Raw genomic sequence first — 72,089 nt, 5'->3', positions numbered from 1 at the left:
ATTTTATACAAACTGCTCAAGACCCATTTTTACATGTCCATACATTTATGTGCAATATATACATCAAAAGAAATATTTACAGTTAGGGTATAAATTATACCTGATGACTTTAAGCTGATAGCTCCTCACACTCGAAATTTCGATCACGCTCCTCTAGTCTCTGTGACAAAGAATAGAAGCCATCGCTGAGTACTAGGACTCAGTGGTGCACAACATACTAAAATAATCTTTATGCAAAATATAAATCACATTTATTAAAAATTTTGACTAAACATGAGCACTAAACACAAAACATGAATTATGAAATTTTAATGCAAACCAAGTTCATTTCGAAGTATCAAAGCACATTTCATAAAATCCACAGTTAGATCATGCCATTCGAAACAAATAGAATCTCAATAGCCAGAGGCTAAAGAGAAATCACATCACAAGGCTAGCTAGCTCAAATATATGGATATCCATTCACATCCTCTTCTACTGGCACACCTTAACACTTCTCCAGAGAAGGAATCAAAATTCGAAACTAATTACCTCCACTAGTCGTGCTAGTGAGGCATTCAAATATATGGTCATGACACTATGGTTTCAAAACTTATCTTAACAATTTGCTAAACATTTTCATTTCAAATATACACAATAAATTTCACAATTTAAATCAAACATCATAAGAATGCCATAATTCAATATTTCACATTATTCAAAATAGTATGCAGAAGATAATTATAAAAAGTATACGTTGTGCACAAACCTCAAGCGAGTCGCCTCTTGGCCTTGACTCGGTTCCTCGGGTTCTTTCCCGGTATTCTTTTCAACTGAAACACACAATTTTACAGTGTTTCAGTACCATAATTTAACATAAATCCAAAAATAAATTTAACTTCACTTTTACCTAGCTCTAACGTGCTAAATTTGATGTTCTTGAAATTTTGTATTTTGGGTTACTATTCACTGCACTATTCAAGTCAAATTATTGACTTTCTAAGGCTTAATAGGTATGGGAATTCCAACTTCACCCACATACCACATTTTGGTCACTAAACTTGTTGGTTTTGGTCATTTTCTCAAAGCTTAAGTCCTTTAGGCAAAATTGTCAAATTTTCAGTTTTGGTGTCCCTAGTTGCACTGTTCCATTGGTAATTTTACTGTTGGAATTTGACAAAACTTCCTTCATAGAAAATGTTCTTTATTGTCTTAAGTTTATTCTCTTATTTGAATCACCCCAATTGGAGTTTTGTAGCTCAAGTTATGGCCATTTGAACCATGGCTGCCGGATTGGAAACAACCCAGATTTTCTAGGCAAATTTGGTGCTGGCAGTTTTGGGTCACCAAATTGGGGGGCCAAATGACTTGGTTGCTGGCAGAATTTGGGTTTGTGTTCTTCATAAAAGTTTAAGGTCTATATCTCATCTAATCACTGGTAAAATTTCAGGTCATTTGGACCTGCCTAGCTCGAGTTATGACTAAATGAACAAATACTGTTCATTTCGTCAGTTTGTACAGGGCAGCCTGCACTTATCCAACTTTGGTCAATTTGTTCACTAGGTTTTGGTCACTTTTTGAGCATGGTTCCTAAATTAAAATTGTGTCATTTTATGTGTATTTTCATCCCCAATTGGTGCCATATCAATTGGACTTGTAAAATTTCATTTTTTGTCCTTCAAAGTTGACTTGGTCATGCTGCCAGCAGCATGACCACACTCCCTCTGAATTTAGCTTTCACTCCAACCATTCCAACACAACTCATTTGGTCATAAATGACTATTCCTCACTTCACAATAGGTCAAAGACTTGTCATTTACTCATTTCTTACATTTTTTGTTCATAAACCCTAAGTCCCAAAACCCTAACTTACTAAATTGTTGTATTTAACCACATTTAAGCATTTCAATCCTAACCATTCAACAAAATAAAGTTTCTAAACTCATTTAAATCCATCAAACCATGCAAATCATACTCCCATCACCTGCTGGCCGAAATTTCAGTAATGGTCCCTCACTATTTTTTTTTTTATTTTGAGCATATTTCAAGCTAATTCAAACTAAAAACACAACAAAATTACAAACTTTCAAATTGATGTGCTTACCTCAACTTTAATATCCAATCTTCAATTTTTCTCTTCTTTTCTTCTTTCTTTCTTGTTCTTAAGTTGAGATAACAAGCTCTTGTAAGGTTTTTATGGGAGTTATTAAGATTAAGTGAAGAAATTAAAGCTTGAGTGCAAGCTTTAATGGAGGGCCATTCATGGAGAAATTATGGAGAAAGTGAGGCGGCAAGAATGGGAAGAAAGAAGAAAACTTTATTTATTTTTTCTTTTCTTTTCTTTTATCTATTTAGCTTATGGAAGACCCCAAAAAATCAATTTAATTAATTTATTAATTATAACTTTTATGACATCATGCATGATGTCATGCATGATGTCATCTCCCTACACTTTTTCTTTTTCTTTATTTTTTATTTATTTTTCTATTAGTTCTTTAATTTAATTCCCGACTCCGAAATTTTCTTTTCTCAGATTTTATTTGACATTTAGGTCAGGAGTCAGCTCTCAGGGTCAATTGACCAAATTGCCCTTCGCCGGTTCAACCCGGTTTGCAAATAATTCCATATTTCTTCCAGCTCCCTGACCTAATTATTTGACTGGCTTAACAGTTCTTTTTCGTGATTTTCTCTTTTCCACTGTGTTTATAAGGGTCCTAAGGACCGCAGCGTCACTTTTTACTGTTTGAAATTTGAGTTTAAAATGACTTCGCAGTCATTCCTGAGAAGGTCACCCATCGCTGTGACTCTCGGCTCGTTTAACTTCTTATGTTCTGTTTTTCTTACTTATACTTAACTAATTGGCAATTACTAATAATTTGTATTTATGGCTTCTCTAGTTGTCTTAAGTGTGGCTCTAATCCCCTTAATTGTCCGGACCGACTCCGGTCACTGGAACAGTGAAATCTACCAAGCTATGCAAACGGTGGTGTTATACAGAATGATCTGAAATTTTGCCCCACGTGCAATAAGACATAGACCTACAAGTTTGTAGTTTGGACCGAAACCCGAAAATCGAGGGAACTAGGTCATCCGGCTAGGTCAAATTAGTATAGCGAAATTCGGCAAATTGCAAAAAAATGCAATATACTTGAAAATGAAATTGGTAACATATACCAACACTAAAGGGCTATAAAATGTGGCATATTGGTAACATTAAACCTAATTCACCTAGAATGCATCGAAGGTCAACGTCTTAGGTTGACTAAGGAAATAATAGAATTCAATAAATTAATTATTAAGCCTTATTGTTAGAGACGGTTTAAATGAGTACTGAAACACTTCAAATTGTGTGTTTCAGTTAGCAAAGACTCAGGGAAGGGGAAGGAAACACTGAGTCAGAGCCAAGAGGCATTTATCAGAGGTTTGTGCACAACTAGTTTTTAACTGATTTTGTTCTGAATATTTCATATAATTAAATGACGTTATTTTCCTTATGAATTATGTTTATCAAGTATTGGATTTAATTTAATGATTATTGAAATTGTTATAGTATGTATGAATTTAGCTTTATGAAATGGTATTTCAACAAGTGTTAAGCATTGTTGCAAATTGAATAAATTATGTTTTGGAAAATTGTGATAGAACATGTTTTGAATTGTGATGGGCAATTTGCATGGAAAAATGCAAATTTATGATTTGAATTGTGATGAGCATAAAAATTATTGGATATTGGAATTAACTTTGAATCGAATTATATTGTGATTTATGCTCACTAAAAGAATTGTGATATTGTTTTATATCTCACTATAGATACTTGACTAGGTTATTACCCGTCTCTCTCATTTGTTGAGAAGACAATGGAGTTAGTTGTGTTTTGATTACCATGGTAAGTGCACAGGCTTAGATTCTCCTCTTATTAGAGGTTAAATCTAAGTTTTTTCATGTTGTGGCTCTTTCGGAAGATTCAGTATTGTGGTGTGTACTGTGCACGATGATTCGACTTCCCCGACCATAGGGAATCAGAATCTGATTCAACCTCCCCGACCATAGGGAGTTAGAATCACCCTGAAGATGGCCCTTTCGGATTAGTCTTGCATAGTTAGTGAGATAAAGAATGGTTTTTGAGATAAAGAATGGCTTTTGAGATACAGAATGGTTTTTGAGTTACAGAATGGTTTTTGAGATACATAATGATTTTTGAGATACAGAATGTTTTTAAATAGTAAAGAATTGTGATTTCAATTATGAGTTATGTATAATTGATTTTGTTGGAATTACCTTAAATGGTTAGTTATGATTTGATAAATTGAATTTCGTGATCAAAGTCATTTTATACAAATGATTTATATTATTGGCAATGAATATTTTGAGTTTTGGAATTTGATGAGTATTCAGATTTCCAAATTATTTGTTGTAAATTTTGTAAATGTATATTGTACTATGTTTTAAATTATAGTTGTGCACCACTGAGTTTACCACTCAGCGATAGCTTTGTATGCTGTCGCGGGTGAAAAGAGCATAGAACAATTGAGTAAGCTTCTTTGAAAACACATTCAGATCAGCTCCAGGTTTATCATAGGTATACCCATGTACACAGGTTTTGATGTATGCATGTAATAATATGTATGTAAATTATTTGAGCAGTTGTATAAAAACTCTTGTAAAATATTTTGGTATGTAATTAAATGTAAATTATTGTAAATGTAAATTTGAGGTTTTATTTACCTGAATAGTTTTGTAATATTAATTTTTGAGTCTTGTAATCAATGAAATGTTTCTTTTATGATGAGCTTGGTTTGAAAATGAAATGATTGATTATTGAAATTGAATTGTGAGATGAAATGAAGTTTCTTGGAGTTGTATTTGAGAAAACATATTGGGAGTGTTTTTCCTTTTCAGGTTGAAGAATTGTTTTCTCAAAACACAGCCGGCACTTTGCGGAAATTTTGAATAAAATTTTATAACACCAGATTTTAATTGATGATTTAAATTTCACGAAAATTATTTTAAAATCCCTTGTAATATATCTAATGGGTTATCGGTAGGAGAAGTACGGTAATTCATTAGGTGTACTACGGGATCATGTTACATCTTACGGGGGAGTAGGTAGGGGTGTGCAAACGGTCGGTTCGGTTCCGAACCGAACCGAACCGAAAAAACCGAAAACCTAAAATCGAAAATTTTAAAAACCGAACCGAACCGATTGATAAGAGAAAACATAACCGAATCGAACCGATAAATTTCGGTTCGGTTCGGTTTTAAACCAATCAAACCGAAATTTATAAAATTTCATATTTTTAACATTAAATCTAAATAATAAAAACATAAAAACAAAAAAAATTGGAAATCAAAACTCAAAAATCTTTAGGTTCGGTTCGGTTTTTTTTGATTTCGGTTCGGTTCGATTCGGTTCGATTCGATTTTTTTTTATTTCCTATATATATTAATAATTTCAGTTCGGTTCGGTTTTTTTGATTTTTTTATGAAAATAACCGAACCGAACCGATTAACCGAAATTATCAAAATTATAAACCGAACCGAACCGATTAAATTTTAAAACCGAACCGATTGAACCGAATTAATCGGTTCGGTTCGGTTTTTCGGTTAAAACCGAAAACTGCACACCCCTAGGAGTAGGGTGTGACAGGAAGTGCTAGTAAAGTTGTTGCATTTTGACAATCTACATACAAATGACGAGCGAAAGATAAATCATCTCACTAGTTGAACAATTTTTCAAAGTCAATGTTTCATAGTTTGAAAGAGATAATGCAAGATCATGCACAAGATCATGCATTTTGCACTTTCCAATATTCCCGTATTCATCCCTCACCACATCTTGGAAAAAAAAAATTTGAAGTAAGGCATTAAAATACTTGTTGCCCTCATCTTCACTAGTTGGCACAACAAAACCTTCAGCCATCCAAAGCCAAATTAATTCTTCCTTTTCAAACTCAAAATCTTTTGGAAACATCGAACAATATGCAAAACATTACGTCAACTTTGAAGGCAAGTGATCACAACTCAATTTTAATATAGACTCAATGTTTTCCTTCCTATATGATGCATTCAAAACATTATTATTTTGAATTGACAGCCATGCTTTCTCATCCCTTCTAAAACCCATTGTCCCGCCTAAAACTTTTGCAGCTAATGGACCTCCTCTATATTTTTTTGCAATCTCCTTTCCAATATCCTCTAAGTTTGGCGAGATTGTTGTAGCCCCACATCCAAATGCCCTTTCCTTCATAATGGACCAACATTCATCATCAGACAGAAAATGTAGTGTATGCTTATGATTAATAGAAGTCTCCACTATTGATGCCACTTCCTCGCTACGAGTCGTGACAACAATAGCATTGCCATTGTTTTTACTAATTCTTACCAAACGAGTCTTAAAATCATCCCACCTATTTGATACCTCATTCCTCTCATTCCACACATCATTAAGAACAAGAAGGAATTTTTTCCCCTCCAATGCCTTTCCAAGCTCTTCAAGCATTGCATCTCTATTGGTCATTCCACCCGCATTTGCATTGAGATTTTGCAACATTTTCCCCCAAATTCTTTGCTCATCAAAGTTAACAGAAACACAGACTCATATTTTGACATAAAAGCTTTCTTTCTATAACTTGTTCACGCACTAATTTAGCCAATGTTGTCTTTCTGAGACCACCCATGCCCACTATGGGAATAATGGTAAAAACTCGGTCACAGGAACTCAGCAAGTTCACAATTTTAGAGACATCAGCTTTCCTCCCCATAACTGGGTTGTCAAGGATTGAGTCTGTCATTCGATCCAAGTTGATTGGAGACATTATTCCATCTCTAGATAGGACTTGAAGTCCAAAACCCGTAGCTTCGCTCTTAATCTTATTCAATGATTCATTTATATTCTTAACTTTGTGGGCCATTTTGACAAGAAATGCTACGTAACGAGTGCATTTGGAGAATGAAAAAAAGTTGCATACCTTCCATCGAAGATCCTCATAAGCAAACTCATCAAAGACATCCTCAGCCTCGTAAGCCAAGTCTTTGAGCTTCTCCAGCCAAAGCCTCACAGGTTCTCTTTTAGTTTGTTGCTCCTTTGCATCTTGAAGCACAACACGAATCATCTTGAACGATTTCTGGAGCTCTTTTAAGTGCTTCTTGACATTCCAAGCAAGGTTGATTTCATCGGAAATGAGTGAAAGCACCCTGGATAGAGTTTCATCCACCACCAAACTAAGGATCATTTCTGCCATTGTTTCTTTCTTGCAAAGATCACAGAGGGGTGAGTTGAAGCAAACTTTGAACAACAGAAGAAGATGATAATAGTGTTATGGATGATTTAATCCACTTTCTGTTAGAACAAAAATAAATGGAGAAGAATAAAGAATATTTTTATTGAATAGAAAGAAACTCTTCGTACAACTCGATTGATTCAAAGGCTATTAATTGTGCTATTTATATAGCAAAAGTCTAACTAAATAAAATAAAATCCCACATAAATCTCAACACTTAGTTAAGATTAAATCATTATTTTAAAAATTGAAATGCAACAACCTTAAAAGTTATTATCCCTAAAATCTTGAAGGATATTATGAAGACTAAATCAATCCCGTTTGAATTAGGTTCTAACATTCTCTCCCTTAATTCAAACATGGACTCAAAACAATTTATTTATTTTTTTTCATTATGATTAAAGCACTTCTCTCCAAAAGTGCATGTTGATATGTTGGAGCACTTCTCTCCAACTGACAATTTTGTGTGTTGGAGCACTTCTCTCTAGCTAACAATTTTGGTGCACTTCTCACCATTTGTTGATGCACTTCTCATCAACCTTTGCTTTTGATCTTCTTGGAGCACTTCTCTCCAATCTCTTCATTATTGATGCACTTCTTGACCTTTTTATATTTTTTTAATCAAAACTTTTCTTGGAGCACTTCTCGCTAATAACCCTTGATAAATTTGTGTTTAAAGATTTCTCTCATTTGCCCATAAGATCATTGATGCTCTTATACGACTGTTAGAATAAAAATAAATACTGAAGAATAAAAAATATTTTTATTGAATAAAAAGAAACTCTTCATACAACTCGATTGATTCCAAGGCTATTAATTGTGTTATTTATATAGTAAAAATCTAACTAAATAAAATAAAATCTCACATAAATTTCAACACTTAGTCAAGATTAAATCATTATTTTAAAAATTAAAATGCAACAACCTTAAAAGCTATTATCCCTAAAATCTTGAAGGATATTATGAAGACTAAATCAATCCTCTTTGGATTAGGTTCTAACACTTTCATCCCAAACTTAGAAGGAAAGTGCTGGTGGACCCAGTGAAGAATTTTCTTTTTCCATTTTCCTTCTCTACTTTGTCTTTCTTCTCAAACAAGAGAAAGAATGGAATTTTGTAAAAAAAATTCCTATGTATTCTTTGCTCCGATTTTACAAACTTCTCAAAAAGTCCGTAAAGTCCGTAATGTTATCATACACTTGCAGATATAATGGAATTAAAAGTCTACACAAGAACAGAGTAAGAGATCTGCTTTTCTTTATCAGCTTATGGCTATTTTCGTATACGGAGACGTAAGCAAGAGGTTGATTACTCCCTTGTACTATAATCTTAACACCATATAAGCAAAGTGAAAGCTTATTTATGTTTTTCGATTGGAAAAGAGAAAGCATATAATATTCCAAAGTTTACCCACATATGAAGATAGCAGACTAATGATTGTGGACAATTGAACAAGCTTTTTTTTTATTCCAATGGCTATTCCCCCACCTTGAAGGAAAGTTTCATGAAGATTGTTATATAAGAATGCATCAAGCAGGGAAAAGTACTAAACTTGGATGTGCTAATGGCATCTTCAGGAACAATTAGATAAGAAAAGAAAAGAAGCTAAGATTCCATTACTCTGTCAATCCACAAGTCCCCTGAATTCTTCTGTATAGGCTTTTCTTTTAGGAACTACTAATTTGCATCTTCCAGTGTTACCATAAATTATTCTAAAAAATGCCTTAACATAAAGGAGCACGCCAGAACCGAGCAATAAAAAGGAGTTGATTAAGTAAAGATCCCTTCAATGTCTATGAAAAGCTGCAACAGGTGATGCCACTTCTGCACTACTTGTACTTAGTAGTTGATTAAATTCAGTTTCAATTGCAAAATGAGATAGCTTGGTAGTAAGAATAGTATTTAAGGAAACGCTAAGCTTTTTTTCTTGAAATTTAATTTATTCTTGAAACTTGTAGCCAAAAAAATAAAATAAAAATTCTCAATTCTCACTTGCCAAACATGAATGGTATTTTGTTCACCCCAACATATTTGGGCCTATTGGGCCTGTTTCATGTTGGAACTTGCGGTCTCTTATACCACTTGCTGGCAGTCTATGGGGTCCAATGACTAGGTCTAAACATGGAGTTGATGGGCTTAACACACAAAAAAATGGATTTCTCAACGATTAGATCACCATTGCACTAAAATGGCTTTAAGAGCTGAATTGATGAATTTATTTTTCCACCTGTGCATCAAAACATTTGTAGAATTCATCTTTCTACTTGTCTATTTCATTTCATTTTTTTAAAGTAACGCAATCAGAATATTTTTGTTAACAAAAACAATCATAGTTTTGTCATTCGTAAAACTAGCATAATCATGGTTCTGTAACACAGAAAAGAGACAAGAAACTCAAATTGGAAGCTCAAAGCTGGAGGATGTTGGCAATGTCAAGAGAACTGGAGGCTTCAAAGCTCAAGCTGGTGATGCCAACTCATCTTTATTGCACAAAAACTTGAAATTTGTCCCTTGAGGAGATAATAACAATCTCCAAAGCTTTTTTTGTCTTCCACTTGGGAGAACATTGACAGCACCAAAGACATTCTAAAAGCACAACAAAACAGTTAACCTCTTCATTGCAAATGTGTTTCATTATCAAAGTCACAATTGACCACAATTAGTCAATATTAATTAGAGATTACCAATGGCTGAAATTCAAATATCCATAAAAAAAAATTAAAATGGAACGCCTCATTGACTTTCAACTCAGTTGAAAATTTTTTGCCTTTCCCAACTGGCTCAAATGAAAGGAGAAAATTCCAGAAAAGACTTAGCAAATGTGCATATGAAATAATCTTGCCTCCTGCAATCTCCAACAAACAGTGAGACTATCAGAATTGCTCAAAAATGTAAGATTTAACAATAGCAACATATCCCCATTAGTAATCTTAATCTTGCATTCGAGGTAGCAGCTTAAAATGTCCCATTACATGGAATTGGAGCGAGTGGAACTGCAGACAGCTACATAAATGACTTCATCAAGGATTTTGTATCATGGAATCACGACGAAGGCCTCCAGCAGCTACATAAATGACCTCATGAAATATTATGTGGAGGAAAATTTTCCAGCTTTTTTCTTCCTGAAATTACAAAGCTGCCTTGTGAAGAAAATCACAACATGGCCTCAGCTACGGAGTTGATGTATGCAGCCTTACCTTTCTTTGGCAAAGAGCTTATTTCTGAGACTCCAACATGTAACTTAATTATTCCAGGTCAAAAATAGAGTGACTTTGAACCTTGTTTCCATCTTGAATAAGAATTTGAACTGAAATATCAGACATTTAGCATATTACCTACATGAACAATGAGTCTACTCATTTATAATTTTATTAATTATAAATGAACTTTAGCTCAATAGTATTGAAGTCATTTGAAGTACTGTGATGTTTTGAGTTCGAGTCTTAGTAGAAATTAATTGTATAGAAAGAAAAGTTGTGATTATATATATAACCTACAAGAACAATTAAAAAAAAAAAAGATAAATGTAGATGAAAGGAGTCAAAATACCTGAGAATTCACTAATAAAGCTAGTTCAATGTGCGCATCCAAAGAGCCGGGAAAAAAAAATGGTAATTACCCTTCTGAAAAAGGAAAAAAAAAAAGGTATCATCGGGCAAGTGAGTAGATTAGTTCCTAATATATTTTCCTTGATTCTAAAATTTTTCTTTTCAAAAGAGAAGAAACAACAAATTAAGTACAGAAAAATTTTAGAATTACTTGGGAGGAGAAAGGAAACTTACGTATACGTATATATGGGATATGAGATATCTTGGACCACTCAGAGCCACTATCCTTGGCGCAATTTATCACAAGATGGGGACAAGACACAATACCGAGATTCCTTAATTTGGAGAGGCGTTGCATGGCTGTAGCTGTAGGTAGATACTTCAGATTCTCACAATCCCAAATTTCAAGGGATTGAAGAGAGGAAAGGTTGCCCAACCACTCCGGCAAAGCTTCCACTCCATTGAAATCCCATATAGACAATGAGTTTAGGGCAGTGAGTCGTTGAAGTTGATCTGGTAGAGACTTTATTCTGCCTGCACCATCGTCATATATAGATAAGGATTCAAGGGATGGAAGGTCTTGGATTGAATTCAGATAAGAGAAAGAATCCAACTCCTCTGAGAATGGACCAATTTCTAGATTCCTCAATTGAGTGAGCCCCCCTAATATTGTCTCTGAAAAGTAACTCAAACTTTGACACCCTGTTATTCGTAAAATATTAAGAGAAAGCAATTCTCCTAAATATTCCGGAACAGATGTCAACCTGTTGCATCTATCTATTTCCAATGATTCCAAAGAAGTGGAGGATTTTAGCCCACTTGGAAGGCAAGTTAATTTGCTACACCCTCTAAGTTTAATGCTTTTAAGAGATGGGAAGGTGTATAGCTCATTAAATAAGAATTTTTCACAACCATCGATTTCCAGTCTTTGAAGCTATGGAAGATCGCTTAATGGAATTTTTGTCAACCGAGGACAATCCCATATGGACAATACTTCGAGGCAAGGAAAAACAGATGTTTCACCTCCTCCATCTATTGGTGCCTTCCATTCAACTAAACACTGCATATAACTTAACCGTAATTTCTTTAATGCAGGAAATGTTCTCCCTCCATTGCTGGTGCTTCCACCGTCAATGCCATAGAATTCATTCCCTATGCAGCGGATCTTATCCATTCGTCCTATTTCAATCGTTTTAAGATGAGGAAGATGTCCAAGCCTTGGGAGTTTTTCACACCACTTGCACCTCCACAATTGAAGTTCCACCAAATTATCAAGTACTGTGAAAGAATCACCTGTTAGAGTTGATGAGATTTCAGTAGGTAAAAATATGTGTAAGAAAAGGAAAATAAAAAGAAAGCAATCTTTCCTCATAAGAAGGAAGAGGTTGCTGCTGAAAAAAGAAATAAATAAATAAAAATAGGGCAGAGAGAAAAGATTTGGAGAGAGCTAGTGAAATGAGGTAAAAAAGTAGCGTATGTTCTATTTATGTTTCAGTAATGAAATTTATGTTTTTCTCTTCATCTTTAAACATTTTTTTTTTTTGCTCTATTTATGTTTGTAACTTCAAGCTCTGTTTTAAGAAAGTAAAATCAAGCTCTCTTCGTCTCAATAATCCAACATCACCTTCACTCAGAATTTTCATCATAAACAGCCACGGTGGGAACTTTTCACCCAAATAATTCCAAATCTCTATCCTCTCTATGTTTGGGTGAGGCTCAAGCCCTTCCAACACCTCCTCATCATTGCTGCCGCTGCTGCTTTCTCTTCCAAAATCACTCCATACAAATTTAAGGGCACTCAATTTCGTTTTCCCCAGTAGATTTGATTTCTTAGCTTCTTCTTTGTCTCTCACCTTCTCAAGATGATTTATTTCCAACTTTCCTCTTAGTTGATTTAAGCATTGTAGTTCTTGAATGCTACCTCCCCCATCTGGACCCACAACAAATAATGAAAGTGTTTGGAGACATGTTAACCACCCCACCTTAGATGGCATGTGGTGATCTTCAGAAAATTCAATATGCCTCAAGCTGATCAGATTGCACATTTTATTTCTAGGAAGCTCTTCAAGTGACTCGCACCCACGGAATCTCAACGTTTCCAAATTGTAGAGCTCGATGATGGATTCAGGCAACACTTCGATTTTAGTCCATGAGATGTTAAGATATCTCAAATGTTTCAACTTACCAATGGAGGATGGCAGCCTTTTGATATCATAAGAACTGATGAAGTGCAGGGCCCGCAAGCTTTTTAGCTTCCAAGATCTATCAAATTCAATATCCTTCATGAGTAAACTACGCAACTTCCTAGCACTACCTGTTGGAAATCCCTTTAAAATTGTTGCATCTTGACTATCTACATAGGAAAGACGAATGCAAGACAAGTCATCAATAGTTGAACAATTTTCCAAAGTCAATGTCTCAGAATTTGAAAGAGACAGTGCAAGATCATGCACAAGATCATGCATCTTGCAATTTTTAATATTCTCATATTCATCCCTTTTCACATCTTGGAAAAAAGAATTATGCAGTAAGGCATTAAAATATTTATTACCCTCATCTGCATTAGGTGTCCCAAGAAGACCTTCAGCCATCCAAAGCTGAATTAATTCATCTTTTACAATCACAGTGTCTTTCGGAAAAACTGAACAATATGTAAAACATGACTTCAGATATGAAGGCAAACGATCAAAACTTAGTTTCAATATAGACTTAATATTATCCTTATTATCTGATGCATTCAAAACATTACTGTTTCTAATTGACAGCCATGCTTCCTTATCTATTTTCAAACCCATCGTCCCACCTAAAACTTTTGCAGCTAATGGCACTCCTCTACATTTTTTTGCAATCTCCATTCCGATACCCTCCAAGTCTGATGGAATTGATATTCCTCCATTTCTAAATGCCCTTTCCTTCATAATGGACCAGGAATCTTTATCAGACAACACATTCAGAATATGCCTATAATGAGTAGAAGTCTCCACTATTGATGCCAATTCCTCGCTTCGAGTTGTGACAAGAATAGCATTTCCATTGTTTCTACTAATTCTTACCAAACGATTCATCAAGTCATCCCACCTCTTTGATACCTCATCCCACACATCATCAAGAACAAGTAAAAACTTTTTGCCCTCCAACTTCTTCGTAAGATGTTTAAGTATTGCATCTATGTTGGTCACCCCACCCACATTTTCATCGAGAGTTTGCAGCATTTCCCCCAAAATTCTTGCGTAATCAAAGTGATCAGATACACAAACCCATATTGTAAGATCAAAAAGCCTTTTTTCTATTACTTCTTGACACACCAATTTAGCTAAGGTTGTCTTTCCCAAACCTCCCATGCCCACTATGGCTACAATGGTAAGAACTTGTTGGTCACAGGAACAACTAAGCAAGTTCACAATTTTGGAGGCATCGGCTTCCCTCCCTACAACTGGGTTGTCAAGGACCGAGTCTGTCAACCGATCCAAGTGGATTCGAGGCCCTCTAGATAGTACTTGAAGTCCAAAACCCATAGCTTCATTCTTAATCTTATTCAACGAATCATTTATTTTCCTAACTTTGTGAGCCATTTTGACATGCAATGCAACCTTTTTGACATAACGAGCGCCTTTGGAGAACGAAAAAAAGTTGCGTACCTCCCTTCCTAGTTGGTCTTGCATCTGAACCTTTCCTCGAAGATCCTCGTACGCTAACTCATCAAATACGTCTTCAGCATCATAAGCGACATCTCTGAGCTTCTTCAGCCAAAGCCTCACAGATTCTCTCTTGGTTTGTTGTTCCTCTGCATCTTGAAGCACAGCACGAATCAATGTGAGGGAATCTTGAAGGCCTTTCAAGTCGTCCTTAAGATTCCAAGCAAAGATGATTTCATCGTTGATGAGTGAAGCCACTCTGGACAGAGTTGCGTCCACCACGAAACTGAGGAACATTTCAGCCATGGTCTCTTTTCTGGCAAAGATGTGATGAGGGAAGGGTGTTGAAAAGTAGATAATGATAATAGTGTTAAAAGAGGATTCTATAAATATGAAGTAGATAGACGACTGTCGGTTGTTTAATATCAATGCACAGGAATACGCTTGACGCTAGCAATAGATTTTTCTTAAGCTCTGCTTGGAAGTTTTGTTAATAAATTATTAGTAAAAAAGAGTTTTATGTAAAGTAATAATTACAATATCTAAAGTCAAAATTAAACAGCGGAGCATATTTCGAATTAAATTGAAAAATTAAATTAAATTCAGTTAATTTGATTTGATTAATTTAATTTTAAAATTTATTCGATTCGGTTCAATTTTATTTTATAAAAATTTTAGTTATTTCAATTTAGTTCAGTTTTGTAGAGAAAAAAATTGATTAAACAGAATAGATATATTCAAATCGAATTAAATCAAATCAAATCGATTTTTGAATTGATTTATTTTTATGAAGAATTTTTAAATTATATTTAATTATATATATATTAATTGTTTAATTTTATTGATTAATGGTTAATAGGTTCAAATTAAAGTCAAAATTAGACTACATAACTTGAAAATCAAGTCAATTAAAAAATAATCAAAAATCAAAATTGATCGGTTTGAACTAAATTGAATTGAAATAGAACGATTTAGTTCGATTCGATTTTTTATCCATTTCAATTCGATTTAATTTCTAAAATATATAATTCGATTTTTATGATTTAATTTAGTTCGATTCGATTCGGTTCGAACTGAATGCTCACCACTACTCTTATAGAAGTGTTTAGTATGAGATTAAATAGTAATTATTATTTTTATAATTTTTAATTATTATTAATATTATTTAAATATTTAAAGGATAATATATTAACTTTTCACATTTAATATTTATGCTGTAAGTTAAATATTAACTTAAGAGCCTAATTAATAAATTATCTTCTTTAAATATTACAACTTGTAAGAGTAGTATATTAATTAACTTGGAGTTTAGATATAGAGTGTTGCCTTCTATGAAGGTTTGGATTCAGTGGAACAAAAGTGCTCATTGACAGATTGATTGAAGCTTAATTAATATGGATGGGGCTTTTAATATGAAGGGCATTGCAAACTTAGCCTTAGAGGCTTTGCCTCTAATTTTATGCGATGTTCTGTTCTTAGGTGCCTCTGCCCAGGTGCTGCTTTTCTCTCTTTTTCTCGCCAGACGCACGAATAGTGTCTCACATTTTTTCCGAAAATGTACGCCGGATCCGCTTCTTCTACCTCCCTCAATCGTTTTCACCGCCGCCAGAAAAGACAAGATCGTTGTCGTCATGGAAGCCACTGGGCGTGGCAAATGAAAACTCTCCATTGATTTCGCCACACGGCTTCAACCGGTTATCATCAACTCCGATAAAATGCAAGTCTACAAAGGACTCGATATGATCATCAACAAAATCCCAATTCACCAATACGGCGAGGTGAGTCCTCCTGAGTTCCGTTTAACGGCTCGGTTGGCTATCTCGGATATTGTTTCGACGCAAAAGCTGCCTGTGGTCTGAGGTGGGTCCAACTCACATATTCATGCTCTGGCTGTTCAATCAGTTAATATATGTTTTATCTCTTTCTCTCTCTCTCTCTCTCTCTCTCTCTCCCCTAATATAATCTTTTCTTTCAAGAATCAAGATTCTTTTAGCTCTGTGCTTTGCAGGAATTGCTGGGAAATTCGTTCCTATATTACATAATTGAAAAGATAATTGAGCCCAAACTACTGTATCTCTCTAAGGTCAATTTTGTTTTAAATCCATAAATGAATTCAGACTACTGCAAAATTCAGTTCTTAAAAACTTCAACTATCATTTTAAGCACCGAGATTCATTGGAAAAACTTCTGATGATCTTTTCCCAATTTGCATTTCGTTCAGAGAATGATTTGTTCTGTTTTGTTATTGCCAAGTTCCTTATATTCAAAGCATCCAGGAGATGCACAAGTTCTCACAAGAGTAACAATGGGTGTCATTTTTTCCAAACCAAAATCACATGAAACAGAAATTCAACTTGAATACTGCAATCAGTGCTTCATATTACACAAACCAAAATCTGAACTACAAGCGACTTCAAATACGAGTTCAAACTTCAAGCTAAACACTCACAAGGGAAGACACTAATACATTGCTAGTGATTCTAACAGATGGGCTATAGACGAGTAAACAGAAGACTAATAATTGACATTTGGATAGAACTTGCAGCAGCAGGAAACATGACAAAACAGATAAGAGGCTTCAGCATCCTTCTGCAATTGAATTGAATCATTTCATATCCCAACAATCAGTTTCGACCAACTATGCGGCATTGGATTTGCTTTACTCAACCATACTACTACACATTCAAGGGTCTCCGGAAGTGAAACCACTCTCTCTCCTGTACAAGAATTGCAATCATGTTGTACTATCCATCAAATTAACATGAACCATCAAAAAGCACAAAGCATAAAAATGTGTCAATTGTTTAGAAAGATGCTGCTGCCTAACCTATTGGTAGAAAAATCATTCATTTTTATACATCATTGCAATGAAAATATGTGAGAGATGATAAAGAGGCATTAGAAAGAGGCCAATATATAAGAATTTATATTTCACTACACATCCAACTATTATCTTACTTGACAATTACTTTTCAAAGTTATTTTTCTTTCATCCTTTGGCATCATTTCCTCTCTTTTCATTGAATCTAGCTATCCATTGGGTCAAATAGAACTTCACCATCACAAGAAAGTATATCTAACATGGGAGCTGGTATTGTCAAGTCTTGTTTCAAGGTAGATGATTTAAATTTAAAATGAATTTAAGAAAAAATTGTCAGACAAAGTAAATAACTAGTGTGAAAGAAACTCACATCTTCATCAATAACAAGCCAAGTCCTAACCCTGTTTCACAAACTATCTGCATTCACTCTGCCTTTCCTCTGCTGCAACATAAACCAATCAAAATAAAAAGTCAGCATATGTATTAAAAAAAAAAAAACTCAAATTTTCAAAGTGCAAGATAAAAACTAGTCTGAGAAAATAAATGGCCTAATTTGTACAAGAGAAAGGGTTAAATGAGCATCCTGGAAGGTCAAATTCCATTGTTGGAATACTTGAAGATTGGATATCAAACTATCAATGGTCATGTCATCACAAGGTCCATTAGAAACTAATTAGGAATGTATCATATAAAAAAGTAAATTAGCAAAGAAAGAGTTATGCAAGCAAGATCACCAATTTTCTTTGGTCTTATAGCTTGAACTTAGTAATTCTCTTCCATCTTCTAATGATTCCAAAAAGCGAGATTGCTTGGTCCTCTAGTTAGTTTTAACTGAAGGATGTTGGCAATGTCAGGAGAACTGGAGGCTCAAAGCTATAGATATTTTTGTAACATCTTCATTGTAAATGTGCTTCATAATCAATGTCACAAATTGACATCGGTTAATTAGTACTAGTTAGAGTTTACCAATAACTGATTCAAACATCTATGGGAAATAAAGTAGAATGTCTCATTACCTTTCCACTCAGTTGAACAATTTTTTTGTCTTTCCCAACCGGCTCAAATGAAAGCAGAAAATTCCAGAGAAAACATTTCAAATATATATTGCATCCCGCAATCTCTAACAAATAGTAAGATCATTAGAATTGCCCAAAATGTTAAGTTTTTAACAAATAGTAACATATCCCCATTAGTAATCCTAATCTTCCATATGATCTAGAAGCTTAAAATATTCCAATTACATGGAATTGGAGCGACTGGAACTGGAGCCAGCTGCATAAATGACCTCATGAAGGATTTTATATCAAAGAATTACCGAAGGCCCCCAGCTACATAAATGACCTCATGAAGTGTTAAGTGGAGGAACATCTTCCAACATTTTCTCTTCCTGAAATTAAAAAAGCTACCTTTTGAAGAAAATAACAACAAGAGAGAGTGCAAATTTAATGCAGCAACAGTAAACATACAATGATTTTTCACGTAAGACCATTTAATTGAGAGTAAAGACAATTTGGATAGGTATTAATAATGATGCCAATGAACTGTATTTTCAAGTGCATGAGGTCCACCAAGAACTTGGAAATGATGGAATCCTTCCAAAATGTGGTGTTTCCATGCAACATGTATATCATAAGCTTCATCACAAGTATACAAGCCTCAAGATTTGTAAAAATCTCTGCAACTTCTGCTTTCCAAGACAATGTCGATAATTTAGAAATCAAATCTACTTTCAATACTGAATCTAGAAATCAAACTTGCAACTTGGCTCCTTTAATTGTTAATTTTTTATCTGTTCCATTGCAAACAAATAAATGAAGCTGACCATTTTTTCTTTTTTGCTGGAGTAAACTCATTCTTACTCAAAATCTCCTTTTGTATCAGCATCGTCCCGTTATCTGCCTCAAGAAATTATATAATATTGTAAAGTCTTGCTTAAGGTAGATAATACAAACTAAAAATACTTAAAGAATATTCCTAAACTTAACACTGCCTTCGCAAGTAATTGACTGCTAAGTATATAGGAACACTTGGTCATCTATATGAACAGAACATTTGATAAAGCGAACATGCAAAGGAAAAATACCAGCATTTTCCCATATTTTAGGCATGTCTCTATTGAATTTCATAAAGAATTATCAGCCATGCCGCCATCGATGGGAAAGTCTACATAAATGGAAGTTGATAAAAATCACTTTTGCTCAATGAAACTATACTGTAAAGTTCATGAATACACAAAATTACAAAAGGGTATGTATTATAAAATTATGGAAGAAGCATACCGTATGAATCAATAAGGTAAGTCACACCTAGCAAGTGCCAATTAAAATGAAAAATACATCAAGTGCAGGAGATGGTAACATGTGAAAGGCAGAGTGATAGCCTATATGCTGTCCATTTGATTTCATTATGGTCCAAAAGTGTCCATTTTCTTGGGAGCTAACTGAAAAGAGAGAGATCCCAGAACCTCATTAACGAACTGGTGGGAAGTCAAAATATAATAATGAAACTAAAAGGAATAGAAAAATGAAAAACATGTAGTGTTTCTCTCCTGAACTTTCTCTTATAATCTTTAGATCAAAGGCAAGTGACTCTTGTGTAGAATTCAAGCGCCAAAAGATTGTCCTTTATTAATAAACAGCATCCTGGGAGAAAATGTAGCAGAACAAAAAGACTTGATTATTTTCGAAAATTAAAATCAAAAATATATTGCGCGTGAAAGGACAAACGCAGAACCTGCATGAAAATAAATGATCGTGCACACCCAAAGAGGAGAAAAAATGATCGTGGTTGTTGTCCTAATGATCTGGAAAAGAAAACAGAAAGAATGTATTATTGGGGAAAAGCGAGCAGAGTGTTACTAATTTATTTCAATTATATTAATTAAAATTATTTATTAATTAAAATTATTTATTAAAAAAAATTAAAACATTTTTTGTTAATATAAGAAATTCTACATATTTACCGAAAAGAATAGCTTAAATTAGTTAGGAGGAGAAAGGAACAATGGATGGATTATTTTGAGCAGCGAATAAATGACAAATTAAGTAAAGAAAAAAAAAATGTAGAATTACTTCGTAGGAGAAAGGAAACTCACCTGTATATACGTATGGGATATGAGAAATCTTGGACCACTCAGAGCAATTCGCCAACAGTAACATGATATTGAGCATGCTTTTCCAAAGTAGTAGTTGGGCCCATTAAAAAGAGAAAGCATATAATATTTTACCATGACATTTATCAAGATACATAGCAGACTAATGAATGTGGACAACTGAAACGAGCTTTTTTGAATCCAATGGCTATCAAGATACATAGCAGACTGCAATAGGACGTTATGCACTGTCAATAAGTTCTGTTCCATCTTCTAATGGTTCTGATTGCAAAGCAAGGACAGTTGGTCCTTCTGTCTGTTTCAGCTCAAAGCTCCAATTGTACAAGCAAAAATATCACAAATGTATTTGCTATTACTGATTGAACTCGAAATTTTATTACCAGACACAGTCCAGAGCTAATTACTGGCCATAATCTCCAAGACTTCATGATGGCAAAGAGCACAAGCTGTGATTTGGAGTCCTGATGACAGCAAAAGAAACAGCGCATCTGATTATTGATCTGATCCCTGTAAATGTCCAGCATCAGTGTGGAAACCCATATACATTTATTATTTATTATTATTTTATTTTATTTAACTAACAATAATTTAATATATTTATAAAAAATATATATATTTTATTGGATAGTCTGCTTATTTATTTTTAGATATATATATATATATATTATTTTTGAAATTAAATATATATCTGCAATCTGAACAACCCAGTTCAATAATAACTGTTATCCCATCCTACACCTAATAGAACTCTTGAAATATATATATACTCTAATCATCTCTTCTGTTAAATTTTGCTCTCAAAACCTATTTGTCACCTCATTTTTCTATCAAATACTCTCAACAGAGAATCCCTAAATTTTTACTTCTCTATTTATCACATTCGATTCTGTTTTCAAGGTAAAAATTCTCATTCTTTATTCAATAATGGATGAATTTGATTTTATTTTCTTTCATTGATTTGTTATAACTACCCTAGAAATTTTTTTTTTTATCATTAATATTGAATTGGGTTGATCATAATTGCTGTTGGACAATAATTGATTATTATATATATATATATATATATATAAAAGTTATTATATTTTATTATTATTTGATATTTTTCTTTAATATTTTGGGTGTATAGGAGATTTGAATATTCAATCAGTCAGTTGAAATTGTCTCTCTTCCATTGAAATAACTATTGTCTTGGAGGTTCCAGGTGAGTTGTAATTATAGTACATGTCACTGTTTTAGTCCCTTTTAAAATTTCTTAGCATTAAGTTTGTAATTAAATAAAATTTTAAATCAATATTTTAACAATTATTTTATATATGATTTTCTAGAGTTTTATTTTATTAATGAATTTTATTTCGATTTTGATTAAATAATTGATTTTGTCAACTATCTCTGCATTAGACCCATTAGAATTCCAGGAACATGCCTTTAATATATTTATATTAATTGATATTTGACTATAAAATTTATCGATGTATTACTGAATTGATTTGAGATTGATTTGATTTTATTGACTCTCTGAAACTATTGAAATACACTATTGGAATTGCACTATCAGTTATTATTTGCTATTATTGTAACGATCAGACTCCAACCACTAGAGGAATTATCCGCTTTGGCCATAAGCCTCACGGTTTTGTCCTATAGATGGAATGGAGAACTTTCCAGGAGGTCACCCATCCTAGGGTTTCTCTTAAGCGAGCACGCTTAACTCTGGAGTTCTTCCAACTCTCTAGGTCATTCCACCAAAAGGCGCCTCTAGTGATTAGTTTCCCCATTTTATATATCATTACTTTTTAAACCCAAGATCATCTCCGTGCTTTGCCGATGTGGGATTTGCCTAAGGGACCTTTCTCCCCCCCCCTTTCGGGACTCAGCGTCCTCGCTGAGGTTTGCCCCACCATCGCCCAAAAGGACACGCGAGCGGCTCTGATACCAACTTTGTCAAGGTCCCTTAGGCAAATCCGGTATCGGCAAAGCACGGAGATGATCTTGGGTTCAAAAAGTAATGATATATAAAATGGGAAAACTAATCACTAGAGGCGCCTTTTGGTGGAATGACCTGGAGAGTTGGAAGAAATCCAGAGTTAAGCGTGCTCGGTTGAGAGAAATCCTAGACCTCTTGGGAAGTTCTACATTCCACCTATAGGACAAAACCGTGAGGCTTATGGCCAAAGCGGATAATTCCTCTAGTGGTTGGAGTCTGATCATTAAAGTTGGTACCAGAGCTAAGTTGAGGTCTAGTAAACTTGCGGAGCATAGGATCCTTAACATCTTTTCAGTTTATCATTGCTTTAGATATCTGCGTCCTTCGTACTTTTTCACCTGTCTTAATTTGGCTCACATTTTCAAATTTAATACTTGTTTATTAAAATGAATAGGTGCTTGAGTATGTTAAACATAAGAGGAGAGTTAGGGCTAAGGGTCTTAATGGTACAAACCTTGATCCAACAAGGGAGGTACCACCTCAAACTATTAATCAGACATCTGAACAGACACCTATGGCTAAGACTGAGGCACAACCATTCCTTTGTTTCTCCATACTTTTCCATGATATTTAGTACACCACCTACTTTGTTAGAGTATTCTTTATCTGTATCAACACCTATGAGGAACGCAATAGACACTGATATGGTGTATAGGGGATGTATAGTTCACATTGGAGATAGGGAATTAGCTACATATCTTATTTCTTTAGATATATTTGAGTTTGATGTGATTTTAGGCATGGATTGGTTAGCCACTTATCATGTTTTATTAGATTGTCATAATAAAGTTGTACTCTTTAAAATTCCTGGGGAGGCAGAATTTCAATTTCAGGGAGATCGCAGTATATCCTCTAGTAATCTTATCTCAGTAGTGAGTGCTAGCCAATTATTGTGAAAGAGGTGTAAGGGGTATTTAGCTTATGTTAGAGACGTTCAGGTAGAAGGTGCAGGTTTGGAAAATGTTGCAGTGGTTAAGGAGTTTCCTGATGTGTTTCTAGAAGATTTATCAGGTTTACCCCCGGAGCAAGAGGTAGAGTTTGGTATAGACTTAATTCCTGGAACTGAGTCCATATCTATGCCACCTTATCATATGGCACCCGCAGAACTTAAGGAGTTAAAGGAGCAGCTACATGACCTACTAGATAAGGGGTTTATTCGCCCTAGTGTTTCTCCATGGGGTGCTCCTGTGTTATTTGTACGGAAGAAGGATGTGTCTTTGAGAATGTACATTGATTATAGGCAATTGAATAAGGTGACTGTGTGTAATAAGTATCTTCTTCCACGCATAGATGACCTGTTTGACCAACTTCAAGGTGCAATGTATTTTTCCAAGATTGATCTTCAATCTGGGTATCATCAATTGAGGGTCAAGAAACAAGACATACTCAAGATAGCCTTTAGGACTAGGTATGGACACTATGAATTTCTTGTAATGTCTTTTGGTCTTACTAATTCTCCAGCCGCTTTTATGGATCTCATGAATAGGGTTTTCAAGCCTTTCTTCTATCAATTTGTTATAGTGTTCATCGATGACATTCTAGTGTACTCAAAGAGTAAAGAGGAGCATGAGCAGCATTTGAGAATTGTCCTTCAGACCTTATGGGAACATAAGCTATATGCCAAGTTCTCAAAATGTGAGTTCTGGTTAGATAGTGTGGCTTTCCTAGGCCATACAGTATCTAAGGATGGGGTGTGTGTTGATAAGAAGAAAGTTGAGGCAGTGCTTCATTGGCCTAGACCCATAATTGTGTCAGAGATTCATAGTTTCTTGGGTTTAGCAGGGTATTATAGACAGTTTGTTCAAGACTTCTCTCGTATTGCAGTACCTTTAACTAAGTTAACACAGAAGAATGTGAAATTTCAGTGGTCTGAGGCTTGTGAAAAAAGTTTTCAGGAGCTTAAGACTCGTTTAACTACAACACCAGTATTAGCCCTTTCGTCTCGATCAGGGGGTTATGCAGTATATTGTGATGCTTCTAGGATTGGTTTAGGATTGGTTTAAGATGTGTTTTGATACAGCATGGACGGGTTATTGCATATGCTTCTCGTCAGTTGAAAAGGTACAAGCAGAATTATCCAACTCATGATTTGGAAATGGCTGCAGTAATTTTTGCTTTGAAAATCTGGAGGCACTATCTGTATGGTGAGACTTGTGAAATCTTCACTGACCACAAAAGTCTCAAATACATCTTTGACCAACTTGATCTTAATCTTAGGCAAAGGAGATGGGTAGAATTGCTGAAGGATTGTGATTGTACCATACAGTATCACCCTAAAAAAGCTAATGTGGTGGCTGATGCTCTAAGCAGGAAGTCTTCTAGTAGTTTAGCCCATATATCTACCAAGATGAGGCCTCTGATTGGTGAATTACATGAGTTGCTAGATTAGGGAGTAGAGTTTGAAATCATAACTGGATCATTCTTAGCACATTTTCGAGTTAGGCCTATCTTGATTGATCGAATTAAGGCTACTCAGAAGAGAGATTCTCAGTTGTGTGAGATTATAGATAGTATTCATCAAGGCCAAGCTCAAGGGTTCATGTTAAATGATGATGGAGTTCTTCGTTATGGCACTAGACTTTGTGTCCCCAATGTTGATGAGTTGAGAAGAGAAATCATAGAGGAGGCACACCATTCTGCTTACATAGTACACTCAGGTTCAACTAAAATGTACCGTGATTTAAGAGAGCATTATTGGTGGGGTGACATGAAGAGGGATGTTGCAGACTTTGTTGCTAAATGTTTGACTTGTCAACAGGTTAAGGTAGAACATTAGAGACCATCTGGGTTACTTTAGCCGTTGCCTATTCCCGAGTGGAAGTGAGAGCATATTGCCATGGACTTTGTTGTGAGTCTACCTAGTACACGAGGTGGTTACAATACAATCTGGGTGATAGTGGACAGATTGATAAAATCTGCTCATTTTCTTCCTGTGAAGACTACATATGACTTTGCTAAACTTACACAGTTGTGTATAAACAAGATTGTTAGTCTCCATGGAGTTCCAGTTTCCATTGTCTCTGATCGTGGTACTCAGTTTACTTCTCGATTTTGGAAGAAATTCCAAGAAGCTTTGGGAACACAAGTAGACTTTAGTACTACTTTTCACCCTCAGACAGATGGACAGTCAGAAAGGATCATACAGACGTTGGAGGACATGCTTCGTGCATGTGTTATGGATTTTGGTGGCTGTTGGGATCATCATTTGCCTTTAGTAGAGTTTGCTCATAATAACAGTTATCAGACAAGTATAGAGATTGCTCCATACGAGGCATTATATGGTCGAAGGTGTAGGTCATCAATTTGTTGGGATAAAGTTGGAGAAAGAAGACTTACTAGACCAAAGTTGATACAATTAACTTCAGAGAAGGTTCGACTAATTCATGCTTGACTTTTGACTGCTCAAAGTCGACAGAGAAGTTATGCTGACCCTAAGCGTAAAGATGTAGAGTTTATGGTTGGTGATCATGTATTTCTGAGAGTTTCACCTATGAAAGGAATCATGAGGTTTGGGAAGAAAGGGAAGCTTAGCCCTCGTTTTGTTGGTCCATTTGAAATTTTAGAGAGAATTGGAGCAGTTGCTTACCGTTTAGCCCTTCCACCTGGTTTTGCACATGTACATCCAATTTTCTATATTTCTATGCTTATGAAGTATGTATCAGATCCATCTTATGTTTTGCAACCTCAAACCATATAATTTAAGGATGATATGTCATATGATGAGCAACCAGTAAAGATTTTAGATTGACAAATTAGGAAACTCCAGTATAAGGAAGTGGCTTTGGTCAAAGTCTTGTGGCATAATCATTCAAGGAGTGAGACCACATGGGAGGCAGAATCTGAAATGCAAGCAAAATATCTCCACTTATTTGATTCTTCATATTAGAATTTTGTATATTCAAATTCAGGGATCAAATTTTTTTAAGGGGGGAAGTATGTGGAAACCCATATACATTTATTATTTATTATTATTTTATTTTAATTAGCTAATAATAATTTAATATATTTATAATATATATATATTTTTTATTGGATGGTCTGCTTATTTATTTTTAGAGATATATATATAATATTTTTCAAATTAAATATATATCTGCAATCTGAACAACCCAGTTCAATAATAACTCTTATCCCATTCTACACCTAATAGAACCCTTGAAATATATATATACCCTAATCATCTCTTCTGCTAAACTTTGCTCTCAAAACCTGTTTGTCACCTCCTTTTTCTATCAAATACTCTTAGCAGAAAATCCCTAAATTTTTACTTCTCTATTCATCACATTCGATTCTGTTTTCAAGGTAAAAATTCTCATTCTTTATTCAATAATGGGTGAATTTGATTTTATTTTCTTTCATTGATTTGTTACAACTACCCTAGAAATTTATTTTTTTTTATCATTAGTATTGAATTGGGTTGATCATAATTGCTGTTGGACAATAATTGATTATTATATATATATAGCCGTTATAGCCTCTCGTCCCACCATGCGTCCCGTTCACGTTTATATATATATATATATATAAGTTATTATATTTTATTATTATTTGATATTTTTCTTTAATATTTTGGGTGTGTAGGAGATTTGAATATTCAATCAGTCAGTTGAAATTGTCTCTCTTCCATTGAAATAACTATTGTCTTGGAGGTTTCAGGTGAGTGGTAATTATAGTACATGGCACCGTTTTAGTCCCTTTTAAAATTTCTTAGCATTAAGTTTGTGATTAAATAAAATTTTAAATCAATATTTTAACAATTATTTTATATGTGATTTTCTAGAGTTTTATTTTATTATTGAATTTTTTTTTGATTTTGATTAAATAATTGATTTTGTCAACTATCTCTGCATTAGACCCATTAGAATTCCGGGTACAGGCCTTTAATGTATTTATATTGATTAATATTTGACTATAAAATTTATCGATATGTTACTGAATTGATTTGAGATCGATTTGATTTTATTGACTCTCTGAAACTATTGAAATACACTATTGGAATTGCACTATCAGTTATTATTTGCTATTTGAAATTTTTTTTATTGATTTTGATTGATTTGTACAAATTGATTTTCTATTTTGAATTGGTACATGTGCCTTCCGTTATCTGGCCCCGTCGTGTGGACTATCACGGTATTAGGTTGCATTGTTAAGTCATGCATCATTGCAATTTATGGTTTGCATTAGTATCATATGCATTGATATCTGTGAAGGAGGAGGAAGGTATCTAGTATCTGGTAGCGCGCTTACCATCTGGCCTTTTGTGATGTGGAGTATCATCACCCTGGTGCACTGTACCATAAAACTTTTATTGAATGAATTTCTTTAATATATATATTTTATGAAGTTATTTTATTAATGATTTTGACAGCATGAGCATGATTTTATTGAATAGAAAATTTATTGTGAAATTAATCAAGCGTCTGCCTGTTCCTATTTCGTTGTGTGCTATAATTATCATTCACTGAGCATCTAGCTCAAATCACGTTTTCTCATGCATTATCTGTTTGGATCGGTAGAATTCGCAAATTTCATCCAAATATTCAGTCCATTTTCTGGAGAGGGACAACTTTGATTTGTTCTCATGGTATGCCCGAATTCATGTTTTCTCAGGCTAATAATTAGTTTAGTTTATTGAAAAGTTTAAGTTTTTATTGAAATCTGTAGAGACTCCGCAGTTTACTTATGGCATATTTATGATGTTTATTCAGCATTTTATCTATTTGAATTTTGTCTATATTTGAGATTAGTAAGTGACAATATATTCATTTAAGATACTCTGATAAGGCTTGCATGATTTAAGAATACTTAAATTATGCGCCGGTCACGGTTTAGAATTTTGGGTCGTGACAATCAGGAACTGGCCTAAGTAATTCCTATAATTTGGGTTTAGAAACAATTAAAGCCCATATATTTTAGGACAACAGAGTATATTTTTGGTTTTGCTAGCTATGTCTAATGAATGCAGAAAACTCCAAAGGATATCATCTGTGCACCCAAAATTATCTCGCTTTTTCTTAAGCAAATGTTAAGATCATCAGACTCATTCTAAATAACAGAAACGTAAAATAGATCCACTAGCGGTCCTATAAACATATAAATTTAGGACTCTAGTGACATATAATACCTCAAAATGTTTTATAGTAGAGGACTGCCTTCCAACATTTTCTCATCCTGAGGTTCCAAAAACAAGTTGGTGCAACCTTCTTGAAAGAAATCAACATAGATATCCTGATTTCAAAGCTAGAGCTGTTAAATCAAACTTATTACTAGTTATCATTGGTCTAAGAAAAGGCCTTAGCGGTATAAAAACAAGAGCTTCTAATCTTCCAGAAGGGACAAATCCTTGTTTTGTTTGATGAAAAAGTACTGCAGATGTAACTCGCATCTTGCAATCTCCTAACAAAGAGTAAGTTCATCAAAATCCCCTTAGTTGAAGTCATTTTTTCTTTTTCTATCTTTAGTTTCATAAATAAATCTCCCTCAGAAAGCAAATATCATCTTACAGTTGTTCTTCTTTTTAAAATTTCTGTTTCATTTGTATGACGTTGATGATCTTGAAATGTATTCAATTTCTAATGAGTCAAAACCAAGGTCCAACAAAGGAAAGGGAATTACAGATATGATATGAGATAGTGCTAAAAGGTTTTTCTTGATTCTTGAAATTTAATTCAGTCCTGGAAGTTGTAGCACAAAACATGACTTTGGGCCAAAACATCAGAACTGACTTATATATTAAAATTTCAACAATGGTTTGATTGATTTAATATTTAACAAAGAAAAAAAAAGGATGAGAAGCAAACGAGGGTTGAGGTTTCTCAATTTCAGAATTACGTCTGATGATAAATAATCTGGCCCTTCTGAAGATGACAGTCATTTCTTCAAGTTAAAAAAAAAAAAAAAAAATCAATTCGAGGATACCGCATGCCATGATATGAGGATATTAGGCCATTGAATCTATTGATCTTCCTGACCGAATCTGTGAAGCAGGCCACCAATCTTGTTTCACTGTTTCCTTCTCTGGAGTGTCCATGAAGAAGGGAAACTGGTCAGGTTCAGATTCAGTTGTCACTTGCTAAACATACCTGAATTTGTTGGGCCTCAGGTCTCACATTTGTCACAGGCCGAAGTTCAATTACCCTGGCCTGTTCCATTGTCACTTCAAACATGAATGGCCTATTGGACCCTAGGTCTCACACAAACTAAAGTATAATTACCTTACTTAGGATCAATTTTAGCTGTTGGGGGCAGTTTCTAGAGGACCCAAAAACAAAGTGTTTCACGGTCTCATTTCATTTCATTTCCTTGATCTTTCTTACAGTCTGTGAAACGGAGTTCAGTCTCAATGTAGCACAAAAGAAATCTACTGCAATATGTAATTTACAACTCATACCAATATGCAGGAAGTAAAAAAGTTAAACAAGCCACAGTTGTCTAGTCAATTATGTTTACTATTGCAGCTTGAACTCAGCATTTCTCTTCCATCTAATGGCTTCCAATTGCAAAGTGAGGCTTCTTGGTTCTCTAGTCGATTTTAGCGGAAGGATGTTGGCACCGTGATGAGAACTTGAGACTCAAAGCTCGAGTTGTGATGTAAACTTATCTCTATTTCTGTTTAGTCTTATTGCTTGAACTCAAAATTTAGCAGTCATAATCCCAGAAGGAGCTAACAAAAGGCTAAATTTTTTGTCTATCAGTGGGACAAAGTTGAGACATACTGAAAGCAGAACAATAAACAGTTCATCTGTGAACATTGTAATTAGAGTTTACTAATGACTGAAATTCAAATATCTTTTGGAAATAAAATAGAATGTCTCACTTACCTTTCTTCTCAGTTGAATGATTTTTTTTTTCTTTTCCAATTGGCTTGAATAAAAGCAGAAATTTGCAGAGAAAATAATGCAGCTGTGCGTCTGGCATAATCTTGCATCTCGCAGTCTCTAATAAATAGTAAGATGATCAGAATTGAGCCACATACAAGAATTTTAAATTATCCCCATTAGTAATCCTAATATCCTTGAATGAATGCAGTCATTTTGATTTCTTTTCTTATATTAGTTTGGTATCCAGTTATGTAAATTACCTCGTGAAGTACTATATGGAAGACTATCTCCCAACATTCCCTTCATGAAGTTCCATAGCTACCTTGTAAAGGAAATCACCAAAAAATTGAGTGGAAATGAAGCAAGCAAATTTAATGCTGAAACAATAAACATGAAGTGATTTGTCAAGGGAGATGGTTTAATGGAGTGCAAAAGCAATTTGGATATAAAGATACCAGTCCACAGTATCTTCAAGCGTGCATGAAACTTTAAGACAATTTTACAAGCCCTAAGAGTTGGAAACAGATCTGCGACTTCTACACACAAGTCTGCAACAGTATCTTCTGCACCTACAGCACTTAAAAAAATATTCATGAAACAACCTTATTCGAAATGCTAGAAAGTAGAAAACCAACATGAGGCTAATTCAAGAGTTGCCAACTAACAAATACATCAAAAATATTCAAAATTAATTCTGCATTAAACATTAACATTGAAGCACAAAACCCATATAGCTTCATTCTTAATCTTATTCAGCGATTCATTTATATTCTTAACTTCGTGGGCCATTTTGACATGAAATGCAAACCTTTTAACAAAACGAATGGCTTTGGAGAATGAAAGAAAGTTGCTTACCTCTGTTCCTGATTGGTCTAGAATCTCAACCATTTGTCGAATATCGTCGTTCTTTAACTTATTTAACACGGCTTCACCCTCATAAGCTACATCTTTGAGCTTCTTCAGCCAAAGCCTCACAGGTTCTCTCCTGTGTTGTTGTTCGTCTGCATCTTGAAGCACAGCACGAATCATGGTGAGAGAATCTTGAAGGCCTTTCGAGTCGTCATTGAGATTCCAAGCAAGGATGATTTGATATATGATGAGTGAAAGCACCCCGGACAGAGTTGCATCCACCAGGAAACTGAATATCTTGTGAGCCATGGCCCCTTTTCTGGCAAAGATGAGAGGAGTGAGTCGAAAAGTGTTACAGAGGATTCTATAAATAAGCACCGCAAGTCATGGAGAGGTAGACGGAATATACTCTCATCATTAATTTTGGTAGAATTTACTTAAGAGTTCAGATGATGAATGAACATAGTATAGCCGTTGTGCATAAAATTTTCCGTTTGGCAGGCACTGTTTACAGCTTATTTCAAAGGACCAAACTGCACTGAAATATCAACTTTATTTCCCCTTTTTTTTTCCCCTAGAGGTTTAATTTCACCGCTTACTTATTTTGGATGTTCAATTGAGTTTATTTTCAAATTTCTATTCAAATTAATCTAAAAGTTTTAATTTAAACTCAATTTAATCCAAAAAATAAGAAATTGAACCTCTTAATTTTTGAACTAAATTAAAAAATTAAACTTCTTAATTTTTAATCTAAATCAGCAAATCAAAAAGTTTAGAGCAAAAAGTTTAATTTTTAAGTTAAATTGAGCTTAGATTAAAATTTATTGGCCAATTAGAATAAAAAGTTGAAAAGTGTTAAATTAAACACCTCCAACAAAATAGGTGAAATCGAGCATTAAGCCTTTTTAATGATTATTATTATTATTATTATTAGATAGAGGAATTGGATATTAGATCAGATTAAGTGCTATGCTTTCTTTCATTGAAGTAAACCAAGGTAGCTCTAGCTCTAGTTAGTCTCTACTAACTAGAGGGAGACTCCATAAGTCTTTTTACGTGCGTGGAAGATCAGCTTAATAACTAAAATAGCCAAATTCTTAGAAGGAAATGTTCAAATTCATTACAAAAAAGAATTTTCAGTCAATGAATCAACGTAAATTTAAAAGAAATTATAAATAATTGAAAAGTATTGACTCATTATGTTAGAGTTAAAAGTCATATATTAATTAGTGGCAATAATAAAGTTAATGAGTTTTATTTAATATATATATATATATATATATATATATATATATATATATATATATATATATATATATATATATATGAGAACAAAAACTTATCCTCTTAAAGTCACATATTGATCATTAGTAATAATAAGATTAATAAATTTTTATTTAATATATATATATATAGATTAATTATTATTTTTGATAAAAATGTACATTTTTTACGATTATAATTTATAAATATAGATAAAAATTATTTTCATTTAAACTTTTTTATGTTTTTTTTATCAGAACTTTTATATGTTAAGTAGTAAGAAATTAAAGTGTCACATATTAATTAATTAGTGGCAATAATAAGACTAATAAATTTATTTAATATATACATATTAATTATAATTAATATTAAAATATAAATATTTATCATTACTATTATTATTATTAATGATAAAAATGTATTTTTTTAATTAAAATTCATAAATATAAATATATATTAATTTCATTTAAATTTTTATGTTAAGCATTAATAAACTAAAATGTCATATATTAATAAGTGGCATTAATAAGGCTAATGAATTATATATATGTGTGTCATTTCACCATAATTAAAATATATATATATATATATATATATATATATATATATATATATAAAGCTGAGCTTATTCTCCTAAAAAGTCATATATTGATTAGTTGTAATCCTAAGACTAAAATTTAATATATACATATTAATTATTGTTAATGATAAAAATGAACAAAAATGTTAAGTATTAAAAAACTAAAAATTCACATGTTAAATAGTGACAATAATAAAATGTGAGTAAAATTGAAAAATAGGAAAAAAAAAATATAATAGAGTATCACTTATCACATTTAAATAAATTTATTTTTGAGGATCAACTTTATTATATTTATATAAATGTTATCGATTTAAATAATTAAACTATACGGATGAAGATTTGAAGGCCATGGTCTCATTTGTCTTAGTTCAATATATGTAAATGAAATAAATAAATTTTAATATTGTTCTTTGTGAGCTTATGGCTATTGTTGCATATTGAGACATAAGCAAGTGGCTGATGTGAAGGTACCCAATACCATGTGGAGATGTAAGTTTTTCATAATTAAGCATGACACTGAAACACAACGGCACTAGCATTTTCAACACAGTGGAAACACAACGGCAGACTAAAAGATCTGCTTTTCTTTGTAAGATCCTCACTGTTACCCCACAATGGAGAGACACAACAAGTGGTTGATGTGAGGTTTCTATCAGAGATGGACCAAAGTTGTATGAAAATTCACTTCATAACTCCACATCAATGAAGTTTAAGCTCAATGACAAAATAACGATTTAATTTCATTCATTGTTCTTCAAATTTAAAATTATTTCATAATTATCCTTTAAATTTAATTTGTATTATAAAAATACTTAAAAACTTCAGTTTCATACTACGTAAAATTCCTCTAGCCAAATTTTGTTGAGTATTCCAGTTAGAAAGACACGTATATATAGAACAAATATAATAAAAAATATTTTTTCCATATGGAGAGAAAATCTTTTTAATTGTGGTTAAAACATTAATGATAATGTTTTCATTATATACATATATATATATATATATATATATATATATATATATATATTTCTTTTTTTTAATTTTCGTTGGATAGATCAAATTGTGAATTATTTTTTATTATGTCTGATTCACCTAGATATATTCAGATCAGCTTCTGGCGAAGTACCTAATGAAATCTGGTTAGTATGAACAAAACAATAAATGGTTTGGATATATTGAAGGCATGCATGTAAACATCAGAATGGGGAGGGTAGTTTGTGAAGTTTACAATCAATATGATCTGAAGTTTATCGGTGGCACAAATGGGTGACAATTTGATGAGTTCTAAAGGGCCAATGTTAATGACTGGTCTCAATTATTGGTAGTATGTATTGATTGTGAAAAAATAGGTAAAATTTCATAGTTGATTAACCTATCGAAATGGACAAATAACAAATGATTGAGAATAAGAAAATCAAAAAAAAGCGTTTTTCCTTTTTCAAAAAACCAAAAGAAAAAATAGTTTATTGTTTCTTTAAAATAAATTAAAAAAAAAAAAAAAAAAAGAAGGGAAGCTGTTCAGATGATGTTGGCATATTGAGACATAAGCAAGTGGTTGATGCGAAGGTACCCACTACCATATGGAGACGTAAGTTTTTTATAATTAAGCATGACATTGAAATCCACTAGGCATTAGCATTTTTTTTACGAGGACATTGAAAAAATGAAATTTTAAATTTAATATTTATTAAATAAATAAGACTAGGCACTACCATTTCTAATATAGTGGAAATACAACGGCAAACTAAAAGATCTGCTTTTCTTTGTAAGATCCTCACTATTACTCCATATTGGAGACATAGCAGGTGGTTGATGTGATAGTACAAACAAGTGGTTGATGTGAAGTTACCAACAGAAATGAATAAGCTAAATGACAAAATAACGGTTTAATTTCATTCATCATCGTTCTTCAATTTTAAAATTCAATTTATGTTATAAATATATTTAAAAAGTTCAATTTCATACTACCTAAAATTCCTCGTCAGATTTTATTGAGTGTTCAATTAGAAAGACATCTACACATAGAACAAACATAATAAAAGAAAAAATTTCTCCCATATAGAGAGAAAATCTTTTTAAGTATGGTTGAAACATTAATGACAACTTTTTCATTACATATAATTTTTTTTTCCTTTGGACAGATAAAATTGTGAATTATTTTTTATTATGTCTAATTCACCTAGATATATCCAGATCAGCTTCTGAAGAAGTACCAAATGAAATCTGGTTAGTATGAAGAAAACAATATATAGTTTGGATATCTTGAAGGCATGCATATAAACATCAGGTAGTTTGTGAAGTTTACAATCAATTTGATCTGAAGTTTATCGGTAGTACAAATGGGTGATAATTTGATGAGTTGTAAAAGGGTAATGTTAATAATTGGCCTCAGTTATTGGTAGTATGTATTGATTGTGAAAAAATAGGTAAAATTTTATGGTTGATTTAACTATCGAAAATAACGAATGATTGAGAAAAAGAAAATCAAGACACGCGTTTTTAGATTTTCAAAAACCAAAAGTAAAATCATTTTACTGTTTCTTTAAAATTAAAAAAAAAAAAAAAAAAAAAAAAAGAGAGAGAAGGGGAACTGTTCCGGTGATGTTGGCAACGTGATGAGAACTCGAGGCTTAAAGCTCAATTGGGTGACGTAAACATATCTCTATTTCTGCTTAGGTTTACGGTTTGAACTCAAAATTTAGCAGTCATAATCCCGTAAGGAGCTAGTAAAAGGGCATGATATCGACCTCCAACGCTTTTTTTTTTTTTTTTTTTGGTCTTTCACTTGGGGCAAAGTTGATAGCTCCAAAGACATGCTGAAAGCATAACAAAAACAGTTCATTTATGATAATTGTAAAAAGAGAAACAATGACTGAAATTCAAATAATTATGGGAAATAAAATAGAAGTCTCATTTACCTTTCTACTCAATTGAATAATTTTGCAGAGAAAACAATGCAGCTGTGCATCTAATATTATCTTGCATCTTGCAGTCTCTAATAAATAGTAAGATTATCTGAATTGATCTACATACAAAAATCATAAAGTATCCCATTAGTAATCCTAATCTCCTAGAATGGATGGAGTAATTTTAATTTCTTTTCTTATATTGGTTTGGTCATTAGAGATTACTGATTTTCAAATTCAAAATATTAAGAAAATGTCAAAAGGATTTTTATATCATGGAATAAGAATGGTCTACAGGCATATGAATTGCATCATGACGTACCATGTGGAGGATCATCTTCCAACATTTTCTCTTCCTGAAGTTCCACAGCTGCCTTGTGAAGGAAATCACTGAAAAAAAGGAAGTGGGAATGGAGCCAGCAAATTTAATGCTGCAACAATAAACATGAACTGATTTTCCAAGTAAGATTGTTTAAATGAGAGTAAAAACAATTCGGCTAGTTAATAAGTATACCAGTCTACAGTATCTTGAAGTGTGCATGAGCTACACAAAGAATTTGCAATTGATTGAAACCTTCCAAAATGAGACCTTTCCCTGCGGCATATATATCATATGAAGATTTACACAAATTTACAAGCCTCAAGATTCACAAACAGTTCTACAACTTCTGCAGTAGAGTTAGCATGATCTTCTGCCTTCTGCTGCGCAAGACAATGTAGAGAATCTAGAAATTATATCCACTTTCAATACTGACCACAAATAAATGCAGCTCACCTTTTCTTTTCTTTTCCTTTCCTAGTGCAGTAACTTATTCTTTTCTGCGTCATCACCATTCCCATTATCTGTCTCATCATTATAGGAAATATTGCCAAGTCTTGCTTAAGGTAGATAATACAAACTTAAAATGCTTAAAGAAAATACATTTATGCACATAGTTTTAAGTAAATAAAAGTTGATAAAAGGGAGGCATGAATACCACACCTTATTTTGCTGGACTTTCTGCATTCCCTTTGCTAGCCAGTGCGAAAAAGGATACAGAAAACTTATAATTTTTTGAAGTAAGGATTTCGGAAATACTCAATAGGAAAGAGAGCAAATGAAGGACTAAATGAGCATGTTGGAAGCCTTACTTCTTTTATTGGAATAACTGAGGCTCAGCATCCATCTGCAATTGAAACATCTTCATATCTCAATGATCAGTTTCATCTGACTAAATGGCATTTGATGTGCTTTAATTGACCAAACTGCTACACAGTCAAGGCTCTCCTGACGTGAATCCATCTTTCTCCTGTACAAGAATTTCAATAATAATGTAATACCCATCAAATTAACATGAACCATCAAAGAGTACAAAATACGTGAGAGCTAATAAACAGGCATAAGAAAGAGACCAGTAAATAAGAATTTGAATTTCACTTCACATCAACTATTATCTTACCTGATAAATACTTTTCCAAGTTCTTTTCTCTTTCATTCTTCTGCCTCATTTCCATTCTATTCATGGAATCTAGCCATCCAATGGGTCAAGTAGAACTTCACTGTCACAACAAAGTATATCTAACATGGTAACTGATATTGTGAAGTCCTGCTCAAGGTAGATAAGTTAAAATGAATAAAGAAATAATTTGTCAGAGAAAGTAAATAATTGGAGGACAAGAAACTCACATCTTCGTCAATAGCAAGCCATGTCCTAACCCTGTTTGACAGCCTATCTGCATTCACTTTGCCTTTCCGCTGCTGCAACACGAGCCAATCAAAATAAAATGTCAGCATATATCCAAAAACTCCAATTTGCAAAGCGCAAGATAGGAAACTGGTGTGAGAAAATAAATTGCCTGATTTGCATTGGAGAAAGGATTAAATGAGCATCCTAGAGGGCCAACTTCCATTGTTAGAAACTTGAAGATTCAGGTATCAAATTATCACTGATCATTAGGTATGCATTATGTAAAATGGTCAATTATCAGTGGAAGAGTTATTAATTACGTTTGGTCTTACAGCTTGAACTCACTAATTCTCTTCCATCTTCTAATGATTCCCAAAAGAGATATTGCTTGGTCCTCCAGTCAATTTTAGCTGAAGGATGTTGTCAATGGCAGGAGAACTGCAGGCTCAAAACTCAAGTTGGTCATGTGAAATCTCTATTTCAGTTCAGTCTTATAGCTCAAACTCAAAATTTAGCAGGCATAATCTGTTGAGGCAGTGGGTGTAGAATAGGCTTTGAGGCGTGATGAATCACTATATTTAAGGTATTAATTGCCCCACTAAATTGCTGCAAGGTTATGGCAATATACCTCCAGGATACAACAAAGCCTGAAATCTACAGACAGCAACTCCTGAAGATTTCCCTTAAGAATTCTTTATACGAACCAAATTTAGAGAGACTAGAAGATAAGAAGAAGAAGTAGAAGTAGTATATATCTGGATTAAAAAAAAACTCATCCATATTTATAAAGAATGAAAAGTCATGGCACCTTTACTAGATAGACACATCTGTCTATTTCCAATAGATACAACTATTTGTATAATAGACATGTCTGTTTATTTAAAGATATCTCTACAAATAGTTGTGACTATTTATATAGATATATCTGTTTATTAACAGACACCTATATAAATAGTTATGACTTTTTGTATAGAATAGACATGTCTGTTTATTAACAGACACCTATACAAACAGTTGTGACTGTTTGTATAGAATTGACATGTCTGTCTATTAACAGACACATCTACTTGTTAATAAACACATCTGTTCATAATTTATTTACAAAAATTACAATATGATTATTATTTTTTTTCACATATATACTTGTCAAGTGCCATAATAGAATAATATATATTAAATTATATATATATATATATATATATATATATATATATATATATATATAATTCTATACATATTTTACTCTTGTCATTCATTCACTTTCTTATATTTTAACAATATAGGAATTCTTTCTCTCTATACTATCTAACATACAAGCTATTTATAACAATCTCTCACTTAGCTTGTATTGTTAGATCCCATTGTTTCATGCATAATGAAAAGTATCTTTCGATTTAAACTTTTCCTTAGTGTAAGTATTTCAAAGTTCTAAAGAAATCATGGTGGCTTTAGCTTAAACCTAGATTCCTATTAAATAGAACCGGAAATACTACACACACGAATCAATTAGTTCGACTTAAAAAGTTCACCAAAATTTTAGCACGAATATGGCCTTGTGCTACCTCCTGTTTTCATGAACATTTACAAAAGTTATTCTCACTTTTGTTGAAGCGGCACCACTTCCTATGTTCATATAGGTGAAGTTTCCTTTATAATAATTTTAAACTTCATTAAGAATATAAACACTCATCCTCATTCCATTAACTTAGTACATTAAGTACTTTAATTACAACATTTACTAATGACTTGTTGTTACCCTTTAAACTTTATTTAGTAATAATACTATAAAGTAGGGTTTCCATCAGTAGTAAATATAATGGAATATTCTAAATCCTAATCAGCACATGTACTTATGATCATAACTCTCAAGAGTCCTTTTATTAAAGGATTTACTAGATTATTATAGGATTTAACATAAACATGGTAATAACACCATTAGAAACTAATTGTCTTACATTTTCATGTCTTAAGCTTATTTGTATATACTTTCAATTGTATATTTTACTATAAGCTTTAACCATCATGATTTCACTATCACAATATAAAAAAATAGATGGCACAGATTGTGGCCACAATTTAATATCCGATAATAAGTTTCTCAGTCATTCTGTTTCTTTACCAACATTAGCCAAAGTTATAAATTCGGATTTCACCGTAGAATGAGTTATACAAGTTTGTTTCTTTGATGCCTAAGAAACAGAACCTCCACTTAAAGTGGACACCTAACCAAAGGTTGACTTATTATCCTTAGTACTACTTATCCAATTGGCATTTGTATAACTCTAGGATCTCTGCCATATTTGTTTCACTAGTTAACCATATAATCACATGTTTATAACATGAACTACATAAATAATTCACAATCTAGATATGTACCTTATTTGCAGAAATAAATTGCTCCAAAACTTGTTTAAAATGAGAGTATCCAACAATAAACAACCAAGCTAAACTTGCACATACACACAAATATATACTCATTTGTCCTTTTGTCACTTCTTACAAATGACTTGTAAGGCTCTTATATTTACTACTCAAAATGTACCAACCTTTTGGCGAATTAGTTCATCTCTTCATGCATGTAAGTATTTAGAAGAATTGCATCTTTTCATTTAGTTACATCTTTTGGCCAAATGATACAACTCTTTGCATGGATACAACTCTTTATATGGTTTTAGTATGTTGACCCCTTGTAGCTCAAAATGAGCATTGATTTTGATGATAACAAAACTCAAAGAGAATCTATCTAACCCAACTTTAAAGTGATGTGTAGATTCTTTATCTTATTGCTAAAGAACCTTTGAAGTTACATCTAAGGAGAAAGAATACTCAAAGGCATTTCAAGACAAATTCAAAATGAGAAAATGACAAGATTATGGAAACCAAGACTCAAAGAAAAGGTATGAAAGGCATAGTATTAGAGATTGAGTCTTAGGTCTTTTGTGAAAAGAATGGATGAGAATTTAGTCATATGGAGCTCAAAAATGAAATTTTATTTTCTGATTACTTTTTCTCATCATGACCTTGGATACTACTATTGAAATATTTTTTAAGGTCTAAATCATTTTACATTGCAAGTTGAGACATGCAGCTGTTGACTTAGTTTGCTAACTGGTTTGCTAAATTTTTTAGTTTGCTAATAAGTTTGCTAAAAAAGTTAGTTTACTAACCAGTTTACTGACTGCTCCTAAAATTTCATTAGTTTGCTAATTGATCAGAGCTGCTCAACTTCGCACAAAAGGACAAAATAACGGCTATTTTGTCTTGGGCAGTGTGTATAACGTTCCAAAAGGGTTTCAAACGGTCTAAAATGATTTGGGACTATAAATACACATTCTTTACTTCATTTACACTTGATGAAAGCTTACATTTGAACTCCAACTTTGATTTTTCATTTATTGCTTTCATTCAAGAGTTTTAAAGATTTTGAGCTACCATTGGCAAATCAACTCATCTCTTCTTTATAGTTTGATTTGTATTGAGTAAGAGTGAGTGTTGAAACATTAAATTGCATTTAAGAGAGGTTGTACAAGCACCTATTGAAGCTTGAGAGAGAAAGTGCTTGTGATAGCACTTGTGAAGGTTTCAAGCTACCTTGGTAAAAGCTTGGTGTTGAAAAGTTGTAAAGGGCTTTTGGTCTCTTGCCTTCAAAAGAGCAAATAGTGGAGAGAAGACTCAAAGAGGGTTCTTTGAGAGAGTGGATGTAGGCTAGTTAAGCCGAACCACTATAAAAATCATTGTGTTTGATCTCTCTAACCTTGACCTCCTTACTTTTGTGCAATTTAAATTTTTCCTTTTATACTTGATATTGAATGTTGGTTGAATAGATTAAATTGATAAACTTGAGGATATATTGAGTGACTTGAGAAATTAATAGTATATTGTATGATGCATGTGTTGTTAGATATTGCCATAAATATTGATTGAGGCTAGAATTGCAACTTAGGAACATATTGTAGAAACACATATTACTTTCAATATATATAGAGAAGCATCTAGTTGAACAAAGCCACAATTTTTCATTAGGCTACAAGCAAGGGCCGAAAAATTGTTAAAGTCCAATTCACCCCCCTCTTGGACTATATTGGGACAACAAATTGGTATCAGAGCTTGTCTCTCTTGCTTAGGGTCTTACAACCTTAGAGTGATCCACAATGGTTAGTTCATCTAGTAATTCTGCCGGTATACCCGCACCATTAGTTGAAGGCTACTCAATCACTAGACCACCACTCTTCAATGGCGCTAATTATTCATTTTGGAAAGTAAGAATGAGAAATTTCATACAATCTGTAGATATTAATGCATGGAGAATTATTAAAAATGGTCCACATGTTCCTTAAAAGAATGGTCCAGGAACTACAAAGGTTCCAAAACTTGAAAATGAATATGATGACAATGATTGGAAGAAAATTTCTATAAATGCTAAAGCTATTAATATTTTGCATTGCTCACTTGACCTTAATGAATACAATCGTATTTCAGGATGTCAATCTGCTAAGGAAATTTGGGATAAGCTTGAAGTGACTTATGAAGGAACTGATGTTGTTAAAGAGTCCAAAGCAAACCTTTTTATTCGAGATTATGAGCTGTTTGAAATGAGGCCAGGGGAGTCAATTGCGGATATGAGTACAAGGTTTACTGATCTTGTAAATCTTCTCAAAGCACTTGGTAAAAGATTTGAGGAAGCTGAACTTGTGAAGAAAATTCTTAGATCACTTCCAAAGTCTTGGGAAGCAAAGACAACAGTTATCCAAGATACCAAAGATTTTAAAACATTCACCTATGATGAACTCATTGGTTCTCTTATTGCACATGAGATGGTATATAAAAAGGATGAAGTTGAAATTGAGCAAAAAAAGAAGAAAAGCATTGCTCTCAAGTCAAATAAGGATGAAGATAAGAAGAAAGGAGTTGCATTCAAAGTTGACTCAAGTGACAACTCAAGTGCTTCTAGTGATGATGATGATGAAATGGTTATGCTTGCAAGAAAATTTAAAAGAGCTTTCAAGAAAGGAGGAAGCAAATACAAGAAATTCTTGAAAAAGTATACTCCAAAGGATAAACAATTCAGGGATTCAAAAGAATAAATTGTATGTTATGAGTGTCACAAACCTGGACATATCAAGCCCAAATGTCCATTACTCAAAAAGAAGAAAGGAAAAGAAGATAGGAGCAAGAAAGCTATGAAAGTAGTATGGAGCAACAGTGAAGAATCTTCAAATGATGAATCAAGCGACAAAGAGACTGCTCTTCTTTGTATGATGGCACTTGAAGAGAAAGTCGAGAGTTCACAAAAGGAAGAAGAAAGTGACAATGAGGTAAATTCTTATGAATCTCCTAATGTAGAAGAACTTGAACTTGCATTTGCTAGAGTATATGATGAGTATAGAAATTATAAGAGAAAATGCAGTAAAATGAATTTAGAGATTGAATCATTGAGATCACAAAATATTGCCATGTTCAATGTGTATAAAGAAAATGAATTTTACAAAGGACAAATTGCTTTGTTTAAAGAACTAGACTTAGAGTTAAAAACCTCAAAAGAAACTTTTGAAATGCTCATTGAGAAAAATAAAGTTCTTGAAGCTAAAGTAGAGTCTTTGACAAATGATTTGGCAAAATTTACAAAAGGAAAAGAAACTCTAGATGTACTTCTTGGAAACCAAAGAATTTCAAATGAGAAATATGGAATTGGTTTTGATGGTTTCATGAACTATGACAAGTACAAGAATCATTTCATTAAAGCATCTACATCATCCTTACCTAATGTTACATGTTATTATTGCAATAAAAGAGATCATATGATTAGTTCTTGTGCACTTAGGAAAGGTCATCTTAAGGTAAAGAAGGTATGGGTACCAAAGGGAACCTTACCTAAGGTCACTAACCCCTAAGGACCCAAAGTTGCTTGGGTACCTAAAGTTCAATGATTAAATTTCAGGTTTGTTTCAAAGGGATGAAGGAAAGTGAAAAATGGTACATAGATAGTGGTTGTTCAAAGCACATGACTGGTGAAAAGGACAAGTTTTCAAAAATCACAATAAAAGATGGAGGATACGTAAAATTTGGAGATAAAGGGAAAGGAAAAATAATTGGAAATGGCACAATAGGAACCAAACCTTGTATTGAAGATGTATCGCTTGTTGAAGGTTTGAAATACAACCTGCTAAGTGTAAGCCAACTGTGTGATAAAGGTTTTGAGGTAAAGTTTACTTCTTCTCTATGTACAATCAATAACTTAAATAATGACACATTGTTCATTGCAAATAGATCCAATAATGTTTACTTGCTTGACATTAATAATTTTGAAACTAATCATGGTACATGTCTAGTATCTCTTGATAACTCTAGTTATTTGTGGCATAGAAGACTAGGTCATGCAAGCATGCATACACTCTCAAAATTGTATAAGAAAGAACTTGTTAATGGTCTTCCTAAGATTAATTATGAAAATGAATTTCAATGTAGAGCATGTGCACTAGGAAAGCATACTAGAGCATCTTTTAAATCTAAAAATATTGTGTCTACCACTAGGCCATTAGAATTGCTTCATCTTGATTTATTTGGAACCGTAACTCCTACTAGTCTTGGTGGAAAGTCATATGCTTTAGTTATTGTTGATGACTATTCAAGATATACATGGACATTTTTCCTTGCTCATAAAGATGAAACTTTTGAAAAATTCACCTCATTTAGTAAAATGGTTCAAAATGAAAAAGGCTTTTGCATCTCATCTATAAGAAGTGACCATGGAACTAAATTTGAAAATCATTTGTTTGAGAAATATTGTGATAAACATGGAATCAATCATAATTTTTCAGCTCCTAGAACACCACAACAAAATGGGGTAGTGGAAAGGAAAAATAGGGCTTTGCAAGAAATGACTATAACTATGTTGAGTGAAAATAATTTGCCAAAATACTTTTGGGCTGAAGCTATTAATACATTTTGCTATGTGTTGAATAGAGTTTTGATTAGACCAATTTTGAAAAAGACCCCCCTATGAGCTTTGGAAAGGAAGAAAACCAAATATCTCATACTTCAAAGCATTTGGTTGTAAGTGCTATATTTTAAATAACAAGAAGGATAACTTGAAGAAATTTGATGCTAAATCCGATGAAGGAATCTTTCTTGGGTATTCAACAAAGAGTAAAGCCTATAGAGTGTTCAATAGAAGATCTTTAGTTATTGAGGAAACTATTCATGTTTTGTTTGATGAGACTAACCCTTCTATCAGAAGGAAAAATGTTTGTGATGATAATAATGAGAAGGTTTTTGAAAAAGAAAATATAATATCAAGTCAAGAAATAGAACAAATTGATGACAAAGATGAAGAAACTCAAGGAGAAACTACAATAGATGTCCATGATGCCAATGAAGATCAAATCAATGAAGAAATGCCAAATTTGGAAGAATTACAAGTAAATGAGCCCCAACATGATGATTTACCTAAAGAATGGAGATTCCATAGAAACCATCCTCAAGAAGACATTATTGATGATCCATCTCAAAGGATGATGACTAGAGCACAATTGAGAAGATATTTTGGTAATGTTGCTTTTGTTTCACAAATTGAACCTAAATGTTTTGAAGATGCTCAAAATGATGAAAGTTGGATTCTTGCCATGCAAGAAGAACTAAATCAATTTGAGAGAAATAAAGTTTGGAATTTAGTGCCTAAACCAAAAGATCATTCAATTATTGGTACTAAATGGGTTTTTAGAAACAAAATGGATGAAAAAGGCAATGTTGTTAGAAACAAAGCTAGACTAGTGGCTCAAGGCTGCAACCAAGAGGAAGGGATTGATTTTGATGAAACCTTTGCTCTGGTTGCTAGAATTGAAGCTATTAGAAAGTTGTGTGCCTTTACATGTTACAAGGATTTTATGCTTTATCAAATGGATGTCAAGAGTGCATTTTTAAATGGTTATATTGATGAGGAAGTGTGTGTTGCACAACCTCCAGGCTTTGAAAATCATGAGCATCCAAATCATGTTTATAAACTTACTAAAGCTTTATATGGTTTAAAGCAAGCTCCTAGAGCATGGTATGAAAGGCTTAGTAAATTCCTTTTACAAAATGATTTTCAAAGAGGCAAAGTGGATACAACACTTTTTGTTAAGAAGCATCATAATGATATGCTCATTGTGCAAAATTATGTTGATGATATAATTTTTGGTGCTACTAACGAATCTCTTTGCAAGAAATTTTCTAAGATTATGCAGAATGAATTTGAAATGAGCATGATGGGTGAGCTCACATTCTTCCTTGGACTTCAAATTAAGCAAATGAATGATGGCATCTTCATAAATCAATCAAAGTACATCAAGGATATGCTAAAGAAATTTAAAATGGAAGATTTGAAGAGCATGGGCACTCCTATGAGTTCAACAATCAAAATTGACAATGATGAAAAAGGTAAAGAAGTGGATACAAAGCTTTATAGAGGTATGATTGGCTCTCTTTTGTACCTTACTGCATCTAGACCAGACATACACTTTAGTGTTTGCTTGTGTGCAAGATTTCAATCATGTCCAAAAGAATCCCATTTAACTGCAGTTAAAAGGATCTTTAGATATCTCATTGGCACATACTCAATTGGTTTATGGTATCCAAAATGTGAATCATTTAATCTTGTTGGTTATAATGATTCTGATTTTGCTGGAATTAGACTGGATAGAAAAAGTACTTCAGGTACTTATCAATTTTTTGGTCTTGCACTAGTTTCTTGGCACAGTAAGAAACAAACTTCAGTAGCTTTATCTACAGCTGAGGCAGAATATATAGCTGCTGGTAGTTGTGTTGCTCAAATTTTATGGATGAAATAACAATTGGAAGATTTTGGTTTAAAATATAATCTTATTCCAATTAGGTGTGACAGCACAAGTGCCATAAACTTAATCAAAAATCCAGTCCAACATTCAAGAACTAAACACATTGAGATCAGACATCATTTTATTAGAGATCATGTTCAAAATGGAAATATCAAAATCGAGTTTGTTGCCTCTGAAAATCAACTCGCTGACATTTTTACAAAACCTCTTAATGAAGGAACATTTTGTAGAATTAGAAGGGAAATTGGTATGTGTGAACCATTTGCTTGAAATTTAATTCATAATAATTTCATTTTGTGTGATTGATCTGCTGTGATATAGGTTTGCTAAGAAATCTTTAAAGAATATTAGCTAACTTGTTTGTGTACTCGTGAAATTAGTTTACTAAGTTGTATGCTAATATTGCGTGACTAAAATTAGTTTGCTATATCATGTACTGTTCAAATTTCAAACCGAAAGGTGATTGTTCTTGAAATTTTCTGCGTGTCCAGCAATGCATTTATCTTTTCACATTTGATATCACACTCTCAGTGCTGTGTCAGACATGTAGAAATGTTTATTTGTGCATATAGGGATAGATAGACTTGTTTGAAATATAAAATAATAATAAAAAAAGGGGGAAAACAGGTTCAGTTGAAAGTACAGTGAAACAGAAAAGCGCGGGACTCAAGAGGACTTAAACCCTCTGCCACACGAAACCCTCACGCTCTCTCTCCTCTGCATCGATTCACGACACCTTACCTCTAAAACAGACTCATTTTCTTCCCGACAAAATTCATCCAAACCCATCAGACTTCACATCTCACATTTCTTCTCCACTCCTTACACACCGAAAAACTAGTGTTCACATAATTTTTTTTTTGGCAATGGCTCGTGCTAAACTAAGTCACACGTTGTCGCTGATCGCTTGCCTTCCTCGACCTCCGACGATGTCCCTGTCGCGGCATTGCGAAAGAAATTGAAAGGAAAGCAAAACTTACCTGCATCGAAATCAGCTAGTGAGTCTTCAAATCCATCCAAGGGTGTCGAACCCCCTATATCGATGCCAGAAAAGAAAAAGAAGGGACAAAAGCAAGGGATTGATACCCAACGAAAAATGCGTGCCGTAAAATCTTCAGGTCCAGTGGATAAAGCACTGTTAGATTGCAAATTTATCAAATGGGAGTACTTTAATCAGGTAAACTTTCAATTCAAAGAGCTTTTTGAGTTTCAAGGATGGTTGGATGTGTGTGAATGTGCAAATGAGTATTACCCTAGGCTTGTTCAAGAGTTTTACAGGACTTTGAGAATAGTTGATGATGAGGACAAATTTGAAGTGATTTTGAATAACAGTACATATGGTGTTTCTGTTGAACTGATAGCTACGGCTTTGAAATTGCCCAATGATGGAAATAAAATTTCCACACATAAGGATGTTGCTAGGGTAGTAGGATTCAATTTGGTTGAGTTTGATAATGAGGTGTTCCCTACTAACACTGCCAAAAATGAAAAGTCCACTAGCATAAAAGCACTTCAACATATCAAAATCATTCACAGTATGGTGAACTACATTTTCTGTCCTAAATCTGGTAGCTATGGTTATTTGAGTAACTTGGACATGTGTATTATGTGGCACATTGTGAATAAAGTTAGGATAAATTTGGCTTATTTAATTTTCAAGAACATGTGCAAAGCTTATGGGATTGGAAAACTGCCGTATGCACATCTTTTGTCTGCTGTGTTTAAAGAGCTGAATGTGAATGTCTCTAAGGAAAGCTCTAGGACTGATTTGATGGTGCTTAGAGAAATACACTCAAACACTGATGGGAGAAAGAAAAGGTTTGAAAAGGGTGGTTCCTCCTCTGCTAAGGTTGGTTCTGATTTTGCTAGTGAATTTTTGAGTGAAATTCAAGGGATAAAAGCTACTGTCAATGAACAATTTAGTTCAACCAATCAGTCCCTTGACATTCTGAGAAAATATGTGGATGTGGTTGACAACAAAGTGAGTCACCTGCTCACTCAAAATGAGGAATTGAAAAGGCTAATTATGGATCTTCATCAGGCCAAAGAAATTGTTGTTCCAACTAAAATTGAGGCTGCTACTCAAGTCTCTGCTGATAAGGGTGAAAGCAATAAGGTTGGTGAGTCTCCTGCTGCTATGGCACATGAAAGTGACCATGTAGCTGAACCTGAGCTTGAACCTGCAGTAGAAGCCCCTGTTGAACATGCTACTGAACAGGTCATTGAACCTGAAATTGGCCTTGCAGCTGATATACCTACTGAGCATGATGGTGAAAAGATTGTAGAAACTGAAGGTAAGCTACCAAAGGATGGTGAAAAGGTTCTAGAATCTGAAAAAATTGTTGAAACTGCTGCTGCCCCTACATAACAGAAGGAAGCTTCTCTCAAGGATCACCAAGAGAGTGCTCCAACTCAGCTATCTGCAGTTGCTGCCTCTGCAGCCAAGAAAGGGAGAAAAAGGACTAAATCCACCATGTCAAATCCATACCAGTCCCTAGCTGCCGCTCTTCAGCCACCATCTGATGAACATGAGCCACAGAAGTGGCTGACCAAGGATCTCAGCCACCTGTTGCTAAACCAACCAGGAAGAAGTTGGTGCCTTCCAAGTCCACTCGAAGGAGCAAAAAACTTAAATGATTCCCATCTAATCTGGATTTTTAGTTTCCTATTTGCATATTTAGTTTACTAGTCTGTTTGCTAATATTGGTTTCTAGTTTACTACTGTTCCCTTTACTGCGTTCACATTTGGGCTAACATGATCTTTTTGGTTGTTTTCTCCTGTTTCCTTTTTGATTGATGACAAAAAGGGGGAGAATAGGATGGATATGAATATGTGAATATGTGTTTATAGGATGGATATGAATGTGTTGATACTTGTGTTCATGGATATGAATGTGTTGATACTTGTGTTGATGGATATGAATGTGTTGATACTTGTATTGATGGATATGTGTTCATACTTGTGTTAATATTTGTGGAACTTTTTTTGAGAAAATTGTGAATATGCTTTATAGCATAAACTCAGGGGGAGCTTGTGTACAGAAAATAGATTTCTTGGAAATTATGTGCTTATATTTAGGGGGAGCATTTTCAGTATACTATACTGCTTGGATTCACATACTCACATAAACTTTCACACACTTTTATTTTTTATTGTTGATTCAGTTGAGTTTTGTCATCATCAAAAAGGGGGAGATTGTTGACCCCGTGTAGCTCAAAATGAGCATTGATTTTAATGATAACAAAACTCAAAGAGAATCTATCTAACCCAACTTTAAAGTGATGTGTAGATTCTTTGTCTTATTGCTAAAGAACCTTTGAAGTTACATCTAAGGAGAAAGAATACTCAAAGGCATTTCAAGACAAATTCAAAATGAGGAAAGGACAAGATTATGGAAGCCAAGACTCAAATAAAAGGTATGAAATGCATAGTATTAGAGATTGAGTCTTAGGTCTTTTGTGAAAAGAATGGATGAGAATTTAGTCATATGGAGCTCAAAAATGAAATTTTATTTTATGATTACTTTTTCTCATCATGACCTTGGATACTACTATTGAAATATTTTTTAAGGTCTAAATTATTTTACATTGCAAGTTGAGACATGCAGCTGTTGACTTAGTTTGCTAACTGATTTGCTAAATTTTTAGTTTGCTAATGAGTTTGCTAAAAATGTTAATTTACTAACCAGTTTACTGACTGCTCCTAAAATTTTATTAGTTTGCTAATTGATCAGAGCTGCTCAACTTCGCACAAAAGGACAAAATAACGGCTATTTTGTCTTGGGTAGTGTGTATAACGTTCCAAAAGGGTTTCAAACGGTCTAAAATGATTTGGGACTATAAATACACATTCTTTACTTCATTTACACTTGATGAAAGCTTACATTTGAACTCCAACTTTGATTTTTCATTTATTGCTTTCATTCAAGAGCTTTAAAGATTTTGAGCTACCATTGGCAAATCAACTCATCTCTTCTTTATAGTTTGATTTGTATTGAGTAAGAGTGAGTGTTGAAACATTAAATTTCATTTAAGAGAGGTTGTACAAGTACCTATTGAAGCTTGAGAGAGAAAGTGCTTGTGATAGCACTTGTGAAGGTTTCAAGCTACCTTGGTAAAAGCTTGGTGTTGAAAAGTTGTAAAGGGCTTTTGGTCTCTTGCCTTCAAAAGAGCAAATAGTGGAGAGAAGACTCAAAGAGGGTTCTTTGAGAGAGTGGATGTAGGCTAGTTAAGCCGAACCACTATAAAAATCATTGTGTTTGATCTCTCTAACCTTGACCTCCTTACTTTTGTGCAATTTAAATTTTTCCTTTTATACTTGATATTGAATGTTGGTTGAATAGATTAAATTGATAAACTTGAGGATATATTGAGTGACTTGAGAAATTAGTAGTCTATTGTATGATGCATGTGTTGTTAGATATTGCCATAAATATTGATTGAGGCTAGAATTGCAACTTAGGAATATATTGTAAAAACACATATTACTTTCAATATATATAGAGAAGCATCTAGTTGAACAAAGCCACAATTTTTCATTAGGCTATAAGCAAGGGCCGAAAAATTGTTAAAGTCCAATTCACCCCCCCTCTTGGACTATTTTGGGACAACAAATAATACATTTGGAAATTTATCATAGAATAATCTATAGTTTATAATTCGTTTTTTAAATATCCAAAAACCTACCCTTGAAATTTCTTTTCAATATTCCACACTAGGATTATTAGTATATCTTGACAATTTATACATTGCAAAAGCAATATCAGGAGTAGTGCATTGCATAACATACATTAAGCTACCAATAGCACTAGCACACTCAATTTGAACAATTATTCTACCAAAATTTCTAGTCAATTTGTAATAAATATCATATGGAGTATTTGCTTCCCTCAATATAATGAAATTGACAAAGAGTAAAAACCTCCACTATGTTATAGCTGGGTAGTTTTAGGCAGATCCCTTAACGATAATAACTAAAATATAAATCTAGACAGCGATTTTAAAATTCTCTCAAGAATAAATTAAAGAATAATAATGTTGATTATCAGTAAAAATGAAGGGAAGAGACAAAAAAAAAGTTAATAGATTTTTTGTTCCAAACTGCTATTTATAAAGCATTTGCATCTCTTCAAACATATACAATGGTTCACTTTGTATCTATTAGAATAATTACATCTGTTCACTTATACCTTTTAGAATAAATACAATCGTTTGCTTTGTATCTCTTTGTCACGACCCAAAATTATGAACCGTGACCGGCGCATAATTTAAGTATTCTTAAATCATGCAAGCCTTATCAGAGTATCTTGAACGAATATATAGTCAATTACTAATCCCAAAAATAGACAAAATCCAAATAAACAAAATGCTGAATAAACATCATAATTATCCCATAGGTAAACTGCGGAGTCTCTACAGATTTCAATAAAAACTCAAACTGTTCAATAAACTAAATTAATTATTAGCCCGAGAAAACATGAATTCGGGCATATCATGAAAACAAATCAAAGTTGTCCCTCTCCAGAAAATGGACTGAATATTTGGATCAGCTGCAGAGTTCTACTGATCTGAAACAGATAACAAACAGAGAAAACGTTATTTGAGCTAGATGCTCAGTGAATGATAATTATAGCACACAACGGAATAGGAACAGGCAGACGCTTGATTAATTTCACAATAAATTTCTATTCAATAAAATCATGCTCATGCTGTCAAAATCATTAATAAAATAATTTCATAAAACATATATATAAAATAAATTCGTTCAATAAAATTTTATGGTACAAAGGCACGTGGTGATGATACCCCACATCACCAAAGGCCGATGGTAAGCGCTACGGATATCGATACCTTCCTCCTCCTTCACAGATATCAATGCATATGATACTAATGCAAACTATAAACTGCAATGATGCATGACTCGACAATGCAACCTAATACCGTGATAGTCCACACGGCGGGGCCAGATAACAGAAACAGATACTGGGCACAGGTACCAATTTAAAACAGAAAATCAATTTGTACAAATCAATCAAAATCAATAAAAAATTTCAGATAGCAAATAATAACTGACAGTGCAATTCCAATAGTGTATTTCAATAGTTTCAGAGAGTCAATAAAATCAAATCAATCTCAAATCAATTCAAAAAAATCAAATCAATCTCAAATCAATTCAATAACACATCGATAAATTTTATAGTCAAATATCAATCAATATAAATACATTAAAGGCCTGTTCCCGGAATTCTAATGGGTCTAATGCAGAGATAGTTGGTAAAATCAATTATTTAATCAAAATCGAGATAAAATTCAATAATAAAATAAAACTCTAGAAAATCACATATAAAATCATTGTTAAAATATTGATTTAAAATTTCATTTAATAACAAACTTAATACTAAGAAATTTTAAAAGGGACAAAAATGGTGCCATGTACTATAATTACCACTCACCTGGAATCTCCGAGACAATAGTTATTTTCAATGGACGAGAGATAATTTCAGCTAACAAAATGAATATTTGAATCTCCTACATACTCAAAATATAAAATAAAAATATCAAATAATAATAAAATATAATAACTTTTATATATATATATATATAGATAAACCTTGGACGGACGTGGATACAAGAGGATTCAAATATATATATATATATATATATATATATATATATATATATATATATATATATATATATATATATAAACGTTGGACGGACGTGGACGAAGGGATTCAAATGCGTGGATAATAGGGACGCTTCCAAATTCAAGGACGTGGACGTGGATGAACAGGGACAATGACAGGGAACAATGACAGATAAAGGTTTTATATATATATATATATATATATATATAATGATTCGGTGAATATATAGATGTATGTATAAAATCTAAATTCAATGTTACTATTAATCATGATCAACCCAATTCAATATCAATGGTCAAAGAGAAAATAAATTTTTTAGAGTAGTTGTAACAGATCAAGAAAATAAAATAAAATAAAATTTACCCATTACTGAATAAGGAATTAGAATTCTTACCTTGAAAACAGAATCGAATGTGATGAATAGAGAAGTAAAAATTTAGGGATTCTCTGTTGAGAGTATTTGATAGAAAAGGAGGTGACAAATAGGTTTTGAGAGCAAAATTTAGCAGAAGAGATTATTAGGGTATATATATATTTTAAGAATTCTATTAGGTGTAGAATGGGCTAAGAGTTATTATTGAACTGGGTTGTTCAGATTGCAGATATATATTTAATTTCAAAAATAATATATATATATCTAAAAATAAATAAGCAGACCATCTAATAAAAAAATATATATTTTTTATAAATATATTGAATTATTGTTAACTAATTAAAATAAAATAATAATAAATAATAATTGTATATGGGTTTTCACATACTTCCCCCCTTAAAAAAAATTCGGTCCCCGAATTTGGATAGACAAAAATTCTAACCTGAAGAATCAAATAAATGAGGATATTTGGCTCGCATTTCAGATTCTGCCTCCCATGTGGCCTCACTACTTGAGTGATTATGCCACAAGACTTTGACCAAAGCCACTTCCTTAGACCGGAGTTTTCTAATTTGTCGATCTAAAATCTTTATTGGTTGCTCCTCATATGACATATCATCCCTAAATTGCATGGTTTGAGGTTGTAAAACTTGAGATGGATCTGGTACATACTTCCTAAGCATAGAAATATGAAAAACTGGATGTACATGTGCAAAACCAGGTGGAAGGGCTAAACGGTAAGCAACTGCTCCAATTCTCTCCAAAATTTCAAATGGACCAACAAAACGAGGGCTAAGCTTCCCTTTCTTCCCAAACCTCATGATTCCTTTCATAGGGGAAACTCTCAGAAATACATGATCATCAATTATAAATTCTACATCTTTACGCTTAGGGTCAGCATAACTTCTCTGTCGACTTTGAGCAGTCAAAAGTCGATCACGAATTAGTCGAACCTTCTCTGAAGTTAATTGTATCAACTCTGGTCTAGTAAGCCTTCTTTCTCCAACTTCATCCCAACAAACCGGTGACCTACACTTTCGACCATATAATGCCTCATATGGAGCCATCTCTATACTTGCCTGATAACTGTTATTATAAGCAAACTCTACTAAAGGCAAATGATGATCCCAATAGCCACCAAAATCCATAACGCATGCACGAAGCATGTCCTCTAATGTCTGTATGGTCCTTTTTGACTGTCCATCCGTCTGAGGGTGAAAAGCAGTACTAAAGTCTACTCGTGTTCCTAAAGCTTCTTGGAATTTCTTCCAAAATCGAGAAGTAAACTGAGTACCACGATCAGATACAATGGAAACTGGAACTCCATGAAGACTAACAATCTTGTTTATGTACAACTGTGCAAGTTTAGCAAAGTCATATGTAGTCTTCACATGAAGGAAATGAGCAGATTTTGTCAATCTGTCCACTATCACCCATATTGCATTGTAACCACCTCGTGTACTAGGTAAACCCACAACAAAGTCCATGGCAATATGCTCCCACTTCCACTCAGGGATAGGCAACTACCAAGTAACCTGGATGGTCTCGATGTTCTCGCTTAACTCACGACAAGTCAAACATTTAACAACAAAGTCCGCAACATCCTCTTCATGCCACCCCACCAATAGTGCTCCCTTAAATCACGGTACATCTTAGTTGAACTCGTGTACTGTAAAGGTAATGGTGTGCCTCCTCCATGATTTCTCTTCTCAACTCATCAACATTGGGGACACAAAGTCTAGTGCCATAACGAAGAACTCCATCATCATTCAACATGAATCCTTGAGCTTGGCCTTGATGAATATTATCTATAATCTCACACAGCTGAGAATCCCTCTTTTGAGCCGCCTTAATTCGATCAATCAAGATAGGCCTAACTCGAAAATGTGCTAAGAATAATCCAGCTATGATTTCAAACTCTACTCCCTGATCTAGCAACTCATGTAATTCACCAATCAGAGGCCTCATCTTGGTAGATATATGGGCTAAACTACCAGAAGACTTCCTGCTTAGAGCATCAGCCACTACATTAGCCTTTCCAGGGTGATATTGTATGGTGCAATCATAATCTTTCAGCAATTCTACCCATCTTCTTTGCTTAAGATTAAGATCACGTTGGTTAAAGATGTATTTGAGACTTTTGTGGTCAATGAAGATTTCACAAGTCTCACCATACAGATAGTGCCTCCAGATTTTCAAAGCAAAAATTACTGCAGCCATTTCCAAATCATGAGTTGGATAATTCTGCTCGTGCCTTTTCAACTGACGAGAAGCATATGCAATAACCCGTCCATGCTGCATCAAAACACATCCTAAACCAATCCTAGAAGCATCACAATATACTACATAACCCCCTAATCCAGATGGAAGGGCTAACACCGGTGCTGTAGTTAAACGAGTCTTAAGCTCCTGAAAACTTTTTTTCACAAGCCTCATACCACTGAAATTTCACATTCTTCTGTGTCAACTTAGTTAAAGGTGCTGCAATACGAGAGAAGTCTTGAACAAACCGTCTATAATACCCTACTAAACCCAAGAAACTACGAATCTCTGACACAGTTGTGGGTCTAGGCCAATGAAGCACTGCTTCAACCTTTTTCTTATCAACGCACACCCCATCCTTAGATACTGTATGGCCTAGGAAAGCCACACTATCTAACCAAAACTCACATTTTGAGAACTTGGCATATAGCTTGTGTTCTCGTAAGGTCTGAAGGACAATTCTCAAATGCTGTTCATGCTCCTCCTTACTCTTTGAGTACACTAAAATGTCATCGATGAACACTATAACAAATTGGTCTAAGAAAGGCTTGAAAAATCTGTTCATGAGATCCATAAAAGTGGACGGAGCATTGGTAAGACCAAAAGACATTACAAGAAATTCATAGTGTCCATACCTAGTCCTAAAGGCCGTCTTGAGTATGTCTTCTTTCTTAACCCTCAATTGATGATACCCAGATCGAAGATCAATCTTGGAAAAATACTTCGCACCTTGAAGTTGGTCAAACAGGTCATCTATGCATGGAAGAGGATACTTATTACGCACAGTTACCTTATTCAATTGCCTATAATCAATGCACATTCTCAAAGACCCATCCTTCTTCCGTACAAATAACACAGGAGCACCCCATGGAGAAACACTAGGGCGAATAAACCCCTTATCCAGTAGGTCCTGTAGTTGCTCCTTCAACTCCTTAAGTTCTGCGGGTGCCATACGATAAGGTGGCATAGATATGGGCTCGCCTGTGAACTAAGTCTATACCAAACTCTACCTCTCGCTCCGGGGGTAAACCTGATAAATCTTCTGGAAACACATCAGGAAACTCTTTAACCACTGCAACATTCTCCAAACCTGCACCTTCTACCTGAACATCTCTAACATCAGCTAGATACCCTTTACACCTCTTTCGCAATAATCGTCTAGCACTCACTACAGAGATAAGATTACTAGAGGCTATACTGCGATCTCCCTGAAATTGAAATTCTGCCTCCCCAGGAATTTAAAGAGTACAACTTTATTATGATAATCCAATGAAACGTGATAAGTGGCTAACCAATCCATGCCTAAAATCACATCAAACTCAAACATATCCAAAGAAACAAGATCTGCAACTAATTCCCTATCTCCAATGTGAACTATACATCCCCTATACACCATATTAGTGTCTATTGCATTCCTCATAGGTGTTGATACAGATGAAGGATACTCTAACAAAGTAGGTGGTGTACTAAATATCATGGAAAAGTATGGAGAAACAAAAGAATGGTTATGCCCCAATCTTAGCCATAGGCATCTGTTCAGATGTCTGATTAATAGTTTTAGGGGGTACCTCCCTTGTTGGATCAAGGTTTGCACCATTAAGACCCTTGACCCAAGCTCTCCTTACGTTTAATGCACTGTGCACTTATTCATTTTAATAAACAAGTATTAAATTTGAAAATGTGAGCCAAATTAAGATAGGTGAAAAAATACGAAGGACGCAGATATCTGAAGCAATGATAAACTGAAAAGACGTTAAGGATCCTATGCTCCGCAAGTTTACTAGACCTCAGCCGAGCTCTGATACCAACTTTGTCACGACCCAAAATTATGAATCAGGATCGCATAATTTAAGTATTCTTAAATCATGCAAGCCTTATCAGAGTATCTTGAACGAATATATAGTCAATTACTAATCCCAAAAATAGACAAAATCCAAATAAACAAAATGCTAAATAAACATCATAATTATCCCATAGGTAAATTGCGAAGTCTCTACAGATTTCAATAAAAACTCAAACTGTTCAATAAACTAAATTAATTATTAGCCCGAGAAAACATGAATTCGGGCATATCATGAAAACAAATCAAAGTTGTCCCTCTCCAGAAAATGGACTGAATATTTGGATCAGCTGCAGAGTTCTACTGATCTGAAACAGATAACAAACAGAGAAAACGTTGTTTGAGCTAGATGCTCAGTGAATGATAATTATAGCACACAACGGAATAGGAACAGGCAGACGCTTGATTAATTTCACAATAAATTTCTATTCAATAAAATCATGCTCATCTTTGTCAAAATCATTAATAAAATAATTTCATAAAACATATATATAAAATAAATTGCTCAATAAAATTTTATGGTACAAAGGCACGTGGTGATGATACCCCACATCACCAAAGGCCAGATGGTAAGCGCGCTACCAGATATCAGATACCTTCCTCCTCCTTCACAGATATCAATGCATATGATACTAATGCAAACCATAAACTGCAATGATGCATGACTCGACAATGCAACCTAATACCGTGATAGTCCACACGGCGGCCGGATAATGTAAATGACATCGGGCACGGTACCAATTTAAAACAGAAAATCAATTTGTACAAATCAATCAAAATCAATAAAAATTTCGATAGCAAATAATAACTGACAGTGCAATTCCAATAGTGTATTTCAATAGTTTCAGAGAGTCAATAAAATCAAATCAATCTCAAATCAATTCAAAAAAATCAAATCAATCTCAAATCAATTCAATAACACATCGATAAATTTTATAGTCAAATATCAATCAATATAAATACATTAAAGGCCTGTTCCCGGAATTCTAATGGGTCTAATGTAGAGATAGTTGGTAAAATCAATTATTTAATCAAAATCGAGATAAAATTCAATAATAAAATAAAACTCTAGAAAATCACATATAAAATCATTGTTAAAATATTGATTTAAAATTTCATTTAATATCAAACTTAATACTAAGAAATTTTAAAAGGGACAAAAATGGTGCCATGTACTATAATTACCACTCACCTGAAATCTCCGAGACAATAGTTATTTTCAATGGACGAGAGATAATTTCAGCTGACAAAATGAATATTTGAATCTCCTACATACTCAAAATATAAAATAAAAATATCAAATAATAATAAAATATAATAACTTTTATATATATATATATATATATAGATAAACCTTGGACGGACGTGGATACAAGAGGATTCAAATATATATATATATATATATATATATATATATATAAACGTTGGACGGACGTGGACGAAGGGATTCAAATGCGTGGATAATAGGGACGCTTCCAAATTCAAGGACGTGGACGTGGATGAACAGGGACAATGACAGGGAACAATGACAGATAAAGGTTTTATATATATATATATATATATAATGATTCGGTGAATATATAGATGTATGTATAAAATCTAAATTCAATGTTACTATTAATCATGATCAACCCAATTCAATATCAATGGTCAAAGAGAAAATAAATTTTTTAGAGTAGTTGTAACAGATCAAGAAAATAAAATAAAATAAAATTCACCCATTACTGAATAAGGAATTAGAATTCTTACCTTGAAAACAGAATCGAATGTGATGAATAGAGAAGTAAAAATTTAGGGATTCTCTGTTGAGAGTATTTGATAGAAAAGGAGGTGACAAATAGGTTTTGAGAGCAAAATTTAGCAGAAGAGATTATTAGGGTATATATATATTTCAAGAATTCTATTAGGTGTAGAATGGGCTAAGAGTTATTATTGAACTGGGTTGTTCAGATTGCAGATATATATTTAATTTCAAAAATAATATATATATATCTAAAAATAAATAAGCAGACCATCTAATAAAAATATATATATTTTTTATAAATATATTGAATTATTGTTAACTAATTAAAATAAAATAATAATAAATAATAATTGTATATGGGTTTTCACACTCTTAGAACAATTACATCTGTTCACTTATACCTTTTACAACAGATACAACCGTTCACTTTGTATCTCTTAGAACAATTACATCTGTTCACTTATGCCTCTTAGAACATACACAACCGTTCACTTATGCCTCTTAGAACAGATACAACCATTCATTTATATCTCTTAGAACAGATACAACTATTCACTTTATATCTCTTAGAATAATTGTATTTATTCACTTATACCTCTTAGAACATATACAACTGTTCACTTATACCTCTTAGAACAGATACAACTATTCACTTATACCTCTTAGAACAGATACAATCATTCACTTTGTATCTCTTAGAACAATTATATTTGTTCATTTACACCTTTTAAAACAGATATAACTATCGGTAACAAATAGTTCATTTTGATACCTTTTAATGAACAAACATAACTCTTTTGAAATGAGACAAATTTTTTTATCACTAATATTTTTAATAATATCCCCACCTAGTTAGTGATAGATACAATCAATATGAATTAGGATTTATGCATACAAAAAGTGTTTTTTTGCAACTTATGCACATAAATCTTATTACATTCTTTAACACCTTCACTATGAGCTTTAGCATCATAATATAACCTTATATTTCTTCTAATTATAAGCATATCATCAACATAAAGACAAATTATCACATAAAAAACTTTTCATGTATAAGTGTTTCTGAATCTGTTTAAAAGAAAAGTTATATGTGGCATGCAGTAATTTGTTCATATAATCATTCAAACTAGATGTACGATGTGTTATTATTGCTCCTAATTGTAATGATTTAGGAACTACCACTTTCAAATCCTTAAACTTTGAAACAAAGATATGGAACTCATGGACTTATCCATAACAGGTATATTATCAAGTATTTAGAATTCAAAATACTTCATAATGAGAAATTTATCCATACCTTTTTTTTTATTATTGTATTCGAATTCTAATGAATTCCAGATTTCTTTTGAAGGCTTGACAGAAGTAAACAAATCTTATAGCCTATCTGATGAGTTATTGAGAATATAACCTCTGCATGGCAATTTTTTTTTTCGAGATCTGCTTTCACCTTTTCAGTGAACATAATTTGTTCCTTGAAACAATCAAGTTTCACGACCTCTTGATTCATCACGAAAACAGCCTTAGACTCCATTGTGATTAATACCTTAAAATTGTTGAGGTAGTGGGTGTAGAATAGGCTTTGAGGCGTGATGAATCACTATCTTTAAGGTATTAATTGCCCCTACTAGATTGCTGCAAGGTTATGGCAATATACCTCTAGGATACAACAAAGTCTGAAAATCTGCAGACAGCAACTCCTGAAGATTTCCCTTAAGAACTCTTTATACGAACCAAATTTAGAGAGACTAGAAGATAAGAAGAAGAAGTAGAAGTAGTATATATCTGGATTAAAAAAAACTCATCCATATTTATAAAGAATGAAAAGTCATGGCACCTTTACTAGATAGACACATCTGTCTATTTCCAATAGATACAACTATTTGTGTAATAGACATGTCTGTTTATTTAAAGATACCTCTACAAATAGTTGTGACTATTTATATAAACATATCTGTTTATTAATAGACACCTATATAAATAGTTATGACTTTTTGTATAGAATAGACATGTCTGTTTATTAACAGATACCTATACAAACAATTGTGACTGTTTGTATATAATTGACATGTTTGTCTATTAACAGACACATCTACTTGTTAATAAACACATCTGTTCATAATTTATTTACGAAAATTACAATATGATAATTATTTTATTTCACATATATACTTGTCAAGTGCCATAATAGAATAATATATATTGAATTATATATATATAATTCTATACATATTTTACTCTTGTCATCCATTCACTTTCTTATATTTTAACAATATAGGAATTCTTTCTCTCTACACTATCTAACATACAAGCTATTTATAACATAATCCCTTGAGGATTTAATAAAAATCTTCAAAGCTTTTTTGTCTTCCACTTGGGACAATGTTGACAGCATCAAAGACATTCTAAAAGCACAACAACAAATAGTTACTTATGTAACCTCTTTATTGGAAATGTGCTTCGTAATCAATGTCACAAATCAATCTCAATTAATTAATAATGTGCTTCGTAATCAATGTCACAAATCAATCTCAATTAATTAATACTAATTAGAGTTTACCAATGATTGAAATTCAAATATCTAAGGGAAATAAAATAGAATGTTTCATTACCTTTCTACTTAGTTGAACAATTTTTTTGCCTTTCCCATGTGGCTCAAATGAAAGTAGAAAATTCCAGAGAAAATGTTGCAGAAGTGTATCTGAAATTATCTTGCATCCTACAATCTCTAACAATTAGTAAGATTATCAAAACTGCTCAAAATAGTAAGTTTTTAACAAATAGTAGCATATCTGCGTCAGTAATCCTAATCTTGCATATCAACTAGAAGCTTAAAATGTCTCTATTACATGGAATTGTAGCGATTGGAATTGAAGCCAGCAACATAGATGATGCCAAGAGGGATTTTATAGCATGGAATAACAATGAAGCCCTCCACATACTTAAATGACCTCATGAATTATGCAGAGAGCTATCTTCCAACATTTTCTCTTCCTAAAATTACAAAGCTACCTTTTCAAGAAATCACCACGAGAGCGAGTGGAATTGGAGCTAGCAAATTTAATGCGGCAAAAAATAAACATGAAGTGATCTTTCACGTAAGACTGTTTAATTGATAGTAAGAACAATTGTATAGTTATTAATAATGATACCAGTTAACAGTATCTTCAGGTGCATGAACTTGCAAATAATTAGGCGTTTCTCTGCAACATTTATATCATAAGAAACTTCATTACAAACTTACAAACCTCAATATTTGTAAACAGCTCTGCAAGTTCTGCACACAAGTCAATATGATCTTCTGCCTCTGTTATCCAAGATAAATTAGAGAATCTAGAAAACAAACTTCATTCAATACTGACCACCAATGAAGACATACTTGTCTTCATTAGTTGTAAGTCTTTATCTGTTCCGTCATAAACAAATAAATGAAGCTTGCGTTTTTTCCTTTCTTGGTGTGGTAAACCCTTTCTTACTCAAAATCTCCTTCTGTATCGGCATCATTCCCGTCTCAAAAAATAATGCAATATTTCAAAGTCTTGCTTAAGGTAGAAAATACAAACTTAAAATGGTTAAAGAAAATACATTCATGCACATAGTTCTTAGTAAATCTTGGCTCTCAGTGGTCCAAGATTTCTCATATCCCAGACGTAGATATAAGTAAGTTTACCAATCATCTGTTTTCCTTTCTCCTCCAAACTAATTTAAGCTATTTTTTGGGTACAAGTGTAACACCCCTCACCCTACTACAGTGTAGCCGAGCAAAGTGTGTTACATTCGGTGCCGGAGCACCCTATCTTATCTTACTTTATTCCTTTCATATTTTGATCTCGATATATTTTAATATTAATAAATTTTTCGACGGAAAAACCAGCGGAGTTTTCCCTATTTTATTACCAATTGACGTATTTTACTATTTACCTGTTTGAAAGTTTCAATAATATTTTACAAATAAAATCTCATCAATTATTTTCATAACCATTGTCGACACCATATTTTGGCCGATCCCCAAAATCAATAAAACTTTGAAACTGACCCCCAGTACTAAGTCTCCTTTTGACAGCTAATCACATTTTCGATCCCTCTTTGATAGACAGTCACATTTCCGATCTCTCCTCACAAAGAATTGAATCAATGCTAAGTCCTCACATTAGTCAAAGCCTTACCAGTCTATTAGATCGCTCACCGATCTCTCAAACCCATTGTCGAATCTCCGGACCAGTCAAGTATACTCCTGATCTCTGTTGGCAAACGAAATAAACTGACAATAGATCTCTTCTTACCAGTTTTATTGCCGATCTCTCTTTCAAAAGTTTAAGAGCTAAGGTTCCATACCGGTTTAATGATGACCCCAATCCTAAGTGTTTAAGCCGATTTTGACCAAGTCCCGTTTACCGATCTCATGCTCATTGTGTTTTTCGATCTCTCACACTTAGGTTAATAATCATTTTCAGTTATTTCAACATACTCAGACAATCAAGTGTTTAATAATTTAGAAATTTTCCGATCATAACCATTCATCGAACAAAAAAGGGCATTCCACTTCATTTCATTTCAAAATTTTGTACAAGTCATTCGGCTGGGGGTGATCCCCCAGCCTGATCTACATTTTGCTCATTTTCTCTCTCATCCTCGGCCTCCTCTTCGTTTTCCTCCTCGCCTCCGGGAGCCAAGTTGGCCATCCAAGAGAAGTCCTCATCTGGGTAACGCTTCTAGAGCTCGGCCAAGAGATCCTTGTGAACGTTCACATAAGCGCCGGCTATTCCTGTCACCATCTCTTCATCTTTTGCCTTAAGCTCCTCAGCAAGGTGAGCGACCTGAGCAGCTTCATTGGCCCGGAGCGCCTGGACTTCTCTAAGAGCATGATCCCTTTCAGCCAGAACATGAGTCTGTTCGGCCAGCTTATCCTCACAGTACTTCATGCGCCCCTCAATTTGAGATATGTAATCCTGAGCGGATGAGAGTTGAGATCGGAGGGATGCCACTTCTTGACTCTTCTTCTCGACCTCCTTACCTGTGCAAAGGCACCTTTTCCTGCACTATGTGCCGGTTCACCGGACACTCTACATTCGCACTCATGGATTGGGTTAGATGTCGCCAAGATTGTCCGAGACCGTCTCCGATCCTCCCGAAGGCAGATGGAAGACCCCAAGACTTTGGCAAAATCAGGGTTCTCCCGAACAGTCCGGTTGTTCTCCAGGGAAGCAATCAGCACTTGAGCGTCACGAGAAGGGGGCCTCGCAGGAGGTCGAGAACAACCCCCTTCTGTGCTTGGAACAACTGGAGGAGGTGGAGGCGGCTCTTCTCGTTGAGGAGGAGATCGGACAGCTTCTGTGATCGGCGGTCCCAAAGATCGGGGCGGGCCTCCTTGCGTCTCCCCAGGTTCATGACCGGGTGTTTGAAGCAGTGTCGAACGCTTCATCTCTTTCACCCTTCGGGAAATCTCTCTTTCTTTCTTCCGCTTCCTGGAACCCTCACCACCGCCATACCTGCACAAAAAAGAGGTCAGTGAGATCGCTAAGGTCCAAAGATCTGAGAAATAGAAAATACCAATGCCGAGGTCAGAGAGCGAAAGTTCGCGATCTTGGCCGGTGATCAGCTGTATGGTCCAATGGTGCAGCTCGGCAGTCACCGCATCTAAACAGGAGAACTTCTGAGTGGCCACCTGATTATTCAGTTCCATCACTATTAGGCTTTCCTCCTTGTTCAGGGTAATACGCTTCGGAATCAAGGGCCCCTGGTGCCACCAGCTACGGGGGATGTCCTCAAAGCAGGTCGGATTTTTGCTCCTCAGAATGAAGAAGCGGTTCTTCCAATTCTTAAGGGAGGAAGGCAGATCGATAAAGAGCCCACAATGAGGCTTCGCCTGAAAAAACCAGTGCTCATCGTCCTTTCGGCAAGTTAGCCTGTGCAGTTCGGCGAACACCTTGGCCGTAGGACTGATTCCCTTAGCTCGGCACAGGCCTCGGAAGGCTACTAAGATCCGCCATGAGTTAGGGTGAATTTGGGCAATGCACACTCGGTGAAATTTTAGGACCTCCTTGAAGAAGTCGTCCAGAGGGAACCGAAGACCGGCCTTTAACTGTTCCTCGTATACCATAACCATGTCATTCTCTTCAAAGAAGTGATCGGCTCGATGATCGCCGTGACACCGGATAAGTTCGTACGAATCAGGACTAATATTGTACTCCTGGCTGAACGATTGCAGATCGGATTCTTGCAAGATCGATGGCAGCTCGTCCATTGGAAGATTCTCCCTCCCTGAAGAAGGTGCATGCCTTGATGGTGCGATCCGCCCCTGAGGTGGAACGGAGACCCTAGGAGGTTCTGGTTGTGCACTTGGCCCGACCACCTCTTCTTCATCAGACGACCACGAGAACTGAATGGAAGGAGGGCTCGTCGCTCTCTGACCTTCGGCGCCACTCATTTTCAAAGGAAATAAAGAATTTAAACTAAAAAGAAGATCAAAGCCCTTACCGGAGTCTGATCAGCGTCGGAAGAACTTGAGAAAACGAGAGAACTTTGAAGTTATGAGCAAGAGACTGAAAATGACATACAGGAGCAAATGGCTAACCCTTTACCCCTATTTATACTCGTCCGAGCATTTAATGCTCACGATGTCCCAGGCAATGCATTGGTTAACGGATTCACACCGCTCGACACGTCTCTCGAACACTCCAAATTCCATAAAGAGAACGGCTAATTAGAGATCGGCATATTAAGATAAATGTTTCGAATTGCGGATCAGTTAAGGGTTGTTCAATTAGGAACCAGATCGGATAAACACATCAGAGATCGGAAAATAATCAATGCAATAATAATAAGATGATAATTGACTTTTATTTCCAAAAGATCGGATTACATCATTTGGGCGATCTCTAGGGATCGGAATAATAGAGATCGGAGGATGGGAGATCAGCATGAGAGATCGGAATAGGAGCGTGGGAGGGATCGGAAGGCAAAAAGAATAAGACAAATCCCAAATAACCGTCGTCAGAATCAGAGCTGAGGTAGTTAAAGCATAGCAGACGAGATCTCCACCGCACGCCTAAGAATCGCCGCACGCCGACAGTGCCGTGGTATGTCATGACAGTCCTGTACATCCCAATCTCCACCGTTGATCTCACTTGTAAGGACAAACCCGGAACCCTTTGATCAAGAGAGAAGATGATAAGACCAGCGTCTTTCACTCTTAGCCCTCAGATCGTTCCAGACAAGAGGATTTGAGACCGTCAGATTGAAAGAAGAAAAGGACGAATATTCTGAAGAATAATCTCAGCCGTTCATTTTGGTTCTCTTTAATTCTCAAGCATCCGATCATGTCCTTCAAAATCCAGACCCTCCATCTCCCTCAAAATAAATCCTGACCCTTCATGGGGAGCACCCGATTCCTATAAATACCTGCCTGAAAACTGTTCAAAGGGACAAAAAAAAAAACATATAGACAAGAGGCAGTAACTATAGCAGAATAACTCTGAAACTTAATTCAGTTTGTTACTCTGCTATTTTTTTGAGTTTTCGTAGAAAAAACTTTTGAAACTAGTTTTCTGAAGTGTTTTCTTGCAAAAGGGATTCTTGAATACTGAAATTTTTCATTTTCAGTTCGTTCATTATCCTGTGGCACTCCCACTTTTTGTCTTTGTTATCCTTTATTTCCATTGTCTAAACTCCACTCAAGCTTGGTTATTTTGACCTGTTTACATTTTAACAAAGAATACTTCATTTCGAGGCAAACCATAGTCCTCCGGCTGCCAACCTGCAATCTTGCTACTTTTTTGCGATTCTGTAGACTTGACTCCCTATAGGTCAGTGTTAATATCGCCATTTTATTAAGTCTACTTCTCGTTTTACGTATTTCCTTTTGTCCTCTTTCTTATGCATGTTGTTTTCTTTAAGTTCATGTCACGCTAAAAAAATACAAAGGAAAGATATGCTCTAGTTTACTCCCGTGTTGGCTAACCCACACTTTTGTTAATCTTTATTATTTCTGAACACAAGTCATCTAGCCCCGAGTTACGTAGAAGCAGCTAGACAAAATGTAGGTAACTGTGTTTAAAGTGTTTCTTTGAAAAAAAGAGGGTCTAAATAACACGTCAGGGAAATAGCAAAATTGAATCACTAGGCTGACACAGAAGGCGATCCGGCATAATGCCATAAGGCGGAATAAAAAACCAAAACTCAGATAAGAAAAAGGGTACAGATGGGATACTGGTAAAGTGACCTTAGGGGAGGTCAGTAAAATTCAGTCCGGTGTCCCTTATTTAGTCTCAAAGTACCAACGAGTTAAAAGAAGTCTTATTTCGACCTTTGGCACCTTTAAATACTAGAACTCTTAAATTAGGACTCCTATGATATATGGCTGTGTCCAAATTTCGAAGAGGTCGAAAGAGAGCCTTTATCCGTTCCTCAAACAAAATTTTTAACAAATAATTTAAAAGAGATCGGAGGAGAGTTCTTATCCGGTTCTCAATCTAAAATTTAAAATAAATACTCAAAGGAGATCGAAGGAGAGTTCTTATCCGGTCTCAACTCAAAATTTTAATAAATATTGAATAGAGATCGGAGGAGAGTTCTTATCCGGTCTCAACTCAAAATTTTAATAAATATTAAATAGAGATCGGAGGAGAGTTCTTATCCGGTCTCAATTTAAAATTTTAATAAATATTGAATAGAGATCGGAGGAGAGTTCTTATCCGGTCTCAACTCAAAATCTTAATAAATATTAAATAGAGATCGGAGGAGAGTTCTTATTCGGTCTTAACTCAGAATTTTAATAAATATTAAAGAGTTCGGAGAAGAGTTCTTATCCGATTCTTAAATTAAATTTTAATAAAATATTCCTTTCAAATAAAATTAACATACAACAGTAACTCACTAAGGTTGTCTCATTTACTTATGTATCTGGGTGATCCAAATTTAGTGAAAAATCAAATGTTCCTTTTGACAAAAGGATTAACATCTCCATCCGAGCTCTCCTAACTAATTTATGAAAAAACGCGAAATTAAATCTACTTGCCCTTATTGAGGGACGAGGTGGGGTGCCTAACACCTTCTCCACCCGTTTACGGACCCCGAACCTAGAATCTCTGTCTTGAAGTGGTTTCATTTCAATCTATTTTCACAAATGTTTTTCTTTAGTTTTCCTCAAAATTAAAGTGGCGACTCCTCACTCTTTCCCACTTCGGTGAGGGTTCGTTCAGGCAACCGCAAAACACCTTGCGACAACCATCTCATAATTCACATCTCATCCATATATCTCAATTTCATATTCATTTCCATGCATTATCTATGTATTTCAAATCTGTCTTCGAATCCATACAATCTCATTCATGCTCAAATCACATAAGTAAAATTTTCAAATTTCTTTAATTTACATAATTTCATAATTTACATGATATATAAATTAATTACATATGAAAAGGCTAATTTATTAAATTACATTACATTTCTATTAATTACCTGCTCATAATCTACGTTATAATACAATATCTAACATTTTATACTAAATACAAAATATGATCTATATGGGCCCTATCTACATGCATTGCTGAGGAGGTGACAACCTTGAATACTCCAGCCACTTCTGCAGATCTGGACTCCAAAAATCTTAGTCAAAATACCTGCGCGAGGAAACAAATCCATCGCGCTAAGCATTCCTGCTTAGTGGTGCAATAATAGCATAAGAAAATAAAATATACAAATAAAGAAAGAACGAAGCATAATTTGAATATTTAAGAATCTGTTTAATTTAATACAATGTATCTAATATTAATTATCTTTTGTTCTCATTTGTTTCGCTTTGGAAGCGTTTAATTCCGAAATTCACAGTGATAATGTACAACATACAGAATTAATAAAAATACTCAGTTTATATTTATATGGCAATAGAAGGTACATTTAAAATATTTAGTTAAGTTATACCTATTTTTGCAACTCTTTTATCATTTTACTTAACAATTTTTTTTTATGTGGTTTGGATCATTTCATAATTCTAAGTAATTCTTTTGAAGTCTTATTAACTCATTTATTTGATTTCTAATATTTTCAATTACTAATAGTCTTAATTTATTTCAATAGATTACACTGCCTAAGTAACCTACGACAGGCTGACTAAACTGGATAACGGGTCGTTGGCACTGGACACCGCGGTGCCTCGGGCAGTCATACCATGGGACGCAGAACGTCAACCATGTATGCAGTCAGTATGGCTAAAAAGCCATGATAACACATAATGAGGCATAAAAGCCATGAATATTGGCATAAAGCCATGAATACGGGCATAAAGCCATGAATACGGGCAAAGAGCTATGAATATAGGCTTAAAGCCTTTTGCAGTACTGCTAAAACAATACCCTATTGGCATGCCAAACTATCAAATCTGACACACATGTCTAGGCAATACAAGGGCACATAATATCATTAAATATTAATATATTGTATTTTATGAGTTTATTATTTCATGATAAATTTCAATTATAATTCATACATTCATTTGATCATTTATATGATCACAATTCACATTAATTATCCTTTTATATCATTGTGCTCAAAATACTTCTCCTCTCTACAATAATGAGAACTAATGTCTCATTCATACATTAATATGGTTCATTTATTCATTCATTATGTCATTCATATTGATCACAATTCTAAACAATGGTTCACATGTTCCATTATATTCAAAACATTTTTCCTTTCTCATTTATACATTCAAGAATCTACTTATGTAATTACAAATTTTATATTTCAAGTTGAGTTACTAATATTTTATGAATTCCATTTGTGATGGGCATATAAGCCCTAACTATCTATTCATATCAATTAGGTGACTTATTTTTCATGTTTCAAGTAATCCATAAATATTTCATGGATTTCAAATTTATGGCCTTAATTTCTTTTTAACAATTTTGACTAGGATGCATAGTCCACATTTGTCATACAATTCTAAGCATTTAAGCTTAGAATTGGTTCTAGGTCTTCATCTTAATTTACTAATCATTTTGATTACTATTCACCTTACTAGTCAACCAAAATGTTGACTTTTTTATACTTAATGGATATATTAATTCTAATTACACCAAGATCCCACATTTTGAGTTTTACATTTGCTAGTATTAATTGTCAATTGCAATTTAAAGTCCCCTAAATGCATTTCTAATTTCACATTTGAATTTCAAGTTTTGGTGTCACTATTCACCTCATTGATCAACAAAAATGTTGACTTTTGGATAGAAAATAGGTACATTGGTTTTGACACTCCAAACATACCACATTTTGCATTTAAAACTTGTTGGAAGTGATCACCATTACCATTTCTAAGCCTAATAATAAGTGGCAGAATTTTCAGTTTTTGTACCATAAGTTTACTGTTCTATTAGGGACTGTTACAGTGGAAATTTGAGGAAATGGTAAACATGAAAGTTGTTCCTTATTTTGTCTAGTTGAATTTCCTTTTTTGAATCACTCCATTTGGAGTTTTGTAGCTCCAGATATGGTCCAAAAACCACAGCTGGCCGGATTTCAATTCTGCAGAATTTACCAAATCTACAGTACCATGAATAGTGACTGCCACTGCCTTGTTGGATAGGTTCTGGTCATAATTTAGGGTAGGTTTCTTCATGAAAGTTGTTTGTCTATGTCTTATCTTGTTGCTGTAAAAATTTCAGGTCAATTGACCATTTCTACAGTGAGTTACTGTTCATTTGGTCATTCTGCAGAATTGGCTTACAGGGTACCCTGATTGGGGCCAACTTTTGGTCCACTTGCTTTGGTCTTTTGGGCATGGTTTCTTCAGCAAAAATGTGCCATTATAAGTCTAGTTTCATTTCCAATTGGCCAAACACCAATTGAACCTACACAACCAAAGTTATGGCTATCCAAGTGGGCTGGGATCACAGCCACCCTACTGCTGTCACTAGGCAGCCTATCAATTCAGTGTGTAACACTCTAATGCACTTCAATTTATGGTCAACTTCCCTCAAATGGTCATTAATTGTCCATTAAAATGTTCACTCACCATTTCACAAGCAAAGTCCAAGTTTCTCTCCAAAACCCTAACCCTAATTGAGCAAGCCTCCAATTCATGCATCCCACTCCTAATTTGCTATACTAATCATATAATTTATAAGAGGGGCAGCAATATGTCACTTTAAACCAAAGATTTCTCCTAACCCTAACTCATGTCAAGGCTTCCAAAACTTCATGGAATATAACCATGCTTCATTAATTCAATTTTTGTCAAATTTTTAACTTAACTTAGCTCAAATTCATGATTAGAAAGATGTAAAAGCAAAGGTTATGGCACTAACCTCTTTGGTGATTTTCTAAGCTTGTTCACACCTCACTTTCTTCCACTTTCTCTTCTTCTAATTGCTGCCCAAGTCTTGCTCTAGTGGTAAGGGAAATTTTTAGTGAAGGGAGGACAAGGTTTTGAGGTGGTTTGAAGTGGGAAATGAAGCTTAAGGGAGCTTTAATGGTGGAACCTCTTCTCTCTCTCTCTCTCAACGTTTTTTAGGCTGCCCAAAGGTTGAAGATGCAGATTGGTTTTTCAAATTTTTGGTCACTTTTATCTCTTTTAATGAGTTTAACAAATTGTGATTGGTGGATAGGTTTTTAATGACATCATATGATGTCATTATTAAGTATTTTCTTTCATTTTCTTTTCTTTTCATCTCTACTCATTTTCAATTTAATTTTTAGTAATATTTATTCATATTTTATGTCATAATAATTATTTACTCAACTGGACAAGTCGGCCAAAAATCACCTCTGAAGGCGAAATGACCAAAATGCCCTCCGTTTGGCTTAATGGGTCAAAATTGTCTGTACCGATTAAAAAATTTTTCTAAATATTTTCTTGGCATTCTAATGCCATAGGAACCTCAATGACCCTTCTCTGAAGTCCCAAAAATTATTTTATGAATTTTTCCCTGGGTCTAGGGCTCCTCG

General features: G+C 33.9%; 2 protein-coding genes and 3 long non-coding RNA genes across 21 annotated transcripts; all 5 read right to left on the bottom strand.

Annotated features, from left to right (window-relative positions):
• Positions 1–9,709: 9,709 nt before the first annotated feature.
• On the bottom strand, positions 9,710–12,902 carry LOC131172617 (uncharacterized). Its single transcript, XR_009143178.1, has 4 exons — positions 11,042–12,902; positions 10,809–10,882; positions 10,457–10,548; positions 9,710–10,381 (listed from the first exon to the last, which is right to left on the bottom strand). It is a non-coding gene; the product is annotated as an uncharacterized LOC131172617 (long non-coding RNA).
• Positions 12,903–13,055: 153 nt separating this feature from the next.
• Positions 13,056–14,748, bottom strand: LOC131173101 (putative disease resistance protein RGA3). Its single transcript, XM_058134760.1, has 2 exons — positions 13,122–14,748; positions 13,056–13,069 (listed from the first exon to the last, which is right to left on the bottom strand). The coding sequence occupies exons 1-2, from the start codon at positions 14,746–14,748 to the stop codon at positions 13,056–13,058; spliced, it is 1,641 nt and encodes a 546-aa protein (XP_057990743.1).
• Positions 14,749–20,460: 5,712 nt separating this feature from the next.
• On the bottom strand, positions 20,461–29,284 carry LOC131172616 (uncharacterized). Its single transcript, XR_009143177.1, has 2 exons — positions 29,191–29,284; positions 20,461–20,882 (listed from the first exon to the last, which is right to left on the bottom strand). It is a non-coding gene; the product is annotated as an uncharacterized LOC131172616 (long non-coding RNA).
• Positions 29,285–29,622: 338 nt separating this feature from the next.
• On the bottom strand, positions 29,623–31,548 carry LOC110655175 (uncharacterized). 5 transcript variants are annotated; one of them, XR_009143159.1, is made up of 4 exons: positions 31,035–31,547; positions 30,440–30,501; positions 30,180–30,296; positions 29,623–30,073 (listed from the first exon to the last, which is right to left on the bottom strand). XR_009143159.1 is itself a non-coding variant. In XM_058133887.1 (4 exons), the coding sequence occupies exons 1-4, from the start codon at positions 31,335–31,337 to the stop codon at positions 29,991–29,993; spliced, it is 561 nt and encodes a 186-aa protein (XP_057989870.1). In that variant the 5' UTR covers positions 31,338–31,536; the 3' UTR covers positions 29,623–29,990. The 5 variants fall into 5 exon arrangements, 1 of the variants encoding a protein (XP_057989870.1); XR_009143160.1 differs by adding an exon at positions 30,635–30,748 and having other exon boundaries at positions 29,623–30,296; positions 30,440–30,497; positions 31,035–31,541; XR_009143158.1 differs by adding an exon at positions 30,635–30,748 and having other exon boundaries at positions 29,623–30,296; positions 31,035–31,540.
• A 3,544-nt stretch (positions 31,549–35,092) lies between these two features.
• Positions 35,093–61,944, bottom strand: LOC131172614 (uncharacterized). Of its 13 annotated transcripts, none has more exons than XR_009143174.1 (8): positions 61,754–61,944; positions 37,447–37,518; positions 37,220–37,366; positions 36,912–37,069; positions 36,763–36,794; positions 36,103–36,623; positions 35,793–35,899; positions 35,093–35,690 (listed from the first exon to the last, which is right to left on the bottom strand). It is a non-coding gene; the product is annotated as an uncharacterized LOC131172614 (long non-coding RNA). The 13 variants fall into 13 exon arrangements; XR_009143176.1 differs by lacking the exon at positions 36,763–36,794 and having other exon boundaries at positions 35,155–35,690; positions 36,103–36,375; positions 36,556–36,623; XR_009143173.1 differs by having other exon boundaries at positions 35,157–35,690; positions 36,103–36,375; positions 36,556–36,623; positions 36,763–37,069.
• Between the last annotated feature and the right edge of the window lie 10,145 nt (positions 61,945–72,089).

The sequence above is a fragment of the Hevea brasiliensis genome, chromosome 14, assembly GCF_030052815.1.
Source record: "Hevea brasiliensis isolate MT/VB/25A 57/8 chromosome 14, ASM3005281v1, whole genome shotgun sequence".
Classification (NCBI taxonomy): Eukaryota; Viridiplantae; Streptophyta; class Magnoliopsida; order Malpighiales; family Euphorbiaceae; genus Hevea; species Hevea brasiliensis.
Note: the sequence above shows the minus strand (reverse complement) of the source record. Positions and strands in the feature narration are given on the sequence as shown.

Excerpts from the sequence above, each read along its gene's own strand:
- LOC110655175 (XM_058133887.1), bottom strand. The coding sequence starts at position 31,337 with ATGGCTCACAAGATATTCAGTTTCCTGGTGGATGCAACTCTGTCCGGG. Across the intron at positions 30,498-31,034 it reads TAGACCAATCAGGAACAGAG|CTATGGAACTTCATGAAGGG; the intron begins GTAAGCAACTTT and ends TTTACAAGGTAG. Across the intron at positions 30,297-30,439 it reads TCCATATAGTACTTCACGAG|AGACTGCGAGATGCAAGATT; the intron begins GTAATTTACATA and ends ACTATTTATTAG.
- LOC131173101 (XM_058134760.1), bottom strand. The coding sequence starts at position 14,748 with ATGGCTGAAATGTTCCTCAGTTTCGTGGTGGACGCAACTCTGTCCAGA.